This window comes from Camellia sinensis, chromosome 7, assembly GCF_055761805.1.
Source record: "Camellia sinensis isolate YWXY chromosome 7, ASM5576180v1, whole genome shotgun sequence".
NCBI classification, from domain to species: Eukaryota; Viridiplantae; Streptophyta; class Magnoliopsida; order Ericales; family Theaceae; genus Camellia; species Camellia sinensis.
Window position 1 is genome coordinate 74,451,553 of NC_138967.1, and position 72,089 is coordinate 74,523,641.

At 38.8% G+C, this 72,089-nt stretch overlaps 2 protein-coding genes across 4 annotated transcripts; one reads left to right on the forward strand and one right to left on the reverse strand.

The window, feature by feature from the left end:
• Positions 1-9,320: 9,320 nt before the first annotated feature.
• LOC114301461 (syntaxin-61) lies at positions 9,321-16,032 on the reverse strand. Of its 3 annotated transcripts, none has more exons than XM_082878230.1 (8): positions 15,895-16,032; positions 15,609-15,691; positions 12,006-12,119; positions 11,498-11,611; positions 11,224-11,417; positions 10,363-10,453; positions 10,096-10,161; positions 9,321-9,803 (listed from the first exon to the last, which is right to left on the reverse strand). In XM_082878230.1, the coding sequence occupies exons 2-8, from the start codon at positions 15,660-15,662 to the stop codon at positions 9,693-9,695; spliced, it is 744 nt and encodes a 247-aa protein (XP_082734356.1). In that variant the 5' UTR covers positions 15,663-15,691; positions 15,895-16,032; the 3' UTR covers positions 9,321-9,692. The 3 variants fall into 3 exon arrangements, with proteins under 3 accessions (XP_082734356.1, XP_082734357.1, XP_028102212.2); XM_082878231.1 differs by having other exon boundaries at positions 9,321-9,967; XM_028246411.2 differs by lacking the exon at positions 15,895-16,032 and having other exon boundaries at positions 15,609-15,881.
• A 19,149-nt stretch (positions 16,033-35,181) lies between these two features.
• On the forward strand, positions 35,182-36,136 carry LOC114301462 (uncharacterized). Its single transcript, XM_028246412.2, has 2 exons — positions 35,182-35,499; positions 35,749-36,136. The coding sequence occupies exons 1-2, from the start codon at positions 35,309-35,311 to the stop codon at positions 35,981-35,983; spliced, it is 426 nt and encodes a 141-aa protein (XP_028102213.2). The 5' UTR covers positions 35,182-35,308; the 3' UTR covers positions 35,984-36,136.
• Positions 36,137-72,089: the final 35,953 nt, after the last annotated feature.

The window sequence follows — 72,089 nt, forward strand, 5'->3', positions numbered from 1 at the left end:
GCCAACCACTCTTCAGCCATACACTTACTTCGGCTGAAGAGTAACAATGGTTGCCTTAATCCAGCCAACCACTCTTCAGCCATACACTTACTTCGGCTGAAGAGTAACAACAGTTGGTTTAATCCAGCCAACCACTCTTCAGCCATACACTTACTTCGGCTGAAGAGTAACAACAGTTGGTTTAATCCAGCCAACAGTTGGTTTAATCCAGCCAACCACTCTTCAGCCATACACTTACTTCGGCTGAAGAGTAACAACAGTTGGTTTAATCCAGCCAACCTCTAAGTTGGTTTTTTCAGCCAACTTAGAATAAAATGTTTGGTTATTTCGACCAAACGTCCTGCAGCCTGGATCCTTATCCTGGGCTTTGGAGGGGTGTTGGTTTAATCCAGCCAACCACTCTTCAGCCATATCCTTACTTTGGCTGAAGAGTACAAAGAGTTGGTTTAATCCAGCCAACTCTAAGTTGGTTTTTCCAGCCAACTTAGAATAAAATGTTTGGTTATTTCGACCAAACGTCCTGCAACCTGGATCCTTATCCTGGGATTAGGAGGGGTGTTGGTTTAATCCAGCCAACCTCTAAGTTGGTTTTTCCAGCGAACTTAGGATAAAATGTTTACAAAGTTCCTGACTTACTAAGACTATTGTCTATTGAAAACAACCATACTGAAAAAGAATCGGCTTGTTTTATTAAAAAAGGAAAATTACATATTCTTAAAAAGAGGAGCTTAAAAATAAAATAACTTGAGATTGGCCGTGTTCCATGGTCAGGGGATTGCTTTGCCGTCCTCATCTTCCAAGTGGTATGCCCCTTTGCCTGCTAATCCAACCACTTTGTAAGGTCCTTCCCAATTAGGCCCTAGCTTGCCATCTCCTGGTACTAATGTATTTCCCATTACTTTGCGATGTACCCAATCGCCGATCTTGAACTGTCTTGGATGTACTGTTTTGTTGTATTTCCTGGACAACTCTTGTTGGTATGAGGCAATATGAACTAGTGCTCTTTCTCTTCTTTCTTCCGCAAGGTCGAGCTCCAATGCAATGGCTTCTTCATTCAAGGCTGGATCAAAATTTTCGCTTCTAATTGTGGGGAGGCCGACTTCAAGTGGGATTACTGCCTCCATACCATAGGCTAAGGAGAATGGAGTTTCTCCTGTCGATCGTCGAGGTGTGGTGCGGTAAACCCATAAAACATGAGGGAGTTCCTCTGCCCACTTGCCTTTGGCTTTTCTAACCGTTTCTTCAGTCCATCCAATACTACCTTGTTTGATGCTTCTGCCTGCCCATTTTCTTGGGGATATGCGGTGTAGAATTGTAGAACTCTATCTTGTATTCTTCACAAAAGCCTCTGAAGATTCTGTCGTCGAACTGAGTGCCGTTGTCTGAGATTAGGGCTTTTGGTATGCCAAACCGCGTAATGATACTCTGCCAGACGAACTTCTTCACATCTTTTTCCTTGATTGATGCCAGTGCCTCTGCTTCCACCCACTTTGTGAAGTAGTCTGTTGCTGCGAGAAAGAACTTCCTGTTTCCGGGTGCTGTTGGGAGTGGTCTGACTATGTCCAAGCCCCAAATGGCGAAGGGCCATGGGCTGGTCAATGGTAGGAGTTCTCTGGCTGGTTGATGTATTTGGTGTGCGAACTTCTGACATTTCTCGCATTTCTTCACATACTTCTCTAAGTCTGTCTGCATGTACGGCCACCAGTATCCTTGTGAAATGGCTCTGTAAGCTAACGATCTTCCACCTTGATGGCTTCCGCACACCCCTTTGTGTATCTCATATAAGAATGCTTCCACTTTGCTGAGATGAACACACTTTAGGTAGGGTCCTGAGAATAACTTTTTGTACAATGCCATAGATGGGGAGAGCCAAAATTGCTGCGACTTCGCTCTTATTCTGTTGGCTTCTTTTTTCTCTTCTGGTAAGATGTCGTCTTTTAAGAACAGGATGATGGGATCCATCCAAGAGGGGCCTAGTTCTGCGCAACATACCTCTTCTGCTTCGGGGTCTTCAATGCTTGGTCTAGGTAGGTAGTCGATCAGTAGTGGATGAGGGATAGAGGTATCTACCATTGAGGCGAAGCCTGCTAGTTCGTCTCCTCTGTTGTTTTCCTCCCTGCCAATTTGTTCTATCCTTACTACTTCGAATTTCTTGATCTCTGTTCTGACCAATTCTTGGTACTTGGCCATTCTGTCATCCTTTGCTTCATAGTCGCCAGAAATTTGGTTTACCACCAGCTGTGAGTCGCTGTAAACCATTAGTTCGGTGGCCTTCATATAGAATGCTGATTTGAGGCCTGCAAGAAGCGCTTCATACTCTGCTTCGTTGTTTGATGCTGGGAGGCCAAGGTTGATTGCCTGCTCCACTACTAGGCCGTCTAGAGAGATGAGGACTATGCCGAGCCCTGCTCCATGCCGGTTGGATGCTCCATCCACGAAGAGCTTCCACATATCTCCAACGAACAATTTCCAGCAAGTGGAGGGATCAAAAGATGCCTTGGGGTCTTCCATGTTGCTGGTGTCCTCTTCAAGGTTCATGCTTGCTGTCTGTCCCTGGCTATCTAATTGTTCCAAGTCTTTATTTGTTGGTAAACCTTGATTTGGTGTAGCATGGTTTGCCTCTTCCTTCCTTGCTTCGCTTTGATGTGCCTTGGTATCTGGCTGTGTATCCAGTACTAGGGGTTGTGCTATTCCGGCGTCAACTTCCATCCCTAGTTTGGCTATTTCAGTAAGGTCGACTGGGCAGATGTGATGACTTCCTGGTGTGAATTCTGCGACAAAATCTGTCAATGCTTGAGCTTTTATTGCGGTCCTGGGTTGGAATTTGATGTCGTATTGCCCCAACTCAACTGCCCACTTCAGAATTCGCCCGGAAAAGTTCGCCCTTTCGAACAAAGCTTTTAGTGGAAAGGCTGTGAGGACAACTATGGTATAGGCGTGAAAGTAGTGTGACAACTTTCTTGAGGCCATCATCAAGGCCAGAGCCTATTTTTCCAGTAGCAGGTACCTTGCTTCAACTCCCAGTAATGTCTTGCTGACATAATAGATGGGTAGATGTTGGATTCCTTCCGCACGGACTAACACTGCGCTAATTGCGTGCTGAGAGACTGCGAGGTATAGGAAGAGTTCCTCTCCAGAAATTGGGGTGACAAGCAGTGGTGGAGAGGGCATATATTCCTTCAAGCTTTCCAGAGCGCGGTCGCATTCTTCGTGATGACCGGCTTATGAACCGATTGGGCGCGGCTGCCATGCCGGTGAGATGCTGCACTTCTTTTACTGAGTTTGGTCTCTCCAGATCTTGGATTGCTTCGATCTGAGAGGGGTCTGCTTCTATACCCCGGTTGGTCACAAGGAAGCCCAGGAATTTGCCAGATCCTACTCCAAATGCACACTTGGATGCATTGAGGCGCAACTTGTGCTTCTTCAGGATCTCAAACATCTCGGCTAGGTCCTTGAGATGGTCATTCTCATCCTTGCTCTTGACCACCATGTCGTCGATGTAAGCTTCCATTATTCTGCCTAACAACGGTTCAAACATCTTGGTGACCATCTGTTGGAATGTCGCCCCTGCGTTCTTTAGGCCAAAGGGCATGACCTTATAACAGTATAGTCCTCTTGGAGTTGTAAAGGATGTGACCTCCTGGTCTGGCTCATGCATGGCAATCTGGTGGTAGCCTCTGTATGCGTCCAGAAAGCTAAGTCGATTGTGCCCCGCCGTCAGGTCTACCAGTTGATCTATCCGTGGTAGAGGAAAGTTGTCTTTTGGGCACGCCTTATTGACTGTTTTGTAGTCGACGCAGACACGCCACTTGCCATTCTTCTTTGGCACTACGACTATGTTGGAGATCCATCTTGGGTAGTGCACTTCTCTAATTGCTCCTACTTCCAGCAGGTGTCCTACTTCTTTTGCCACTATTTCGGCATGATGGAGTGCCGATCTACGGGTGCGTTGAATGATTGGTCTGGCGGATGGGTGGACATTGAGTTAGTGACAGATGAAGTTGGGATCAATGCCTGGCATGTCGTACGGTGTCCAAGCAAACACTTCGATATTGGAGGTCAAAAATTCCAAAACCTCTAATCTCTTAGTGCTGGACAATGATGAACCGATCAAAAAGAACTTATCCGGGTTCTTTTCATCTATTCTCACCTCTATCAAGTCTTCCACCGCTTTCTAATTAGCCGCTTTGCCTACATCTGCGAACAGTTCATTACTCTCAGGTTCTTCCACCGAGTGAACATATCCTTTGGCAGCGCGGCTACCGTTTACCGTGACAAAGCATTTCTTAGACATAATCTGATCTCCGTAGACCTCTTCAATTACACCGGTGTCATTGGGGAACCGCATTACTTGGTGGTAGGATGACGCCACCGATCGCATGGCATGCAGCCATGTTCTGCCCAAGATGATGTTGTAAGTGGAGGGGACTTTCAATACCCAGAACTCTACTTGTTTCGTCATGCTTCCTGCTCTGACTGGAAGAATTATTTTGCCAACGGGCCATTCTGGCATGGAGTTGAATCCAATAAGGGGAGATACGGCAGGTGCCAAGTCTTTGTCTTGTAGCTTCAATTGTTTAAATGTTTCGTAGTACATGATTTCACATGAACTACCCTGGTCAATCAGAATCCGCTTGACGTCAAAATCCTTGACTCGGAGAGTGACGACCAGGGCATCATTGTGAGGGCAGTATATCCATTCTAAGTCTTTATCCGAAAAAGACATGACGTTTGTGGCCTCTGTCTTCCCCTTCTTGGTGGCAGGTTGGGCACTTAGCACCTCTCTCAAGTGTTCAGCCTTTTTGATTGATCCCCTGAGCTCGCATACACGCTCGGGTTCAAAGACTCCATGTATCACATTGATAGTGCCTTGAGGTGGGGCGTCGATTGGCATCCCGTTGGGGTTATTATGGTCCTGGGGGGCTGGCTGCGTCCCTCCTTCAATGTATTTATCCAAGTGACCTGCTGCCACCAACTCCTCCAGGTGTTGTCTCAATGGCGTGCAATTCTCAGTGCGGTGCCCTTTTTCTTTGTGGAAGGTGCACCGTGATCTTTCGTCGTAGTCTTTCTGTGCTTCTCCAAGCTTAGCGAGCCACTTGACGAAAGGCTCATCGCGTATTTCGCTTAGAATCCGATAGATCAGTTTCTTGAATACTGTGGTTATGGTCGTGCGGATCCTCAACCATCTTTTATCCTGGTCCTCTCTGTTGTCTCGTCTGCCACGTCCGTTTCTGTTTGGTCGATCTACCGTGTTGACCTTTGCCGAGGTCTTCTTTTCTGGTACTGTGGTCGCGCCAGATTTTGCTTTGGCACGTGCGCCATCCTCTTCTACCCTGATGTGCTAATGCACTCTTTCCATCAAGGCCTCCATGGTGAGGGGTGGTGTCATGGTGATTGAATCCCTTAGTCTATTCCCGACCGGAAGGCCTCTCTTGTATTGCGCAATGGCGAGATTGGTAGGACAGTCCCCGATCTGGTTGAAAGTCTCCCAGTAGCGGCTGTTGTAGGATCTCAGGGTCTCTTTGTCACCCATGTCGATGGAGAGTAGCTGGTCGATCTCCACCGGGGTTTTAGTGTTTGTTCGGAACCTTGTTACGAATGCCTCTGCCAATTGCGCCCAAGAGGCTATGCTGCCTTCTGGAAGTTTCTCGAACCAAGTCAAGCCTAGGTCTCCAAGGCTAGATGGGAAGAGCATGCACATCAAGGCCTCGTTTCGCCTGTATACAGCCATGACCTGGCGAAAGTGGCTCAAGTGTGAGTAAGGGTCCGTCTTCCCTTCATATGTAGTGAATTTGGGTTGAAGGAAGCCTGATGGTAGGGGCACATTTTCGATTGCCGGAACAAAAGGTGAGGTCTGCAGCCTTGCTAATGCCTTGTCCGTTGGTTCGTAGGCAAGGCGCGGTATTGGCATTCCAACCTCGACGCTTCCATGCGTCCGAGGAGCCAACCGCTGTAAGGCAGAAACTCTGTGTGGATCCCTTGCCCTAGCATCCTCCTTGCATCGTGCCTTTTCTTCAAGCACGGTTCGTAAGTCGGATGATCTGGGTAACTCCGTTTGTCTAGATCTGGTTTGGTGCATATGTGAGGGCCAATACGTGCTTCCTTCAGTGTACGATCTTTCAGATCTCGTCCTCTCAGACCTGGAGTGACGAGTTCTGGAAGACCTAGATTGTGTATCACCTGTCCTGAGGCTTCTGCTCTCTCCTTGTGAGGGTGTGGTATTCCTACTACGATTTTCTGAGTGGCGAGGGGGCGTCTTGTTTTTGCGCCCCTCTCCTGTCGCCACTTCTTTTCTTTTCATCTGGCGTTTCAAGGCATCCATGTCCACTGCCATCTTCCTTATTAATTCATCTTGTTCCTTCACGCGGTCTTCCAGAGCTTGAGGATCAATCATCCGCCTTTGCCTGTCAGGACTTTGTGAACGAGAGTGACGGGGGCTGTTAGTCCGTCTCCCCCTCGTATCCCTCCTGTGGTTATGTCGTTGGGGCTCCAAGTCCGTCATGGGAGGGATAGAAGGTAGCCCCTCGCGCCTTGCAGCCCCATCTGGTGTTTGCCCGTCAATGGCGGACTGCGGTAAATCTTCATTGTGCGCCATTGTTCCTAAAGAGGTAAAGCTTGATCAAGAGGTTTCGTCCTCTCTGTTATTCCCACAGACGGCGCCAATTGTACGGGAAAGAAATAAACCTTCTCGTATAATCCTGTTGATCAAGTCTGCACTCCTCCGTACGTCGTTGCTTTATTACCTGAAAACACAAATGTGAGCTAGCCGGCGGGTGTGTGCCGGAAACCTCTCTGATGCCTAAGTCAACACAATAGACAAGTAGACAAAAGCTCTGTGTATTCAGGGACCAAGGTTGTGTTACCTCTCCAAAGGTGATGTTGTGAGCTTTTATAAGTTCCGCGTGGCACAATCCTAGTAGGACTTTTACTCCTCCATGTAGAGTCCCTCTAGGATTCATACTCCTGAAAGATAATGCTTATCCTTCAACACCCCCCTCACTGCTTAAACCAAGTGAGATGGTTTTATTATGGCCGAACTAACATACGACCGAAGTAGGCATGGAGTAGACCGAACTATCTGTAGTTTGGTCCCGTCCTCCTACTACACTTTATCTCGGTCTCTTTATGCACAAACCATGGTGAGATTAGACCGAGCTACCGAATAGTTAGGTTCTGACCCTTGTAACCACATTGTGCCATAACCGGGCTAATTCTAAGACCGGACTAACTTCAAGGCGTCTACAGACCGGACTAACTTTAGGTCACCTCCCGACCGGACTAGCTTCGGGACTTTAGGACCGGACTAACTTCAAAGCCTTTTTTATTCAGCCCTACATATTGTGGCCCATGACGGCCCATTTACTCAGCTCGGCCCAATTTTTACATAAATTACCCTCTCAATAAGGTAAACAAGTTGGTTGAGTTCATTTTTCCAAACTATTTCAAATGCAACCCAACTTGATTAAACTTGATTATTAAATATGCGAATTTGGATTGTCTTGTTTTAAATATATATAACCCATTGTGATCTGTTTAAACACACTTGTTTTTCACCTCTAACTCTTAGTGTAAGCACTCCCAAACCACAAGGTTATTGAGATGAATGAGAAGTCCTGATATGCCCTCATCTTAAGGATCATGATTAAATTGTATATTGAGAAAATCAAACCAAATTGTACGATTTGATTTGGATCAAACCAGTTTACAAATTTTTTGCTCAACCCTACCAGGCATATATTATTTAAAAATAAAGCATTTTGAAGATAATCAAATAACTAATTTTAGAAGTCAATTTTTGACAGAAGGATCATCATTTAGAAAAAGGAGCAAAAATAGAAGAAGCACAAACAACTCTTGTCCTATTTTTTTACTCCAGCAAAAGAAAAAGGGAACCTGCTTTTTTAGAAAAATTTCCTACACATTTTCCTAATTAATTAGATTTGCTTTATTGTATCCTATGTTACATGGATTCGGGTGTGAGTATCGGGTGCAGGTGCGTATTTAGGAGTTAGACACTTCAAAACTATAAATTGAGAATACGCGGATATGGATTCAAATACGATTATGGATACGGGGATGCGTTAAATATTTATTTTTTTAAATATATTCATTATATAAAGATGAGTTAAATAGTTATTTTTTAAATATATTTATTACTTTTATCTTATGTATTATTTTTATTGATAATATTTTTAATTTATCTATATAATTTTATTTTTTTTTACTTTTATATGACATTATAAATAACAAAAATATAATAAATAAAGAATAACAAATTATGTTAAAATAAATATAAAAAAATAGAAAATGTATTTTATAGATTTTATTAGATTTTTATTTTCTATTATATATGATTTAATTAGATTTATTATATAATTTGTAGGTGGATGTCTTTTGACTGGTAAGTGAAAAGGTGAAATGGTTACAACTTTCAAGAGCCAATACACTTTTTCTTGGAAGACTAAAAGAGTTGCTCTCATTATATTATATATGATAAACAACAATTAAAAAGAAGAGAGAGAGAGAGAGAGAGAGAGAGAGAGAGAAAAGAAGATGGGTCAAGAGTAAGAAGAAAATAGAGAGCAGGGAGAGAAGAAAACAGAGAGGAGAGAGACGAAGTTGATTGACACAGAGAGAAGAGAGAAACGAAGATGATCAAGAGCAATACAAGAAAGAGACGAAGAGAATGATTAAGAGTGAGAGTGAGAGAAAAGGGAGAAGACGGATCGAGAGAAGAAGATCAAAACCCTAATCGCAATTTTCGTAATGCTATCCGCAAATATACCATCTTTCTTCTGACTTCCGCATGCCGTATCCACTTCTTCCCTGCCATATCCGGGCCAGATTCCGTACCCATACCTATATACTTTGCCAAAACTAACGAGTTCGTGTAATGTAGGTTGTATCCATCTGGTATTTATTAAACATTGATATCTAAGGACTCAAATTCCATTTTGTTGTTTTGTCAACTACAAAACTATAAAGCCAACATCAACCTCAAATATAGATATAGGAAAAAAAGCTCTTATCTGTTAAATTTATTTATATAAATATATATATTCGACTAAGTCGGTGGCCACAAAGTCTTCAGAATAACATTTCTTCCACACTATCAGAAATTGTCATTGTTCATCTATTCACAAACCTAGCAAACATTATTCAACTAAATGACAACCACAACACTAGAAGAAACAGAAGATTTCAGTCAACCATTTTCTCCAAACAATAAAATTATATTGCAAAACTATAACAGTGAGAGACTAACTCTTGGAACCAGCAAGCATGACAAACAACTCATGAATGCTTGTACAAATAAAATAGAAAGTCAAACATGATCCTATTTAACATCTCATATATTTAGTACTCAAACCTGTTCAACACATGATCCTATTTAACGTCTCATATATTTAGTCTCATACATTTAGTACTCAAACCCGTTCAATCACAAACAACCCTACCTACACCACTTCCCGAAACAAAACCAGAATATATTTTATATTTATATATATATATATAAACAAAAAAAAAAAGGTAGAATTTCATTCGGTGCTGTATTTCCAGGTAACAATTATTCAAGAAAACCACGTCACCAACCAATTCATTACGTTCCTTGTGAACTCCCACCTTATTCTTCAACATCAGCATTCTCTTCCACGTATATGCAATTGCCGAATGGTTTCTTCCACTTTAGCCTAGGTGAGGAAGACCAGAACAAATAGAACAATGAACAGAACAACCAAGAACAATATCATCATGATCTGCCCCTTAGCCCCAGCCTTTTTCATCACCACAGCTACCTTTTTCTGCAGCAAAAAATTGTTTTGAGAAACAAAAACAGAAAACTGCAATTCTATCTTTTATTATTGGGTTACTAATGAAACCATTTCATTCGTTAGAAATAAAAATAAAAAAATAACAGCTTAAGGCTTAACTTTAAAGTCACAGCTTGGACAGGATATATAATTACCTGAACGAAATCAAGGTGATTTGATGTGAGTTAATGTTTAAGCAATTATCCAATACAATGTACCTTGACTGCTGTGAGTTAAGTTTAAGCAAGTAATCCAATTCAAATCTGTGCATGAAAACAATCACCTGAACAAAATCAAGACGATTTGATGTACTCTCCATTTCCGTACCCAAATCATCTATAATCTTCTCCTGTGGCACACCATAAAAGACATGATTTAGTGTTCCTAATCAGCAAGAATAATGTTAAAAATCACTTTTGACTTGGTTCATATGCTATAACTACAGTTTGAGAAAGTGAATCATATGCAAGTGCTTGAGGATGGGACAAGTGCAGGTAGGCCAGATTTTGCTGAGAACATTGCAGAGAATTACAGCCTAAACAATACTTACCTGTGCAAGGAGTTCTTCATGTATAGTAATCCCAACACCTCCAATTATCCCCACACTTGCGCTAAGCTCATCCAGCTCCTCATCCTGTTGCCTGCAGCACCAATGATCCAATTAATAGGCATCAAAATAAGAAAAATAATTGAAGGCTGCTCTATATCACCAAGAAAGTTTACCAAAACTTTTCACTTCCTAGGTGGTTTCCCATGTAGCATGGTCAATCTCATTAATTATTAAAAGTGTGGATCCTACACATACACATGGCTTTCATTGTGTCAATACACCTAGAGGTGAAACAAAGTGGTGAAATAAAACTGGTGATAAATAGCATTTCACAAAATAATATTCTGCAAATTCAGGTTTCTAGAATAGGATGCACGCCCGAGTAACCATCCCTCATTTTTTATAAAATAATCACATTGCATTCAATCAACCAAGTATAGAATGCCATTATTTATATGCTCAATCTTCAATTTATACCAACAAAAGTAGAAAAAACTTTATCAAGAATATTACTAATTATCGAGATTAGATAATATAATCATAAGATTCATCAAAGTAGCAATTACTTAAATACAGAAATGAAAGCATTAATTAAGAATAAAAAACAGTAGAACTGATAATAAGAGTGACTGCTCAAGGGTTTTGAAGAATGCCAAAGAGGTTTCTGTAATTTGTTTAATTAAAAGCATAAAAAAAATCATATAACCCAGAAATCCAGTTCCTGTCCAGAAATGACTTGTGAAACTGGGAAACACATACTTGGGGGGAAGTTACAGAACGCATAAGTTGTAAAGATTAAAATGTTATAAATGAATACAAGGAAGAAAAACTGAGAGAGCAGGAGAGAGCCAAGGACGCTACTTTATGAGAAGTACTTGTCTGTCTGATTCTGATGATATGAAATCATCATTGTCCTGAGCTGCATACTGATTGGATCTGTCAGTCTGATGAGAATTTGGTAGCCTCATTAGTTCACGGCGCATTCCATTTACATTAGAAGTGCTTGTTATATCCAACTCCTTTCCAGCTACTACTGTTTTCTTCATCTTGCGCACCTATAACATAGCACAATCTTTAGGGGATCTGAAACTAATTCAACAACGCGGCTCAGTATGAAATATAACATCAATGATACCTGAGTACGAGCAGTGCTTGTCCATCTCCTCCTTTTGTCAAGTTCAACTTCATCAATCCCATACCAAGCAGGATCTCTGGCTGCTACAGAAATTGTTTTGTCCAATTCATCCACCTTCCTATCAAAAAAGCAGGTTTTCAGCAAAGACAAATAGGAGGTTGCAAAAATCACCAGAATTGCTTGTGGCAATCAAGGTAGTACAGTAATGATATTTCATCATAAAAAAAGCACATAGGATTGTAATGTAAGTCAAAACTAACAAAAGAGAAGTAACTGCATCTATGTAATATACAAGCTTCAGCTCCAAAAACATCCAGATGCTGATTTTTTTACTTTTGGTCACAAAGAATAACATAAGAAAAGCGACGGTATCCATGTGATATACAAAATTCAGCTCCAAAGTCATCCAGATGCTCACTTTTTGACTTTCAATCACAAATTGTATGCATATCACAGAAAGTCACCAACAAAACCATTTAAGATGATTATCAAAGATTTGGAAGCATACCTGCCACTCAATGCTGTCACAGCCAACAAGCAGCTCTTTTGTCAGATTTTGATGTTCTTGACCATAGGCAGGAATATGTTCCCATTGGTGAAAAGTAGACAGCAACTTATCAATCTAACAAGCATATAATCAGAGCATAAGAGAGATATTATATCCTTTACAATCTCAAAGCAAGAAGCAAAAATGCAATCTCTTTGGTGGGTTGGTGGTGCATGTCGAACTGTATGGGTGTGGGTGTGTGTACACTGTCCAATTATCAACTCTTGTCATGGTTAAAGGAGAATTTAAAATTTCCAAAAATTAAGTTTGTCAGTTTGGCCCCTAAAAAATTAAGTTTTCTCACTTTGGTACCTAATAAAAATTAAGTTTTCCCACTTTGGTCCATAAATCCAAACCCAACCTAATCTCAAACCATCCCCGCCCTAAACCCTAAACCAACTTTATATTGAAATGGTTGATCCAAAAAAAAAAATTTATATCAAAAGGACGAAAATGAAAAATTACAGTGGGTATGTGTCATTCGAAAAATGAGGAGACTGCAAATCAAAGTCTAGAGGCTACTAGAGAAAGAGATTAGGTAGCTAATTGGAAAGGGGGAGGTTGTCAGTAGGAAGTGTGGGGTGAGGGAAGGTGATGCGGAATGTGTGTGCACCGTGAATATTTTCTAAATTTGCCTTAATGTTTATTGTGTAACGTAGCTTACTATTTTTATTCAATTACAGCATAATTAGAAATTTAGTTTGGGTAGAATTTTAATAATATTTGTTTTCCTATTCTATTAAAATACAATTTCTAGTTTGTTTAGGTTTCTTGACTTATAAATATTAGGGTTTACATCGTATTATTTAGCTTTTGATTCTTTGAATAATAAGAATTTGAGTGTTTAGGCTGTGGCAATTGCGTTAGAGTCATGTCCCTCTTCCTCCTTCCCTCTCTTTCATCTCTCTTCTCTTACTCCAAAGTGTCCTACATTAGAAGGGAGGTGGTTTTTTGTGGGAGTGGGGTGAGAAGGTAAAATAGAGGAGGGGAAAGTAAAGGAGTGAAGGTTCAAGTAATGTGGGACAACATTTTAGTGGATGATGTGGCAAGTTTTGACCTTTTATATCTTTTTCTTTTTAGTAAAAATAACATAATAAACTTTTAAGAGTGTTTAGTATAAAAATAACCAATATTTATATATGATTTGTTATTTTGGTGATTAGAGGGCTTTAATAGTATCCAATCAGATTTCGTCAAACCAACGTGTTTTCCTCATTTTTTTCCACATAAAAAATTCATAATACATCTTCTAAAGATGCTTAATGTTAAAGTAACTTACAGCAATGAATTATCTATTTATATTTTAGTGAAATCAATATGGTTTAATTTTACACGAGTTAGGTAAGTCCGACCCAATGGTTCCACAACAGAAATTATTATTATTATTTTTTTTAAACTATTTTTTGAACAATGAGCACACACATCTTTTTAAAATGTTTTAGGTTCAAAAAAATATTTTACTTAATTCTTTTTTCTGATTATACGCGATAGAGGGTTCCTAGGTCTATTTTTAAAATGTCAAGAGAGATTGTATTATGGTTTTTGAATAATTTTAAGCTTGGTGGGATATGGCCCCACAATGTGAAGCACGAATAAGGATACATAAACGAGATACACGTATGATACAATACAAATATGGCGATACGACAAATTCTAAAAAAATAGAATACCTGCGTGTAAGACTAGGATATGTTTGTTATAGAAATTTATAATTTTTAGAATTCTACTATACATGATCTGGAAGGATGGTATAAATCATCTATAAAAATTAGTTATTAATTTAAGAACAAATGGCCAGTTTACTTTTTTTTCTTTCTCTCTCTTTTTCATTTTTTTATTATTAGTAGATCCTATAAAAATTTCATTTCAATTAGACAAATTCTCAAAAAGTAAGATACTATTGTAACCTTACTAATTTCTTCTTCTTTAAAAAGTAAGCAAAGTATTGAAAAATTACTTATCCTAACAAATAAACTCTTATACTACGTAAGAATTATTACAATCTTAAAACATGACCTAGAGTATTCAAAAAGTATCTAATAATTCTCAAAATTAAAATAAAATAAAATATTCAAGTATTGGACACATTTAAGAAGTATCTGATGTGAATTAGCCAGTATCCGAGGAGTGTCGGTAACTAATACAGATAAAATACGGATACGACTCCCTTTTAGAAGTATTCGTTCTTCGTAGGACCCACAGCTCCTGCTATGAAGGCCATGTCTTCCCGATTAGACAGTACAATCATGTCCTTATATGAGAATTATTTTGTAACATATGCCAAAGTCTATTTATTTCATTAATTTTCATATATACAACTGTTTAACATCAATTTTTATAGCTTGTACTAAATCTTAACGATTCTCGATTCGATTCAATTCACAATTAGCAAAATTAGGATTTCGATTCATGATACATTTTCGATTTGACAACTATGGTAATACTTACTACTTTAGTACAAGAAGAGAACTAATAGACTATAATCCTTACCAATGAATGCAAAAAATAGGCACTTTAATTAGAACCAATAGATTGAAGGAGATACGTAAACAGGAAAAGATTACAAACAAGAAAAGAAAAACAGTAATGCTGGAAACTTTTGACTTAGCCTCTCAATGCTAGGATTCAATAAAATGCTAATAAAATACTATACTTACTCAAGATATATTGGTATTCTATTAGGGGCAACGGCACTACCATCATAGGGTATCAATTGAATACCGTCCCTAATTTTATTTTTCTTTGTATATATAAGCAATTTATAGGTTAATTAGTTAACTCCTTATAATTTGAACACTCAAGTTCACAAAAATTAAATACACATAGTACAAACCTTGAACACCCAACTCACTTATTTCAAACTGTGCACATCCACCCCACAACTCACTCACAACCTTTTTTAATTCCAAATGTAACATCCTCCCAAAAAAAGTCCTTAGAAGGTGAAGTGTATGAAAGAGAATTAAAGTTGGAATGATTTGAGTCACACTCAAAATGCATCTAGCTCATATACTTTTTTCTTTTTTTCATCTTTTTATTTTATTTTTTTTTTTTTTTTTGATACATAGCAATAGTGAAAGGTCCAAAAAAGCTACCATTACATAAAAATAAAAATAAAAATAAAAATAAAGTAATACCCGGAAGATAGCGATCTCGATAATTAGCTTATATTGAATTATGACACTAAATTTGGGAAAGAATGCCTTTAAACTCCATCAAGACTAAGTTGAGAGGTATGGCATGTGGAGAAGAATTGTAGAATACCATATATTAATTAATTAATTTATTTATTTATTTTTGTATTGAAACAATAGTACATTAAAATTATTGTTTGCTTATGATTTGAAAAGTTTAAATTGAGAGATTTATTGCAAATTAATAATAATTTCTTTTATATAAATTCTTATTTAAGTTTTTGAATACCCAGACCAAAATCTCCACATTTCATATCTTTTAATATGAATCTGACTAAAAAAAATTGTTTGATCAGGAAACAGCAGATGGATGTTACATTTCAAAAGATAATGCAAAAAATGGCAAGAAATTGGGGAAATCAAAACTTACAGACTCTTGAATCTCTTCCTTAACAATGTAAAATGGATCTTGAGCTGAAGACATCTTGGATCCAATTACATAATAATGATTACCTGGTAACCCATCAAAAAAAATTAAATTGGATTGAGAGAAGAACAAACAGGTACTGAGCAATCATACATTAGGTTTTAGCAGACAGAACATATTATTTAATAATAAAAAATAAAAATAAAAATAAAAAGCTTTAAGACAATGAAACTAATAAATAAATGGAATGGCTATCGTTGAAGAAACAATGGGGACAAAGAGAGAAAACCCTAATTCTCAGATCTCGTCGATCGTCCAAGCCTTCCTTAGCCCCTAAACTTCTTTCTCGTCAGCGTCCCCAACTTCAAGATCTCAATTTTTCCATTTTTCTTTTCTTTTTTATTTTATTTTATTTTATTTTTATCTCGTTATATTCCCTACACAAAATTTACCTATAAATCTTATCTATCTTTATTCAGTTAAAAAATTAAAAAGTTATTAAAAAAATTAAAAAATTAATAATTTATATCAAAAAAAATTTAAATTTTTTTTTCTATTTTTTACACATCTTTTTATAAAAAGTCAAAAAATTATCTCAAATATACTAATTTTTTTACATCATATTTTAATCAAAAAGTCAAAAAGTTACTAAAAAAAATATGTTCCTATATGAGGCCTCTAAGATTTTTTTATTATAAATCAATTAGTTCATCCATTTTAGAATGGTAGATTTAATATATTATTTGAAAATTTAATTTACAATTATATTTTTGTTTCTATTATTATTTTTTTCTTTTGTGCTAGAAAAATAAGATACGCAATCTATGAGAATTAAATTTGACATGAATTTTTATATGATAATTTTTTTTTATTTGGAATGACTTAAAATGTGAGATTTTTTAAACATTTCAAAAAGAGTACAAAAATGACTTAAAATATGAGATTATTCAAACATTTAAAAGAATGTAGGATTTTTCAAACATTTAAAAAAAAGCACAAAACTCCTTAGTTAGCTTTGGGCGAATATATAATTTCAAACTGTAACGCTCTAATGTAACACTCTAAAAGAAATTCTTTAGTATATTTTTCTCAAACGTAACATTTCAATATAACACTCTAAAAAAATTTCTTAGTGTAAACTCCAATGTAACACATAAAAAAACTCATTAATGTACTTTTTTCAAACGTAGCACTCCAATATAGCACTCTAAAAAAATTTCTTAATGTAACACTCCAACGTAACACTCTAAAAACAATTCCTTAGTGTACTTTTCCCGTATGTAACACTGTAATATAATACTTTAAAAAAATTCCTTAATGTAACACTCCAATGTAACATACACAAAAACTCCTTAATATACTTTTTTCAAATATAACACTTCAATGTAACACTCTAAAAAAAGAATGTGAGATTTTTCAAAACATTCCAAAAGGAGTACAAAAATTTTTTAGTATGCTTTGGACAGTTGTATAATTTCAAACTGTAAATATTACGTTTGGGAAATGTATACTAAAGAATTTTTTAATATTTTTGTGTGTTATGCTAGAGTATGTTATATTGGAATGTTACGTTTGGAATTATATTAATTGGAGTGTTACGTTTGAAAAAAATACACTAAGAAATTTTTTTTGTGTGTTATATTGAAGTGTTACATTTGAAAAAAATATACTAAGAAATTTTTTTGGAGTACTACATTGTTACATTTAAAAAAAATACATTAATGAATTTTTTAATATATTACATTATCAGAGTGTTACATTGAAATATTATATTCTTATTCGTAATGTGGGATTTGCTCCAGATGGAGGAAAAATCTAAAATCTCTATAGTGCAGTTGTATATTTGGAGAAACTCACTTTTATTCTTCAAATTAAAAGCCAAACCGGCAAGTGACTAATTTTCTATGTAATTTTTATTTTAATGGAACCTTTAGGTTTATAAGAAAGAAAGAAGGACTAAACAGTTCATAAAATCAAGTTTTAAGATTTATTAATACTTCACTCATTCCCTTTTGACTTTCGTGCCAGTTGTTGATCTCAAAAAATAAATAATTAAATAAATAAAAATTTAAGAGAAAATGCTTGGGAAGGATATGGAATGAACCATACGGAGGGTACACCTACACTTCTCTGCCTATCTCTCTATTGTATCTCTTTCCTCTCATTAGACCATCTCCAACGCTTCAGCAAACCTGATATCAAATTCAAAATTTGATGAAAAAGTCACTTTTTTGAGTTCCAACGGTTTCACAAAATCGATATCAAATCCAGAATTGAGCAAATCTTGTACCAAAATGAGAACAGGCGAAGCATTTTACCAAATCACTGTTCCTAACCGTTGGGAGAGACCAACCGGTCAACCAGCCGGTTGCCCGGCCGGTTGACCAACCGGTTGACCGCCTAAAGGTTCAAACGGTTCGAAGAAAAAGGTTCAAACAGTAAAAAAAAAAAAAAAAAAAATTTTTTGCCTAACCGGTCGACCAGCCGGTCGACCACTAAAAGGTTCAAAAAGTTCAAAAAAAAAAAAAAAAATATTTTTCGCTTAACCGGTCGACCAACCGGTTGTCCTTGGCACAAATTTGATGAAAATGCACAGTTGGAGCGAGTGGTATCAAATTGGTAAAATGAGTCATTTTTTACTCAAATTTGATGAAAAATCTGAGTAACCGTTGAAGATGCTCTTAGAGATTAAAATAAGGATGATTAGAAGATGTAGCACCACTTAAATTTAAGTGACTAAAAAAGATATGTGTACTAACAAAACCTTTTAATTTTTTGGTGCACCAAAAAGTTCAGTTCACTTTTTAATTGTTATTACAAAATCTTATATTTTACTTTTTTAAATTTAAAGACCAAAATACCCTTATGTTCTATTGTTACTATCAGTGCCACATCCACCGTTGGACAATCACGAGACTTCTGTCAAACACGTCAAGAACATAACCAAACACTTATGGGCATATCCAAAACATTATCAAAAAAAAAAAAAAAAAAAGAATAAACAGAGTAATTAGAGTGAAAACATAGCAAAATTTAACTACTTCTTCTCTAATACCACAAAAAGAGGAAAAAAATATTTTTATCAAAAAAGACTAAAGGGAGTAATTAGAGCGAAAACATAGCAAAATTACAAATATTTGGAGTTTAATTTTTTTACTCATCAAGCTGCATAAATTTACAATTTAAAATTTGTAGTTTCAAAACATTTGCAATTTATCAAAACACAATTTCACGCCGTGACGATGGTTTAGATCTCAAATAAGTAGTTTCTAAGAGTTTGCATCTTTTCAATTTGTCAATATTTGCTAAAATTCTTTATTAAAAAAAAGAAAGAAAGAAAAAAGAAACTATAGTCATAAACGTGTCTTTAAAAATGTAAATTTTTTTAAAGTATTCAAAACTGAATATATGCATTACCAAAATAAGATTGTTTTTTCTCAATTGGTCTTAAATAGTTAATATTTGCTATAAAAAAAATAAATAAAAAATACTAAAGTAATAGAGAAAAGTATAAACATATCTTCAAAATTGTAAATTTTTCCAATTTTCACGGCTTATAACTAAAACTAAAAAAATATTTGTTCAGAATTTGAAAGTTTTCTCTATTAAAATAGGAAAAGAGAAGTTTGTTGCAGAGAATGAGGAAGACAGACATATAGAAAGGATTGTACTCTGATGATAGTTTTTTATTTAGATCTAAAAATGTAGATCTAGTCAAATATGGTACTCTAGGGACCATTTTTAATTTAGATCTAGTTGAAACTAATGTAGATCTAGTCAGATATGGTTAAATCTAATAGACAACAATAATGATGGAGCTCCAGTTTGCAATAACAAGCAGAGAAAGACGAGGGGAGTGTAAGAGGACACGAAAAGAGGTTCGTCGACGATAAAGAAGGTAAGGGAAAAACCAGTGAGGTAGAGCAGCAATTGCAGCAAGTTATCAGTGGTTGTTGAACCCCGATCGATGGTGATTGTTGGTCGTCGGTCAGTTTGCAGATCAAAAAGAGAAATAGAAGAAGTAAGGAGTCTTTTTATATGCAAAATAACTTTTTGATCTATACAAACAGTTGTGGTACTTAATGGTGCACAGGTCCTCATAACAAGATCTATGAAATAAATAACCCAAATTTTTTTTATTGAAAAGTACAAAACTTAATATATTACATATCCGATATTAAGTTGTTCGATGATATATGTAGAAGTACAAAACAAATTTCAAAAGGGATAAAAAGGGCCTTATCATAGGGAGACACCACACATGGAGAAAAATAAACCTCCATGCTGAGAGGAGAAAACCACTACTAAAGGAGGAAACATCTACACAGAGAGACATTATTGTAACACAAAAATCAAAATACAAAAAAATCTAAACAATCACCACCAAACAATACCTTAATGATTTGTCAATCATCAAAACAAATAGTAGTAATGTCAAAGTCCTAACCTCTACGTTACAAAATAAATCATTGTAGATTTGAGATAGTCACTTAGAGTATAAATATGAGTTTAGCAATATCATATCTTGATCATAAGTTAGATTCAAATCTGGATATGAAAGTTTTCTCGATGGCAGACTGATGATAGAGACAAGAGGAGCGGTGTCATGACCCAAACCCGCCCCTGTAGGTTTAGCACCATAACCGGCTAGTAATCCGTGGATTACTAAAGGCCTCTGAACAGATTAGCAAATAATAAGGGGTTGCAGAAGCAATAATACAAGATAGACAAGGTCCAATGAGCTGTGATAACGTTCATGAGACAGAACATTTCAAACTTATTTATATATATACATAAACATGCCAGTCCAGATACACAATATTTACAAGGTATTTACAGAATGTACTTCCCAAGACCTGACTGTACAGAGCGTACACAGAGACTAGCATGATTACAAAAACAGCCATAGCTTAGACTTCGTTCGAAACCTCATCGGGAGGCACAACAGTTGGCTGAAAAAAACAAAATAGAAGGTCGTCAATTCTGGCGCTGGTCACATGTCGGCTCACCTATATACATAATATAAACTGTGAGTGAAGCCCAGTGAATAATAATAGAGTAAAGGGTTTCAATGAATGAGTTCGTACAGATTCGGAAAATCTTAATTCAGATTTGTATCAAATTCATCATTTGTCCATATCATATACAGACGTAAATCATAAGTCATGATTAAGTTTACGTGATACATCCATTAGCATTAACAGAACAGAACAGAACGTATACACGTGAGGTTACGAATAACCAGTTCCATAAAGGAACCTTCGGATCCGGGAAACAGAACAGAACAGAAGCTGAGCCCCCGTGACAGGGCCTCCGGTATGGATAACAGAGTGAAGACAGAAATAAGTTCCATAAAGGAACCTCCGATACCGGGTAACAGCTAACAAATATCACATGATGCTAAGGATGTCACGAATACATATCAGAAATTGAACAATCATTCATTGTATAGAACATATCATTTCGAAAAACAGATCTTGTTTTATCACACAGAAAGTAGATACAGTTTGAACATAACTTTACTAAATTATTACTCACAGTTGGCCTTGAAACAGACAGACGGAGCAGATTGATCACACGACACGCGGTACGTGACCTACATAACACACAACGGACACACACTTGAAACACACATTCTAATTGCACAAAACTTACGTCATTGGTTCTTAGTGCGTTTCTAACCTCAAATCCTCACTATAGAGCCTTAAACATGGCCTAGGAATGCTTAGGATGGAATGAGGATACAAAGATGCCTTGGAAAGTATTTTTCAAAACTTGCTGAAAACAGGCGTCTCGCTCGAGCGTAGCTCCCTTCGCTCGAGCGAGCTTGTCAAAACAGAGGGGTCGCTCGAGGGTAGACTCCTTCGCTCGAGTGTTCTGTAAAAATGCAAAAGTACTGGTTGTTGAAATTTTACCCTCGATGCCCGCTTGATGCTCACTCGAGCGTGAGACACAACCCTTCGCTCGAGTGTAGGTCTCGTTGCTCGAGCGTGCGTCTGCGTGCACCAAAAACTTAAGAGCTTGCAATTTACGCTTGAGCCACCATTCCTTCACTCGAGCAAAGTTCTGAACAAACGATGGTCGCTCAAGCGTGGAATCCTTCGCTCGAGCGAGGAAGCCAAATTCTGGAATTTCCATATTTGCCTCCCAAGCTCAAACCAAGCATTCAACACCTCAAAACTCGACCTCTTGGGCCCATTTTCTGGAAAACACTTGTAAACTCATAGTAGAAGATGTTTCAAAGATCAATTTGTAAAATCAAAGCCCAAATGTGAGTCAATTAAATACAATTTTAAATAAAACTTCAAGAACAAAACAAGAGCTTAACATGCAAGTGTTCATTTTAAATCCAATGCTCTAAAACATGACCAAATGTAAGATTGAGCTCAAAATCATGATGAATTCATGGACTAAGGCTAGAATATGGGCTTGCATGCAAGATCTACCATGAAAACACTTCAAAATGCTAAGATATGAACATGCATGCATGATTTAAGTCTCAAATCAACATTTTCAACCAATTCTTGACTTTAATCTCTAATCTTCCATGAACCATGCAAGAATTAATCTTAAATTCACAATTGAAAGGAGAATCTCCTACCTTAAGGAGCTCAAATTTGCAAAGCCTCTTCAATTCTCCTAAGTTCCAAGCCAAATCTCTAGGTGAATTCAATCTCCTACCTCTCTCTGTCTCTCTCTCTAGTCGATTTTGGCTTAGGAAGATGAATGAAAATGATGCAACAAATGTATGAATCAAGTCTCTAAAGGTTTCATGAAGTGGCTCACTAGTGGCAATTTCGTAATAAACTTAACTAATGTAATTTAACGTTATTTAATATAATTTAATCATACCAAATCAAATTTTAATTAAACATACCATAAAATCACATATATTCTTACTAGTATAAAACACTAATCAATTTCTAAATCGGTCGCCGATAAGACTTCCAATTCGCAAACCGAAACTAAAACATGAACAGATCATTTTATGACAAACAGATAGAAACACAAAGCTAATGCGATACATATGCAATTTAATTCCGGATTCCTTCTAAATTACTATTAGGCATAAATAATCATGGTTTATCATTAATCAGAGGTCGGGGTTATTACAGTCTTCTTCCCTTAAAAAAGTTTGGTCTTCTAAATTCGAATTACCTTCATTCGGAATCAACATTGGGTCCAAGGGGAACAAATCCGCATATCTCTTCTCCATGTCTTCCTCGGTTTCCCAAGTTGCATAGGTTCCTCCATGGTTTTGCCAATCAACTTTTACCAACAGTATTTCTTTATTTCTCAATTTTTTGATCCGGCGATTCACAATTTGGATAGGTCTTTCCTCATAAGTGTAGTCATCTTTCAAAAGCACATGTGTCGGTTCGATGACGTGGAGTGTATCCCTCAAATATTCTCATAGCATCGATACATGAAAGACGTTATGCATATGTTCCATTACTGGAGGTAAGACTACCCGATATGATACCGGATTGATCTTTTCGAGGACTTCATAAGGTCCAACATATCTTAGCGTCAATTTTCCCTTAACACCAAACTGAGTTTGACCCATCATCAGGGTCACCTTTATGAATACGTGGTTCCCAATTCATATTCCCTCTCTCTTCTTCGAACATCGACATAGCTCTTCTACCGACTCTGTGCAGTTTTCAGACGCTGCTGTATCAATTTCACTTTCTCGGTTGTTTCTTGCACAAGTTCCGATCCCAACAAAGGTCTATCACCTACTTCAGCCCAACATACCGGAGAATGACATTGTCTTTCATACAAAGCTTCGTAAGGAGCCATTCCAATGCTTGAATGGTAACTGTTGTTGTACACAAATTCAGCTAATGGCAAGTAGGTTTCCCAATTCCCTTGGAAGTCTAACACACACATTCTGAGCATATCCTCTAGAGTTTGGTTCGTTCGTTCAGTTTGGCCATCTGTCTGTGGGTGATAGGCACTGCTCAGTCTCAATTTAGTCCCCAAAGTCAGTTGCAAACTCTACCAAAATCTCGATACAAACTTTGAGTCCCTATCATACACAATAGATACTGGTACTCCATGCAATCTCACAATTTCAGTCATATAAATATTGGCCAATTTATCAGCGTTATAAATGGTTTTGACAGGCAGAAAATGGGCAGACTTAGTTAAACGATCAACTATAACCCAGATAGAGTCCATACCACGAGAAGAACGAGGCAATTCCACAATGAAGTCCATGGTAATGTGCTCTCATTTCCATTCTGGTATTAGGAGTGGTTGTAGCAAACCAGCGGGTCGTTGATGTTCAACTTTAACCTGTTGGCAATGTAGACATCTAGTCACAAAATCGGCAATACTCTTTTTCATTCCAGGCCACCAAAAATTCTGTTTCAAATTATGATACATCTTCGTGTTTCCCAGATGCATAACAAATTTACTACTGTGAGCTTCGGTCATAACACGTTTCCTCAAATCATAACAATCGGGCACACAAAGACGGTTCTGAAATTTCAGCACATCATTCTCAAACACAAATCTTGGCCTCGGCTTTGAATCAAATTCGTCCGTGATCTTTTTTAAGTATTCATTCTCGCACTGTTTCTGTTTGATCTCGTCGAGAATTGTAGGTTGAGTGGCGATAGCAGTTAATAGCCCATCTTGTTCTAGATCAGTCAACAATTCTTTTCGGTTGGATAGCAAACATGACAAATTCGCACTGGATTTTCGACTCAAGGCATCTGCTACGGTATTAGCCTTTCCTGGATGATACAAGATTTGCAAATCATAATCCTTTATTAGTTCTAACCATCGTCTCTGTCTCATGTTCAATTCCTTTTGGGTAAAGAAATATTTCAAACTTTTATGGTCTGTATACACCTCGCAAGTTACCCCATACAAATAGTGGCACCATATTTTCAAAGCAAACACCACAGCCGCTAATTCAAGATCATGTGCTAGGTAATTCTTTTCATGAGGTCGAAGTTGTCTAGAAGCATAGGCAATCACCCTTCCGTTTTGCATTAGTACACACCCCAAGCCTTTATAGAAAGCATCATTGTACACTTGAAACCCATCAATACCATTAGGCAAGGTTAAGATTGGTGCAGTCACTAACCTGGTTTTTAACTCTTGGAAAGCTGCCTCTCTTTGTTCATTCCAGTCAAATGGCATATTTTTCTGAGTTAACTGAGTCAATGGCATGGCAAGCTTGGAAAAGTCTTTCACAAACCTCCGGTAGTAACCTGCAAGTCCCAGAAAACTTCAGACTTCTGTCACATTTGTCGATCTAGGCCAATCCACGACAGCTTCAATTTTCTGAGGGTCAATAGAAACTCTATCCTTGTTGATTACATGTCCCAAAAATGCCACACTGTCAAGCCAGAATTCACACTTGGACAATCTAGCATACAATTTCTTTTCTCTCAAAATCTGCAAGGTGGTTCTCAGATGGTTCTCGTGTTCTTCCCTGTCTTTAGAATAAATCAAAATGTCATCAATAAATACAACAATGAAGTCATCCAGATATGATTTAAACACCCTATTCATAAGATCCATGAAAGATGCAGATGCATTGGTCATCCCAAACGACATTACTAAAAATTCATAATGTCCATATCTAGTTCGGAATGCAGTTTTCTCTATGTCCTCAGCTCTAACCTTTAATTGATGATACCCGAACCTGAGGTCAATTTTGGAAAACACTTGGGCACCTTGAAGTTGATTAAACAAGTCATCTATTCGGGCCAGAGGGTATTTATTCTTGATAGTCACTTTGTTCAGTTCTCGGTAGTCTATACATAATCTTAAAGATCCATCATTCTTTTTGACAAACAAAACTGGAGCACCCTAAGGTGAAGTACTCGGACGGATAAATTTCTTGTCTAACAGTTCCTGAAGTTGGGTTTTCAATTCTTTCAATTCAGAGGTAGACATTCTATAGGGAGTCTTGGAAATAGGTTGCGTCCCCGGAAACACCTCAACAGTGAATTCAATTTCTCTATCAACTAAGTCCACAGGTAAGCCAGTCGAAAACACATCGGGAAATTCACAAGCAACAGGGATTGTTTCTACAGTAGTACTATCAGATGGTGCAGTCAGTATACAACACAGATAACCCCTACATCCCTTCCTAAGGAGTTTTATAGCTTTCATAGCCGAAATCAAATATGGGGGAGGAACTACCCCATTCCCAATAAAAGTAAATTCAGGCATACCCGGTGATCTAAACACAACAGTTTTATTTGCACAGTCAATGGTAGCACAGTATTTAGTCAACCAGTCCATCCTCAAAATACATTCAAAATGATTAATGTCCAAGGGTAATAAGTCCACATATAACATCATATCGCCAATCATAACATCACATGCTGGATAAACATGAGCACACATCATGGAATCCCCAGACGGCGTAGACACAGATAACACATAGGTCATAAGTTCTAATGGTCTAGTCAATTTTCGAGAAAAAGCAAGCGATACAAAGGAATATGTAGAACCAGAATCTATCAGTACACATGCATTATGAGAACATATAGAGAGTGTACCTGACACCACAGTATAGGTGTTCGGTACATCACCGGGCACTAAGGCAAACACTTGACCTTGTCTCAGAGGTTCTTTCCCAGTATTGGCTTTGACATTGGTTTTGGCCACAGAAGCGGATCCCGCTGCTGCAGGACAGCTAGTAGTCTCAAACCTGAGCGGGCAATCTTTCACTACATGACCTGGCTGGCCACACCGGAAACAATCACCGGACACCCGTGTGCCTCTTACCACAATCAGAACAGACTGGAATAGACCCACTACTTTGACTCGAGTTGTTCGAAGTCCCTGTGTTTTGCTTCTTACTAACAAAGGACCGACCTTTTTTAAAACCAAACCCGGATCTTTTTCCTCTCCACTCAGTTGTTGTAGTTGCTGGGGCTTTACCTTGTTTCATGGCGGCTAGGGTGGCCTCTGCCATTAAGGATCTGTCTAACACTTCCATATAAGTAGGCAATTTCAGAATGCCTACTCGATCAAATACCTCTAAATCCAATCCACCTTCAAACTTTCGTGCTTTCTTGTAATCGGTATCCACCATATGTGGAACAAACCGTGCCAGTTTGGTGAATTTAGCTTCATATTCTACCACAGACATCCTTCTCTGTTTGAGTTCCTGAAATTCAGACACTTTCTGATCCCTGAAACATTGGGGAAAGTACTTGTTGTAGAAGATAGCATTAAACTGTGCCCATGTCATATTTCCATTGCCACTTCGGATCAGTAACCACCACCTGCGGGCTTCATCTTTCAGAGTGTAGGTGGCTAGGAGGACTTTCTGAGTTTCAAAACAAGGAAATACTTCACACAATTTTTTCATCTCAAGCAACCATGTCTCAGCTTTCAGAGGTTCAATTCCACCATAGAACGTTGGCGGTTTCATTTTCATAAATTTTTATGTCAGATTGATGATGTCAGTATTATCTGCCTCGACTTGTGCCGGTGGAGGCGGAGGGGGCAAAGGTTGTTGTCTCTGTTGTTGTGTCCAGGCTTCAGTCAATGCTACTAACATCTGTTTCATTCGGCCCATGCGAGCCTCTGAAGACTCACTTTCACCACTTCCCCTTGCATTCTCCATCTTACTATACAGACATCAAATGATAATAAACACAGGCATAATCTTATTCATTTCCTTCAATTCATTGGATTCAAATGTACATTCAGTTTTCATATTCAGTTGCATTACCACACACTCACACATGCAGATGGAATACCCCTAACTCTTACTAGGACATCCTAAGCTCATACGGACCTGTGTGTGCGGTAGAACACGTGCTTTGATACCACTCTGTCACCACCCAAACCCGCCCCTGTAGGTTTAGCACCGTAACCGGCCAGTAATCCGTGGATTACCAAAGGCCTCTGAACAGATTAACAAATAATAAGGGGCTGCGGAAGCAATAATACAAGATAGACAAGGTCCAATGAGCTGTGATAACGTATATAGGACAGAACATTTCAAAACTTATTTATATATATACATAAACATGCCAGTCCAGATACACAATATTTACAAGGTATTTACAGAGTGTACTTCCCAAGACCTGACTGTACAGAGCATACACAGAGACTAGCATGATTACAAAAACACCCATGGCTTAGACTTCGTTCGGAACCTCCTCGGGAGGCACAACAGTTGGCTGAAAAAAACAAAACAGAAGGCCGTCAACTCTGGCCCTGGCCACATGTCGGCTCACTTACATACATAATATAAACTGTGAGCGAAGTCTAGTGAATAATAATAGAGTAAAGGGTTTCAATGAATGAGTTCGTACAGATTCGGAAAACCTTAATTCAGATTTGTATCAAATTCATCATTTGTCCATATCATATACAGACGTAAATCATAAGTCATGATTAAGTTTACGTGATACATCCATTAACATTAACAGAACAGAACAGAACAGAACATATACACGTGAGGTTACGAATAACCAGTTCCATAAAGGAACCTCCAGATCCGGGCAACAGAACAGAACAGAACAGAAGCTGAGCCCCCGTGACAAGGCCTTCCGTATGGGTAACAGAGTGCAGACAGAAATAAGTTCCATAAAGGAACCTTCGATACCGGGTAACAGCTAACAGATATCACATGATGCTAAGGATGTCACGAATACATATCAGAAATTGAACAATAATTCATTGTGCAAAACATATCATTTCGGAAAACAGATCTTGTTTTATCACACAAAAAGTAGATACAGTTTGAATATAACTTTACTAAATTATTACTTACAGTTGGCCTTGAAACAGACAAACGGAGCAGATTGATCACACGACACGCGGCACGTGACCTACATAACATATAAAGGACACACACTTGAAACACACATTCTAATTGCACAAAACTTACGTCGTTGGTTCTTAGTGTGTTTCTAACCTCAAATCCTCACTATAGAGTCTTAAACATGGCCTAGGAATGCTTAGGATGGAATGAGGATGCAAAGATGCCTTGGAAAATATTTTTCAAAACTTGCTGAAAACAGGGGTATCGCTCGAGCGTAGCTCCCTTCGCTTGAGCGAGCTTGTCAAAACAGAGGGGTCGCTCGAGCGTAGACTCCTTCGTTCGAGCGGTCTATAAAAATGCAAAAGTACTGGTTGTTGAAATTTTACGCTCGATGCCCGCTCGATGCTCGCTCGAGCATAGGTCTCATCGCTCGAGCGTGCGTCTGCGTGCACCAAAAACCTGAGAGCGTGCAATTTACACTCGAGCCACCATTCCTTCGCTCGAGCGAGGAAGCCAAATTTTAGAATTTCCAGATTTGCCTCCCAAGCTCAAACCAAGTATTCAACACCTCAAAACTCGACCTCTTGGGCCCATTTTCTGGAAAACACTTGTAAACTCATAGTATAAGATGTTTCAAAGATCAATTTATAAAATCAAAGCCCAAAGGTGAGTCAATTAAATACAATTTCAAATAAAACTTCAAGAACAAAACAAGAGCTTAACATGCAAGTGTTCATTTTAAATCCAATGCTCTAAAACATGACCAAATGTAAGATTGAGCTCAAAATCATGATGAATTCATGGACTAAGGCTAGAATATGGGCTTGCATGCAAGATCTACCATTGAAACACTTCAAAATGCTAAGATATGAACATGCATGTATGATTTAAGTCTCAAATCAACATTTTCAACCAATTCTTGACTTTAATCTCTAATCTTCCATGAACCATGCAAGAATTAATCTTAAATTCACAATTGAAAGGAGAATCTCCTACCTTAAGGAGCTCAAATTTGCAAAGCCTCTTCAATTCTCCTAAGTTCCAAGCCAAATCTCTAGATGAATTCAATCTCCTACCTCTCCCTCTCTCACTAGTCGGTTTTAGCTTAGGAAGATGAATGAAAATGATACAACAAATGTATGAATCAAGTCTCTAAAGGTTTCATGAAGTGGCCCACTAGTGGCAATTTCGTATTAAACTTAACTAATGTAATTTAACGTTATTTAATCTAATTTAATCATACCAAATCAAATTTTAATTAAACATACCATAAAATCACATATATTCTTACTAGTATAAAACAACAATCAATTTCTGAATCGGTCGCCGATAAGGCTTCCAATTCACAAACCGAAACTAAAACGTGAACAGATCATTTTATGGCAAACAGATAAAAACACAAAGATAATGCGATACATATGCAATTTAATTCCGGATTCCTTCTAAATTACTATTAGGCATAAATAATCATGGTTTATCATTAATCGGAGGTCAGGGTTATTACAAGCGGTAGCATTTAACATACCAATCCTACCATGGTGATGAATAGAAAAGAAATCGCTAAAGAAGAAACGAAGGAAAGAGGAAGTTTAGAAGTGTTGCCATCTTCCTCTATTAAGTGGTTTCAAAGGTAAAATTGGAAATTAATTTAAGTAGAGATTATGCATATATATAATAAAGCAACTAGGTTTTGAAAAAATATCAAAAAATGTCCCGCATGTCATCAATATATATATCTCAAGGTGGATTTTTTCTGTCTATAATTTGGAGTGAAGGGTGTTGTTTGGGCCTATAGGATTCACCACATATCCTGTTTTAATCATTCGAATTGTTTATTTTGTAAAGCACTTGGTGTATATCATCCACACACAAAATTAAGTTAGTCCCATAATCATAACATATTTTATTTATCACGTTTATCACAAAAAAAAGGATGACAATTGTGTTTTTTTTTTATAAATAAAATATATATATATTTTTTTTTGTGACAAACACTATAAATTGAATAAGTTACGATTAATGGATTAATTTTATTTTTTATTGATGATATACATGACGCGTACGATAAAATGATCAGTTCATATTATCAAAATAGAACCAATAGTGAGCCTCACATGCCCAAACAACGCTTTCTAATCTACAATCTAGACTAGTAGGAATCAGGGGCGGAGGGAACGAGGGCTCAGCGGGGTCACGTGCCCCCCCTGAGTTTTGGATTTTTTTTTTTTTTTTTACAAACATAAAAAAAATATTTTATATAAAAATAAATTATAAAAATATTATTTAGAGTGAAATGCCAATGATATTTTTAAAACTATAAGAACAATAATGATTGTTTTGATTGAAAGTAAAGAGACTACAATATTACTATCTATGAAAATTTCAATATAATGGTGATCTCTATCAATATTGATATGCAAACATAATTAATTTTAATGAAAATATAGAATTTATTGAATTGTTAAGTTACATTTAATATGCAGGGTTCACCCTCCATGTGTTTCTTTATTATTGGTTGGTAATATCACATGTCAATGATTGCGTGGTATGACTATTATATTAAATTTTTACGCATATTTTGTATAAAAAAATTACTTTATCATTATATAATTTATTTTAAAACTTTATATCCATGACTTTTTTAATGTTGTTCATGATACACTAATTACAAATAACATATTCACTTTGTTTGGTTTGAGTTTTCTAAAAACACTTTTCAAAAGATTCTACGTTTTTGTTTTTCGTATTTTTTTTTGTTTTTATTGATTTTTTTAATATTTTAAGTAATTTTTTTTTAATTTTTAGACACACCTAATATAAATATGCTTAAAAAATATAATTTTTGCGAATTTTTTTTTTAAAAAATTCACTAAATACCAAAAATATAAAAAAATACAAAAATCAATACATTTTTCACATTTTTATGTATTTATTAATTTTTTAAAATATTTTTTCACAAATATTTTATTTTTTTTAGATACATCATACATCTAAAAAAGTAAAAAAAAAATTGCTTAAAATTTTAAAAATATTCACTAAAAATAAAAACAAAACAAAATAAAATAAATAAAAAAAAACTTAATTTTCAAAAAACTTAATTCAAAAAATTCAAACTAAACACACTAATTTTTTTTTTAATCTTTCTTGAAGTCAATCGTAAAAATTTATGTGAAATATTTTTGTAAATATTTTTAATGTTGTAATTAAGAAGTGCCCCATATGATTTATTTTCTTGGCTCCGTCACTGGTAGGAATCCATCTCTATATATATTGTATTAAATGGATTTTTCTTGTAGAAGTGGTCTTTAACGTCATCATTATATTAAATATTTAATATTTGGAGAAATTATCGGTAAATCCCAAATTAGGGAATGATGATTCATTTAGTCATGTGTTTTTTCTTGTGAATCATTTGGTCCTATTTAATTGGTAAGGAATATTTTCCTTTGATTTGGTATGGGTAGAGTTTACACATTTACCCTTGTTATAATTTTGGTGATTTTTTTTACTCATTTGTGTGTAATGATTCCATATCACTACTAACATCCATACACTCAAAAAAACAGGAGAATGAGTGATACATTACAACACAACAAATCAAAAAAATGATACTGACACTACACTTCATTAACATCGATACGGTTAACATTACATTTTTTATTACCACAAATGTTATTAACATTTCATATCACCACCAACATTCATACATTCAAAAAATAAGGGAATGGATGGTACACTACAACACAACAATAAACCCAACACAACAAATGGCATTAACATTACATTGTTGTCAATCCCTATCATGTTAGTTGTCACATTAACACTAACACGATGACAATCATACATGTCCCAAATCCGGCATAACATTTAAACAGGGGACACTACCAATGTACGTCAAACCCCCTAACATCGACCACATGAACAACAACTTTGTGCACATACGAACACCTAAACCATTACAACAATCATCACACACTAGCAAACGGCGTTACAACAACATTTTCATTACCCGTATGTGAATCCTAAAGATAAATTCCACATTAAGCATCAAAACTTACACACTACATATCTTCACGTTTCTTTGTCATGAATCTTCTACAAAAACCCCGACGGGCACTACTATCCAATGCTGGGTTCATTCCCCCAATTTCATTTCTGAAATCATTGGCACGATCAACAATCTCACATTTGCACAGATGTTCGAAGATTGTTGGGATCACTGTCTTAGTTGATTTGAGAAGGTAGGTTTCGACGAGGTAGTGTTTTTTACCCCAATTTTGGATACGAAATCGGATTTGGTGCGGTAAACACTCATTACCATTTGCAATGTTCCCGAAACCATACCTGACGCCATCGTAGAACAAATCCAACGCCGCCTTTGACACATTGATGAACTACACACGGCGGGAACCAGTCGTCAATGCCTACCAAATTGATTACAACAAACGTCGATTCATATTTTTAGGGTTTCAATGACCCAAATAACAAATTGGGAACTCAGAATGACGGGTTAACATTACCAAATCCATCAACATGATTGAATCCCATTTTCACTAGATTAACATTACAAATCTATTGTTTTTACATATCAACCTCTTCCATGATGATCGCAATTGTGGGAAAACAAAAACAACCTATTGTAAGCTTTATTGGGTAGAAATGTAATTTTAACATTGTTCAATCCCTATAATACCCACAAAATCTACACAGTACGCTCTAACATCACGTGCAAATATGCCATTTTATCTCCAACGGGACTTATCAGTTCATAAGATTAAACACAAGACTAAATGGTTCACAAGGTCTTAGTTTGGGATTTATTGGTGCATTACCCTTAATATTTTTGGTTTATTTTATTTATAACTAGAGTATTCTAATAATTAGATTATACTAATTGATAATAGAAAATTTTAATGGTTTATTTAGTTAACTGAAATGAGATGGAATGATTATTCCGTAGACTCACTTTCCAATGGAATAATTAATTTCTTATAATGGTAAATAATAATTCTCTTTGCAATATATATTTTTTAGAGTGATACTATTAGTACCCCATCAATTATTTTGGACATCCTATTTTTTAGTTCTTTTTTATTTTATTTTATTACAATAATAACCTCAAATGAAATTAATAAAAAGCATATCAATAATTTTGGGATACTCCATCTTACAATTAAGCCCACACACACCTACTACATCGTGAGTTAGGGTTTATGAGAACACCCACCTCTATCACCACCTATTCATCTTCCCCAAATCCTACCTTCAAAACCTACCCACCCTCAAAACCTTGAAAACCTTGAAAACCCTTTGACGGCAATATTCCGGTGATAACAGTAGCAAGCATTTGATTACCTGCACTTCTCCGGCAATGACAATAAGTGGAAATTTTTTCGACAATCTCAACTCCATGAGACAACTGGAGTACAACAATAAAAGCTCAGAGGAGATTCATAATTTTGATAGTGTTTTTAGCTCAGAGGAGATTGGCCTTGTAAGGGTAAGGTTTTTGAAAAAAATGACAAAAATAATAAAATCTATTTGTTAGTTTTTTGGGACTAAACTCCTGAACATATGACCGAAATTCAGGAATACATGCTCGAGCATTGTTTATTTGTTCGGGAATAGGTAATCAAATATTTCTTATTTGTTCAGGAACAGGTAACCGAAACTCATGGAGATCGCAGAACCCACAAAAAGAGAATTTTGAATCAACAACAAAAAAAACCCTACATTTATTTTCTCAGATCATGGACAAGTATGTGGAGATGAAGTAGTAATCACTTTCGTAGATTTTGTTATGGCTTTGGGAAGAGAGGCTTCTTGAGGTGTGGGGGTGTGCATTCAATTGAATGGATAGAATATTTTCACAAGGATAATTTTGGTATTATTTGGGGGGAGAAAAGAAATTTTAAGGGTTTAGAATTTGTAAGTGGGGGTCCAGAGAAATGGGGGTCCAAAATAATTAATAGAGTGCTAATAGCAACACTTATTTTTTTTTTAAATTAAAAAATGATATAAAATCCCATTTTTTAGACCAGGTAGTGTGTAAAATAGATGATTGACTAAGGATTTGAGATGATTAGAACATATATAAGAAAAGAGAGAGAGTTTGATGAGATATTCTAGTAGGCTGCCAAACGGATCTATCTTTTTGGGTTAGGGTAGTGCTACGCTTTTTAATTAATCTTTTTAGTTAACCGAAAATAAAACTGAATATTTTGAAAGAATAATCATTTTCTTCCAGTTCATTCTAATGAACCAAAATATTATATTTGTTTTCTATATTTGAATAAGTTATCAATTAATGTTTTTGTAAATTAATTTATGTAAAGTTATGGATTTGTGTTTCTCTTCGCATTGAACAGGTTTTCTTTACAAGTATGACTTTTTATTATTATTATTTTTTTCTCATACAGAAAATTTGTATGATGATTTCCACTAACAGATCTTATAAAATTTTATTCATTACATATTTTATTTTGTATTCCTATCAAAAGTAAATAATTTTAGAGGGGAATCATAGACGCCTTATTAGGCATTTTTGTAACAAATATTATGTAATTTTTAATAAAATTAACAATAATTATAATTAAAAAATTAAATTACATATATATATATATCTTATATTTTAATTGGTATATTAAATAGGTCTTGCATCAAGTGTTGAATTGGAATGTAAATCTTGTTTCTCAATTAAAATGTTTGTTGGTATATTCTGACATTTGTGCTACAGGGGGCCACAAAAATATGAAACCTTATCTAAAACTGACCAATGGAGGGGCAAACTTTCACTCAAATTTACATCCAACACTATCCATCCACACTACTCCCTCCAACTCATACTCATAGTTTGTTTTCTGCATCACAGGAAAAAAGTGACTTTAAAATATCAAATTCATTTGAACTCAAAACACATTTCCACTTAACATAACTGATATATACAATCATGGTCCATTCATTAATCCCTGTACCAGGAGCTACAGCACCACCCATCTCAATCTCAACATCATCATCATCATCTCATTCTAATTCTATGAAGAAAGCCCATTTACCATCATCTTCAGGGTTTCACAGAGCCTGGGTTTGTCATCAAGCATCTTCTGATCAACCCCTACAGCATACAATTGTCTACCGCAGGTTTATATATGTATTCGTTTTTTTTATGTTTTTTATTTTGTCCATGTAACATGTTTTTGATTGAGGACAATTACAGCTTAGTAAATCATATGTGACTGCATTTGATCTTTGATAAATTAGTAATTAATGGGAATGTATATATATATATATTACATGTGTAACTAATGAAATGGAACAAGAATTTAAAACATACTATGTCATATGTGAGTACAACATATGAAATTGTGTGTGATGGAGTTAATGTTTCAGGAGTACTATTGCATTGGGCTTGGCTGGTGCAGTGCTGGGCTTGAACATTGGCAACCAGAGTGCAAGTGCCGCTGCTAGGAGGCCACCACCACCGCCACCAGAAGAGAGAAAGGATCCAAGTGTGAGTGGTCTTCAAGCCAAAATTTTGGCTAGCAAGAAAAGGAAGGAAGCAATGAAGGAAACCATGGAAAAGCTAAGAGAAAGAGGAAAGCCTGTTACCGGTCCATCTGAATAGTTTTTGAACAAAACTCATTTACCTAAAAAAAAAGAAAAAAAGAAAAACAAAATCATGTCTAGTTCCAAGTTCTACACCAATCTTCTTTTGATGGAGATTGGAGATTGAATGTGCCTTCTAATAATGGTGAATATTGTGGAAAATTTCGGTTCATTTTGCAAAAGTGATATTAATTTGTAGAGAAGCATACAAATGCTTCATAGTCATTATTGTTGGCCTAAACTTCTCAATAATGAAAAGCACTGCACAGGAAAACAATAACCCCCCCCCCCCCCCCCCCCCCCCCCCAAAAAAAAAAAAAAAAAAAAAAAACAGAGAAATGGAAAAGAGAAAGAATGAGGGCAATTTTATTACCTGAATTATTATTATTTTTTCACCCCATGGAGTATAGCCATCTTTTATAAGCTTGCCAAACTAGACAAGTGGCAGCAAGAGAGAACAAAGCAACAACTAAACGACCTCAACATTGAGGAATTTATTTTCAAATTTAGAACTGCCAGATAACCATGAACTAGAAGCAAATATTCTGTAGAAAAATCAGCAACAACCTGAGGAAAAATAGGGCCATCTATTTGAATTTGAATTATCTACTAACATTCTCTTCTTTAATTCAAACAACCACAACAACCAAGCAAGTTCCTTAGTTTGTAGAATTTTTCCATGAGAAAAGCCTTTGTAAAGATATCAGCAACTTGATCTTCTGTGTTACAAAGCTCTAACTTCACTTCTCCCTTAAGCACAAGGTCTCAAATAAAATGATGGCAATATGCTTGGTTCTTCCATGAAAAACGTGATTCCTGCTGGTCATTTCAATGGTAGACTTGTCGCAAAATATCACACTAGGCCCATCTTGTATCTCCTTCAAATCTAATAAAATACGTCTCATCCAAACAAGTTGACAAGCTGTTTTTGTTGCAGCTCAGCTTGTGAACTTGATAAGGCAATGGATTGTTGCTTGTTTGTTCCCCAAGATATCATTCCTGAGCCAAGGCTAAGAGCAAAACCAGAAGGCGTTTCGAGCAAAACGTCTCTATATGTCAATCATTAAAAGTGTCGTCCAACTTGAATTAATACTATGCAATTTGATGTTCTCAATCAGCAGTCCGTTTAACTTAATGAGACACCTAGCCTCCTTTGATGACGTTTTTATAGCTTACAGCGGTGTTTTAAAATGCTGTTAATTTTTGAATTTTGTCTAGTGATTATTAATCATATGGGCATTGATTTAGACCCCCTTAAAACACCCACCCCCACAACCCCTTCACACACATGGAGGTTGGGGATTGGGTGAGAAGAAAAAAAAAAAAAAAAGAGGAAAAGTTGACCAATCAAAACTAAAGGGAGTCAAGGGGGTGACCCCCAAAGGGGGTCTCAACCTTTATTCTAATCATAGGGCATCAATAACAGGACCGACGGCCTTAGGCTCCAAAATTTTGGCTCAAAATAGGGCCTCCAAATTTAGTAAAGTGTTATATGCCCAATTTTTATTTTTTATTTATTATTATTTTTTTTTAAGTACCAATTTAAAGGGCTCCAAAATATTTTATTGGGCTTATTTATTTATAAGTATGGTTTAACTCATTTATTTATAAGCGTGGTTTGGCCCATATTTATTAAAATGAAAATATATACAAAAAAAAAAAAAGTGTTTGGGACCCAAAAAGAACAATACATACAATACATTACTTAGTGCTCTCTCTGTCTCTCTCTCGCTCTCTCTCTCACTCTCACGAAGTGATGAAAAAGGAAACATATGCCAAGCAAGTATAAAACAGGGCAGACGCAGAGAGCAGCATTGAGCGAGTCGACGACTCACTCTCTCTCTCTCTCTCTCTCTCTCACACACACACATACACTCCTCCAGCAACTCACTCTCTCTCACACACTCTCTCTCTCTTATAGTAAGTCCTCGCTCTCACTATCAAATTTTATTAATCAGTGGATTGTCCTAATTTTTTTCTACATTCTTTCTTTGTCAGTTAATGGAATAATAAATTTGCTCAAATTTTTTTTTACCTTCTTTATTTATTAGATTTTAGAGGAATAAATAGTTTTGTCCTAATTTTTTTACTTAGGTCTTTATCAATTTTAATTGAATAATTTTTTTCTAATTTTGCCCTAATTTTTCCCTAGTGGAATAATAAATTTTTTTACCTAGGTCCTAATTTGTTGATACTTGTCATTTTATGAATAATTTTTTTATTAAAAAATATATATATTAGAGGGGATCCATTTTCATAGTTTCCCTTAGACCTCACAAATTTCAAGGCCCACCTTGATCAATAATATTCGAACCAAGATGTCGCGTCTCCTATGAGAATACCCTTGGGGCTTATCATATCTTATAGTTAAAGTACAAAAAAAAAATACATTTTTTATTATAATTAGCTATTTTAGTTGGCATGTAAAAATATTATATAAGATGAATACTTTCCAAAATTTACACTAACCAATTGGTTAGAGAGAAAAAGAAAAGAAAAGAAAAGAAAAGAAAAGAAAAAGAAAAGAAATATAGAGACTAAGAGAGAGGAAAGAACTAATAATTAATGTTTGGCTAGTAATTAGTAAAAGTGAAGTTAGACAAAATAACTAACTTGGGACGCAAAAAAAATCATAGAGATGAAGCATTTACAATATGTTTGGCAAATTAGGCAAAAATAGTAATGATGGGGGAATTTGATAATCTAATTCAGCTTTTAAAGTAATTTTTTAATTAAACTGGTTTGATTACATAGATAGTATATATCACTTAAAAAAAATTAAGCCCCACTTAAAAGAAGGTTAAAATTTTCAGTCAAACAAGACCTACTTTTTTTACTTATCACTTAATGCGCTAAGTGAAAAAAATAAAAAATTAAAAAAAAGGCATCGGGTGCTTTAGGTTTAGCAAAATTTATGTAATTTTTTACTTATCACTCATTGTTTTCATAAAATTTTATCTTTTTTGTGTGTTTTTTTTTTGTTAAATTAGTTTTTATTTTTTAAAAATGAAATATAAAAATAAAAACAAGTTATGAAAATTTAATCAACCATGATTATAGATCAATTTTACTTAGATAGAGAAGTACTATTGTATTTCAATTCTCAATAAAAAAGCCTATGGTCGTCAACAACAACAACAACATCAAAAAAAATATATAAATAAATAAATAGGAGGCGGATCAAGCCCCGAATTTCTTGTAAAAATCTATACCGAGACTACTTCACAAGTTTTAAGGCTCTCATTCCATCTATGAGTTTACATTTTACTTATTTTAGTTACATAAGTAATTTTTTTTTCTATTGATTACAAAAAAAAAAAATAAAAATAAAATAAAAATATGCATATGTTAAATTTGTTTTAATTAAGTATAATGACATTTTACATGTAGGATGACTTCTGATGATAGTGCTAGAGCTAATTGGAAAGATATAGAATTGTCTAAACTTTTCATAGATTTGTGTTTAGAAGAAGCTTCTAAAATTGGTAAAAATTGTGGTAGTCTTAAAAAAGAATCTTGGGATAGGATGAGGGTAACTTTTAAGCAACAGAAAATGTTGACCTTTCTCAAAAACAATGAAAAATCAATGGGCTTATCTGAAAAATAAACATGAAGTGTGGCCAAAGATAATCTTTAAAACTAGGAATGGTCATGATTCAGTGACTAATACAATAAATTGAAGTCCACAAAATGGGATGAGTATATACATGTATCGCTATCTTTAATGCTAACATATTTAAAAAACATAATGGCATTCAATAGATATGTGTGTAATTTTCAAATTTGTAGAGGCAAAACAATTTCAATATGTTGGTTGACAACATGCAAATGAACTAAAAGCATTATTTGATGGTATTAGAGCAGCTGAAAAATTTTCACGGGGTCCATTGAAAGAAGGATTGCCTACCGATGATTTCGGAACACAATCAGAAATACATTAATCTCAATGATGAATTTCTTGAGACACCTTCTTTACCAAAGGATGTGGCAAAATCTGAAATAAATGTCAAAAGAAAAACAAATATGGTGATCTTGATGAACAACTACATGAAACATTTACGCTGTGTTTGGTTAGGGAATTTGGAAAAGGATTTGGAAAGGGAAATAAAAAAAAAAGGTGAAATATGATTAAAATATACTTACATTTCACCTAGTTTCACACATCTTTTCCATTTCCATTTCCAAATCCCTTCTCAAATCCCCCAACCAAACACAATATTAAAACATTACAGAATTCTGAAGGGCCTAGTATAGAAGAATGCAATCAGATTTTGAATGAGATGCAACTTTTTGAAATGGTTGACCCATTATATATAACTGCATGTAGTATTTTTGTGATAACCACACCATGCATATCATATTGCATTAATTTAATTATGTGAGATTTGAATTTTAAATCATATGTTTTGTGTTTAATTTGTATGTATCTGTTCGATTTGTGAATTATCTGTTAGGAAGTTTTATTCGAATAAAAAATTGGAAGCCTAGATGAGTTCAGAAACCGAAATTGACGAGCTTAATTGGTTTGTTATAATATTTAGAGCATTTTGAGAAGTTTAATTAAAATTTAATTTAGTTTAGTAAAATTAAGATTTATTTAATTAGTCTGAAGCCTTAATTAATTGGCCTAATGTTAAATTAAGTGTTTGAGCTAATCTAGTACATATATTTGACATAAGAGAGGAGACTAGGGGAGATCCTAATCATATTTGTGCTGAAGGAGTTTTTAGAGAGAGAGTGAGCTCACATTTTAGAGAGAGAGAAGCTAGAGAATTGAAGAATTAAGAAGAGAAGATCAAGATTTTGATAGAACAAGTTAAATTCAAGACTCTAGGTAAGGTTTTGACCTTTAATTCATGTAGAATATCCATCTAGCTAATGTATTCATGAAAGAATTGAACTTATATCTAAGTAATTTGAAAGGAATTAGGTTAAAGATGATAAAAATGGAGCTAGACCTACGTGAATGCATAATTATGTACTGTTTCATCAAGTTGAGCGTGATTTTTGTTACCTATGTGAATTTGAGAGTTGAATTGCACATGCATCCATGATTTCTAAGTTGTGAAGGCTTAAATTTCATGAATCCATAAGTTAAAGATCATGTTTTGAAAATTATGAAGAAAAGGGTTTGAAATTCATACATGCATGAGATTTTGAGTTCAATTTTGATAAATTCATGAAGTTTTGAGTATAAGATTTGCAAATGATTATGTATTTACGTTTATTTTAGTGTTTTCATACTTTAGAGGAAGTCATGCAACAGTTTGGCCTTTGAATTTACATTTGGACAATTTTTCTTCAAGTGTTGAAACCCAAAATTTGGCCTCATCGCTCGAGCGATGAAGTTAACACTCGAACGCACTTCTTGAGCATCTGGTAGTTTTGCAGAACTTTGCAAACAGTTCAAGCGACTGAGTTACTGCTCGAGCAAACCAAATGATTTCTTGTGCATAGCTCGAGTGACCAAGTGTCCGCTCGAGCCTACATTGAGACTTTTTAGTATCTGATTTTGCAGAGCAAGTACTGAAAGAATGCATTCACCGCTCAAGCGGTGAAGTGACTGCTTGAGCGATCACCCCGTATTCAGCTTATTCTGAAAAGCAGTCTTGAGTTTGTGTTTTCATTCTCTTTTACTCTTGAGCATCCATAGGCATGAATTAAGTCTCATGAATAAGTTAATAAGCTAGAAACTGACTTAAATGAATTGAATAGAAAAGAATGATTCGATTAAGCTTTGTGTTTTAATATATGTGTTATGTGTAATGTGTAGGTTGATCCACGAAGGAGTGACAACCAATCTAATTGTTGTGAGTAATATCTTAGTAAAGATATTTTTATATAGTTTATTTTCCAAATGTTCCTTTGTGATAAGTTTTTCCGAACTTATGATTAATTAAAGATGAATGAGCTTTCCTTCTGTCTGATCAACATGATATCTGTAAATGGAATTGATGAAGTGCAAATGTGTGTGATGGACCCAAGGTCGTTCTGAATATCTATTGAGTCTATTAAGACTACCTTATCGAATATATCTGTAACGAGTTGAATCAAATTGAATTTATATTTTAATCTCAGTTGGGAATTTATTTTAAATTATTAAACTCCATTCATTTTGAACCCAATTGATTGAATCGTGACCCGTTAGTAACCATATAATATTGTTGTGGTTTTATTATTATTATTATTTAATTACCATAAAAGAATTGTGAATATTTATGGTGTGTACCATTAAACGAAATATATTTTGTGGTGAGAAAATATTATATTTACTTTTGTCATTAAAGATGTTGAAATATATTTTTAATTGATATATATATATAGGCATATATATATAGTTAGATATTTGTTTAATTAGATATTTGTTTAGGAAATATCTATAAAAGTAACCAAAATGATTTTTTATTCAACTTTTGGGAGTTCTTGGGAGGTTTGCTGTGAGAAAATAAAGAAAAAGGGTTCCAATGTTGGTTTTTCATGGGTTTGATTTAGTGTAAGTTATTTTTGACCCCTAGTACTTTGGATCAAAACGTAGATGGCGGAAAAGGTGTCATTTGGCTTCAAAAAAATTTAATTTCTGTTGCCGAAAAATTTGAAAGCTTCTTGGCTTGAGATAGAAATTTTTCCTACACTTCTTTATGTACTTTTACTTTTATGTACTTTTACTTGATTATATGGAGCTTAGAGTTGTATATAATTTAATTAAAATTTTTGAAAAATTTGTGATTTATTTGCTTAAAAGAGAAATTTTGAGAAAAATAAAGAGTTGATGCCCAAATTGAGAAAGTGTAAACTTGGAATAGTTTGTAAGGTTATGAAAGAGCTATGTTTTAAATTTGAACAAAAACAGATTTCGACTCGATCAGTTTTGAAATTTTTACCGATTTGCGACCAAAAGAGCATTTTTAAAGAAAATAAAGGAATTATGTTTAACTTTTGGGGCTTTTGATTAAAATAGGATGTCATAGTTGAATAATGCTTGGTGAATGAGTTTGGAAAGAAAATGATGTTTTCTTGCGTATTAACGGTATTATTTTGCTTAAAGTATTTGTTGGAATAAAACTGACACAGTTAGAAATGGACCTTGAGAGGTTACTGGACGTGATTGTGATATGAAAACTAGTGTAGTTGTTCATATTTGATGAGATGTGGAATAGATTGTATTTAGCGAAATTTTTGGAATTTAATTATTTAAATATCTGTTTAGAAATATCTGTTTTGGGCTATCGGTGGAGGATAGCCACGATTGTTGTAGAAAGGCATGAGACTTAGGTAAATCGAACCATATTTCTCATTTGTTGCATTGGACATTGCATTACATTGGAAATGTATCTGTTTTTGAGAAATGTTTGTAAATGTATCTGTTTGCAAAAGGGGGTGTGGAACCATGCAGTTAGGTGTCGAGCCTTCCAGTTTACTGGTAAAAATGACAGTGGGAGTGCATTAGGGCCTACTTGCAGACACTCACCTAGAGATTCATAGAGCTTGTATTCATGTAACAGATATGGTTTAAAATGGAAATGGTCTTATATCTGTTGTTGCATCTCAGCATTGCATGCTTTATAAAAAGATAGATAAACTATTTTATCATGAGCATGGCATGAGCATACTCCTCTTTAGTCTTGTCATGGTCTATATGTTGTGTAGTATATCTCTACTAGGCTGTGGCTCACCCTATAAGGGAAACCATTTCAGGTACATGTGATATGCCTCCGCCAAGTGTAGATATCCCATTTTTGACCGACCTTAAGACTCAGACGTCATCGATTGAGTACTCGGTGATAGTGTATGTTGTGCTTGTTTCGAGCTTCGGAGTTTTGGCTGAGAGCCTTGCCTCCAAGTCTTCGAACTCTTTATGTTTTGGCTCGGTTTGTGGACCGAACCTTGTTTTCTCTTCTCGGAGGGAGGGAGAGGTCTTGTAGACCATCTATTTGTGTCTACGACCACTTTTTTCCCGTTTGGAGATCAGTTTTCGATTTTTGGAGCCTTCGGCCGTGCGCCTTGTCTCGAGACCGCTTAACGTTCTCCGTTTGGCATGGTTTTTGAACCACACCTTGTTTTCTCTATCTAGAAGGACACTGTGGTCCGGGAGACCACTTTTGTGGTCGTATACCACTTTTGGTGCTCAACAGCTGGGTTTCGAGGCTCCCGGCTGCGTGCTTTGCCTTTCGAACTCTCATTTTGCATCCGTGTTGGTTTGTTTTTGGTACAAACCTTGTTTTCCTTTCTTGGAAAGTGGTACGAGGGTGAGAGACCAAATTTTCCCCTTGGAGACCACTTTTCTTCCCGCCAGCCGATTTTCTGGTCGAGAAACTAGTTTTCTTGGTCTTTGGGCCACCTTTTCTGGTCTCCCACCCCACCATTGGCTTGCTTTCAGTGTGGAGACCACCAATTCCCTTTGCCGACCACTTTTTTTCCTGAGAGACCGCTTGAAGTGGTCGGTCTTTGGGCCACCTTTAAGTGGTCGGCAGCTCTTCCTCTATTTTGGCAGACTGTGTAGATGCCAGCTGTACCAACTGGAGGGCACAAACTGTATCCTCCATACACGTGTATGGAGGGATGGCATCCAAGTTTTAGCTTCTCCAAGAAGCTTGAACCTTTGTTTTTCTATAAGAGAGGCTTTCCCTCTCCATGGCAGAGGTTCTAAAAAATTTTCCGAAGGCATAAGCATATATCTCTCTATATCTCTATATTTGGTGCCTAAAGAGTGTGTTGTTCTTCACATTTGCACCACAACCCTTAACCATACTCCCCCATCATTGAACTGAGGTTCTTGGAGGACATTTTTGGAGGTTAAAAAAGATGATTCTTGGCTGAGAAATCTGCTGGTTTTGCAGTGCTTCAAGGGTAACCTCTTTTCTCCATTTTAAGCTTTATTTTGGTTGCTCTCTTGGTCTCATTTGCATGCTTATTTAGGCCTTGCTTTCAACTGGAAAAAGTTTTGTATTTAAGTGTTTTTGATGTTTGTTTAAGGCCTCTTGGGTGTTGAGGGTCTTCTACCCTCTTGCATGTCTTGTTTGGCCTTGTTTTGTGCCATGGTTTAAGGCCTTTGAGCTAGTCCTTGCTTGGCCTTATAGCCACTGAAATCCAGTGGACTTTTAGTAGTAGGCATGTGGTTTTGAGGCCTTAAATCAGAGGGGGGTGATCCCCTCTCTTCTTGTTTTGTTTGCTTGCATTTTTGGCCCATCAAAGGAGCATGCATCTTCATACTTTCAAGGCTTGATTTAGGCACTTTTTCATGACTTTTAGGGCCTGCCTTAGCCCTGTCTATGGCTGGTTTGGCCACCTTGTGTTTGCTTCTTGTATGTGTAGTGTATTCCCATTTGTGGCTCATCAAAGTAGCATGTCTTTCTAGCATGTATTGGCTCCACTTTAGTAGATTTTTGGCCATCATTTGACATGTCATGACGCTGCTTTTGGCTGGTTTGGTAGTCTCTCGCATGCTCCATATGCTTGTAGTGTAAATCTTGTTTACTAGCTTTGTATGCATGATGTTTTGGCTCATTATCCTAGCATATTTTGGCTATGCTCTAGCATGATTTTGTTCTTATTTTGGGCTGTCTTAGCTCTGTTTTGAGGCTTCTTGGTCAGATGAGGCTTGTCATGCATGCTTGTAGTGTAATAGCCTTGACTAGCTTTGAGTTTTAAGGTCTCTTGCATGCTTAACTTGAGATATTTGCATGTTTTGGCATCATTGAGAATGATATTTCAGAGCATGTAGGGCTGTTACACTTCCATATTTTCCGCTCTTTAAGTGCTCTTGAGGGTTGTGCTTTTGTGCCCTGTTTGTGAGCCATTGCGTGAGCCATTGCATGAGCCTCATTTTCGTGCCTTTCAAGCCATCATCCCAACTCATTTTTTGCTACTATTTTGGCTTGCATAGGGTCTGTTTGGGGTTAGTTTGGCCATTTGAACATTATCTTGCATGCCTCTAGTGTAATACACTTCACTTGCTTTGACACTTGAGCCTTTCAACATGCATTACATGGGTTGTTGGCAAGATTCTAAGTCATTTTGCATGCCATTTTCAGTGCTGGAACATATGCCACTGTACCCCATGTTTCATCCTTTCAATGCTTTTGGAGAGTTGTGTTTTGAGCCTTAAGCTTGGGCCGATATGCATGCATGTTTGTATAGCATTTTGAGTTTCTATCTTAGCATGCATGGCCACTGATTTGGACATGGCTGAGGCCTATCCATTTTGGTTTAAGTCCATTGTGCATTGTGTATGCCATGTCGTTCATAGCATTGTGTATGCTAGTATGTTAGTTGCATGTTTTCATGCTTGTCCCTTGCATCGTGTTCATATGCTTGTTTCATTGCATTGAATGTTTGCATGTATGAGCCGCATTGTGTTTGCCATGCCATGTTGTTTGTTGCATTGTGTTTGGAATGGGAGTTAGTCCAAACACGGGAAACGAGGGACGTTTCATACTCGAAGTGATAAAACGTGCCTCAATTCTCGGTCGCCGACACTCTTGACTATACATGATGGAATTTTAGGCTTTATGTGTTCGTATGTGCATTCATTTCATATTGAGTTATGCAATTTGGCTCCTCAGCCATCATGCATCGAGATGCGTGATTGGTGGCCCGAGGGTCGAGAACCACACCCCCTTGAGCTTATGTAATGAGAGGGAGAGTGGTTGTGCATATATTGTGTTGCAAACACTTTGCCATGCCTCTTTTTTGCCCTCTGTTGCAGCAAACTGAAGTTTGGCAGCAGAAACTGGTCGGCCGACCAGATAAAGTGGCTGGCCAACCACTTTTTCTGGTTTACAGCACAGAAAGTGGTCGGCAGGTGGCCTCCAATGCCAACAACTGGTCGGCAGCCCTCCTACAGATTCCCATGATGGAGTTTCAGCCTTCTGGAGTTTTTTTTTTCCAGTGTTTTGAGACCAGTTGCAAACAGAGGCAAATCGGGGCATCACGATGGATTTTCGCACGAGGTGACCGGGCACGCATCCTTCGTCATCCAAGGTAGAGTTGAGGCAGCCTATTTCATATAGTTTACATGCTTATTCAATTGCTAACTTAGTTAATTTGTTAATTAGTTAGAGTTGTGTAATAATTAGCTGTAGCTTGTTATTCATTCTGTTGTGTAATAACTAATTTAACTAGATTAGCTCAGATTAGCTAGTTGGTTCTGTATTATTCATTCGGACCCTCCGTCGAGAGGGCACAACTGTTGTAAATAAGTGTGCGTGTGTGTCATGCATGTCTTCCAACCCCCATTTCTTTCTCCCTTTTATTCACCAGCTTACGATGGTTAGTTTTAGGACATGTTTCAATTAGCATCCTTATGCTCGCATGTTTGCATCCATTCATCTGTCTTGCATGCACCGGGCTCAGTGCATCATGCTAACTGTGTTGTATTTCAATTCCTGTTTGAATACATGTATCAAATTGTATTTCACATGACATTTTAGAATAGCTGAGCCTATCTTAGTTGCATTTTGTATGTGTTGCATTAGGCATTCTTGACATAGCTAGGATCATGCATTGATTTCTAACATAGCTTTTGTTTTGGCTCGGAGTACTCGGTAAGTGTTTATGGTTTAGCATCCTTGCATGTGTGTGAGTGACTGCCATGATAGCATGCTTGCCATGAGGCTAACACTTATGTGATATAACTGCCTGAATGCTTGTGGGTGAAGGTTAGATTACTTGAATTGGAACAATTCATTGATTGCGAGTTTTAAGCCCACTTGAGAGTGGCAAATCACCATGTTTTCTAAGCCCACTTGAGGGTGGCAAAATCCGCATTTTAGCCTACTTGCGAGTAGCAAACCGCTTTCAAAAACAAACATGAGATGTCTTGTTCCAACTTAGGCGATCTAGTCTATACTTGTATGCTGTGCGCATCACATAGTAATTCTAGGTTAATAATCGGAATAAGAGCACATGTGTTTTCAACAACAAGATATCATGTTAGTAAAGGCCGATCTTTGATCGGGCGAGCGGAGGTGCTCATTACATGACCTTCCCCTCTCGTACCTAAGTTCCCGAGCCGAGGCAACTTTGGTGATGACGGACACATGGCCTTAGGCACGAGTCAGGGTTTCCTAAATTTCCCAAAAATAAAATATTTAGGTGGCGACTCTGTATCTGGCAAAGCAGTCCATGTTTGGCACTTCTTTCTAAAAATTAGTTTTTCAAAACGATTTGCCGGATTTGGACTCTTTGGTGATTTATCAATCTCGCATTGCACTTTGCAAGATCAGATTAAGAACCGTGACATTGAGTCCGAACTGTAGTAGCTATGAACCATGATTCACGCCTTCGCGCGCAGAGCGGAGTTCCGGGCGGTCTACATTTTCTGGAGACTCTACTGGGGATTTAGAGAACTTGACTCGAACTTATGATATCTTGTTTGACTACACTTATGTGTTTCTTTGCATTGCATGTGCATTGGTGCTCCTAGGACACAGTGTTTGCCGTCTGCTATTCCTGAACGGTTTGTCGGAGGCTCGCTTTGAGAAGTGTGCCATAAGGCTGACTGGTTACGGGCTCTGCCACGATGGGAACACAAACCCCGATTTTTACCGTGGCACCCTTTTGATCATTCGACCTAGTGCATATTGGAATCCATAGTGACTATCCCAAACTAGGACAGGTTGCTTACCCGATTATAGGTTGTTTGAAACCACTGTGTGCATAGTGAAACCCTAGCTCCTGACAAAATAGGACAAGGAAACCCTATCCCAACATAGGGGTGTTTTGGCTCTCACTTGCTTGCTATGTGCTTTCAGAGTGTGTCTCTACAGGAATGCATGTATCAGTTTGCAAGTCTGGGTATCAGGCCTGTGGGCATCAGTATCAGTATTTGGGAATCGGTTATATCCGCGGATATCAGATTCAGATTTGGGGCAGTGATTTAGGAATAATGATCAGTATTTGAGAACAGTATATTCAACTTACAAACGCCAACTGTGTGCGGTGTTTATTTAAGTCGTGATGCTATCCGTTTTTCTGGTTGTTTATTTTCTTATTATGCTTTATTTATCTTTTTGCTAGGAAGTTTAGCACAATTGCTTCCGACCAAGCAGATATTTCCCAAGCACTCTGGACTAGAGGTCGCAGACTCCATCGATCTGAGGATCTGATAGACAGACAACCAGTGTTCCACTCTTTACCCCCGGTTGCTAGATGGAGGTCAGTAAGGCACAGTGTATCGGTACCGTGGTTTCCAGATCAGTGGTCCTTGAGTAGTCAGGTTGAGATTTCCGAGTCTACTGCAGAGACAGATATACCGACAGTTCAGTTAGATCAGGGCAGTATGGCAGGAATGGAGGAAATGATGCGTCAACTCCAAGAAAGTATGAGAACCATGCAACAGGACGCTGCCCGTCAAGCAGAATTTGCGAAACAACAGGCCGAGGTCATGGCTCAACAGGCAGAGTTAATTGCCAGGCTACAATAGCAAACCGGAGCATCCGCTTCACACCAAGCTCCTCCCCCGCCAAGAGTGCCAATACTCGGGGAGATAGCTAATGTCCAGGAAGATACGGACATTCCAACAGGGCTGGCTCCGCCCCCAATCCTACCCCAGCTATCCAAAGCACAGACTAACTTGCCGGATTCACCCTTTGAGTTCGAGGTGGACCCTACATCGTTGAAAGTGAGCAAGCTTGAAAAGTTGTTCAAGAAATCTCAGGGTGTGAAGTCCATTCCAGATATTGAGGATAGGTACACCGACTCGGCTGTGACGTTGCCGGATCGGTTTAAGATGCCACATATTGACCGTTTCGATGGGTCTGGAGATCCCATGGTGCACCTACGGCTGTTTTCAGATATTTTAAGGCCAATGGGCCTCTCCAGATTATAGAAGCTTTCCCTGTTTGGCCGGACCCGTCGGGTGTAGCGGCTATTTGGTATGCAAAACTGGAGGACTCCGTTAAGGGGAACTGGGAGGAGATGGCTGAGGCCTTCGTAGCTCAATACTCCTACAATACACAGATCGAGATTACAACCCGTGATCTCGAGACGACTAGGCAGGAGCCGAAGGAGAGTTTCTTCGATTTTGTGACCCGTTGGAGGGCCAAGGCCTCGATGATGGCCATCAGGCCTGTGGACAAAGATCAGATACGGATGGTTGTGCGCAACCTCTAGCCCAAGCTCATGCAGAAAATGATCGTCCTCCCTCTCTCCACTTTTGCGGATCTACATGAGATTGGGGTGCAGATCGAGGACGCTTTGAAGCAGGGTCTGATTGACAATGACAGAGAATAGCCTAGGAGGACTTTCAACCGCAGTATGAATGCAGGCACAAGCAGTACTGCAGCTGCCAGAGCTTCAGATGTGAGCATGGTCACCACCACCACCCCAAGAACCCTTACAGCTACACTATTCACCGGCGCGTCCGGAAGTAACTCACAAACAACAAAGTACCTACCTCGAGGCCAAAGAACCTTCACTTCATTATACATGCCCCTGTCCAAAGCTCTGGGGGTTTTAATTAAGAAAGAGCACTTGAAGCCCCTTGAGCCGCGGCCATTGCCAGAAACACTTCCCTCCTCCCATAACCCAACTAAGTACTGCGCCTTTCACCAACAGCATGGTCATGACACCGACCGGTGCTTTCGATTGCGTCATGAGATTCAAGATCTCATTGACAATAGGGTGATTGTGCCTTCGGAGAAACCGAATGTCACTACCAACCCTCTCCCACCACATAACCAAGCTCCATCTGCCAAACGCATCAATCTTATCCAAATTGGGGTTGTGTCATACGACCCTAGCATATATATCACCTCTTCTCACCTACCCAAGCCGGAGGTGTTCATTCCTGACAGCACTAACTTGTGCATGTTGGACATCTCCCGAACCCAACCTGAAACGGTGGTGGTGGCTATCGAAGATAGAAGTGGGACGACTGTGGAGACTGATAAGAATGATTCTACAGAGCCTGAGGGGTCTGAGAGCGTCATGAATGACCCGAGCGGTTACATTACACCAGCAGGCCAGGCTAGGCCGAATGTGGAATTGCCAGTGGGGGCAGAGATTTGTGTAGTATGGGAGGATGGATTTGATCAGAGGCTAGATGACTTAACGGATTTGGAAGAGGACATTGCTAACTTTCAGTTTTTCAACGAACAAGATCCAGGAGACATGACAGTCAACTGGTTTAATTTTGATGGGTCAGCAGAGGTTACAGGGTGGCTTGATGACCAACCAGATATTGTTGAAGAATCTCAGCTAGAACAGGGCCCGTCAGGGACAAGGACATCAGCTGTGGCCGGAAGGTCCGGGAATCAGAATGCATTGCCGAAGAGCGCCAGTGCCAAGAATTTCGCTCGGGATTTGGGCATTTTGAATACAAGAGATGTTGAAAAGCAGGCTGCACTGAAGCATTTTGAATGGGAAGGGATCGAAGATTCTGAGAGAGCCAGAAAGGCCAAAGCCCCTGTGGGGACTGAACGTGCTGTGTGCACAAGAACAGAGCATGCTACGAGCACATGGACGGAAGGTGATGTGAGTACAGGGATAGTTGTAACGGAGCCGGACAGGTGTCTGTCAGCTGCCGATGGCATGTGGTGGGAAGGTGATGACCTATGTCTTGCCCACACCGATGAGGACTGGGGGAATAACCAGCCGGATGATACCTGGTATATTGGCAAAGTTGACCACGTGACTAGGAGCGGGCGGTATTTCAAACCCCCACACCTAGATCAACCAGAGGCATCCGGAAAGGACAAGGAGGTGAAGAAGCAGAAGAAAAGCTACTCGAAGAAGAGGCTGTGCTGAAACAGTTGAAAAAGGTACAGGCATACATCTCCATCTGGGGACTGCTTATGGTTTCACGGGTTCATAGACAAGCTGTCCTATCTGCAATGGACAAAGCCAAACTCTCAATAGACACCACGCTTGAGCAGTTGGTAGGATTGGTTTTTCCGGGAGGGGCTTCCTCGATGTTGACCTTTTCCTACAAGTAACTGCCACCGGAGGGCGCAAATCATAACAAACCACTCTACATCTCTATGGAGTGTAGAAACAAATGGATACCGGTGGTTCTTGTCGACACAAGATCCGCCATCAATGTGTGCCCGTCAAGGATAGCATACGCAATCGGGTTGAAGCCCGCGGACTTTGTGCCAACTGCCCAGGTGATAAGGGCCTACGATAATACTAGCAGCGAAGTGATGGGGACCGTGAAGATTCAAACTCAGGTTGGTCCAGGACAGCACGAGATTGACTTTCATGTCTTGGACGTTCCTGTAACCTTTAATTTACTCTTATGGTGGCCGTGGCTGCACCAGGCGAAGGAGGTGTCTTCCACCCTGCATTAGATGTTGAAATATCCCCACGGGAAGAGGATTGTCTAACTTTGGAAAATATTTGCTTAGCTATTTATCTTGCAAAATAAGTTGGCAGATTTGTTCAACTTTGGAAAATCTTTGACTAAGCAGGTTAGCTTGGCAAAAGAGGTTGGTAGGATTGTCCAAATTTGAAAAATCTTTGCCCAAGCTGGTTACCTCAGCAAAGTAGGTTGGCAGAATTGTCCAACTTTGGAAAATCTTTGCCTGACTAATTAGCTCAACAAAGTAGGTTGATAGGATTGACCAACTTCAAAAAAAATTGGCCAAGCTGGTTTTGCTCAGCGAAGTAGTCTGGACGTTTGGTCTAACTTTGGAAGTCTCTACTGAGCTGGTTTAGTTCAGCAAAGCAAATTGAAGGACCTAGTTCATTCAGGGAATGTAAAAACACATGCAAGCCGAGCAAAAAGTTGTCATTTTTCTATTGATAGTAAGAAAACATTACAAAAGTTGGGGCAACTACCCAGTTACAAAAGTAAGGGCCAACAGCTTGGTTCCAGTTAAGAGAACAAAGAAAAATTGTTGCGGTTAGGTGCTGGCCTCCCCTTGTGTCAGCGCGGCCCCAGCACCGTCGCCGACAATTAGATCGATGATTCCTTCTTCCGTGGTGACACGTTGCTGAGTGTAGCCAGCATCCTCCTATCGTGCTGGGGCATCCACTTGCTGAGCTAGGGCAACATGATCCTTATCTACCGGGCTCACCTCTTCATCTACCTCAAGCAATTTTTCTGCACGGCGTTGGCAAAAACCGCTATGTAGTCAAGGATAAAGTGTGGTAGTGGGTTGTTGAAGAATTTAGAGTTTGTAGCTTGCCCAAGCTTCTTAACCATCGCCTTCTAGCCGCACTGAAAGAAGATGTCTTTCATGGCCTTACATTGGCGCTCATATGCCTTTTCGCCTTCTACGTAGCCACAGTCATCAGCATTCTTCATCTTCTTTTCAAACGCTTTCATGATGGCCTCGTAACCATCTTTGAGCTTCTTCAGCTCACGGAGATATCGGGTTTTCTTATCAACTAAGGCTTTCTGTTTGTCCGCCTTAGCTGTGTGAACTTGCTTGGCCAGCTGATCTTGGTTAGTGGTCACGTTGGCCAGATTTGCCTTTAAGTCCTTCAGCTCAGCATTCTTGGCATCATTGTTCGCTATTACGGCCCTCAAACTCTTCTTTAAATCCAACAATCACTAATAAGTGAAGTAGGCTTTTTGCGCAGCTTGAAAAATAAAATAGCATCAGGAGCCGAACAAAGACTTAGATGAAAAAAGGAAAAGTTGTGCAATGCCCCAATTTTTATACCCAAATGATAATACGATAACCATGGTTCTTTAAAGTAAAACTGAAAATAAATCCCCACATTTGCATTACATGATACAAATAGTATTCAGGCAATAATACATTCACTTCAAATCAAAATAACATAAACAAATAGATACCCCTAAGGGTTTACAAGTTTCCAAAGCTTAGGCCTAGTTACACAAAATGGTTATTCAAACCCACACAAATATAGGCCTTGGCTTACAAACAGAGTTACAGCAAAATGAGAGCCTTGTACTCTCAACACATACTTCCTCGCCTTTAGTTAGGTGGAATCACCACATCTGTTCCTGCACAAAAACTTTGTAGGGTGAGCATAAAGCCCAGTAGGAAATCCTTAACAAAGTATATACATTTTATACAAGTCTCAAGAGATGAATGTACATGCCATGCTATGTCTTTATGCAAATAAATCATATCTTCATCTTTTGAAAACCATCATGCTCAATGATGCCATGAAATGTCCATTGTTCAAAACTTAACAATTTAATTCAAGGGGCGGTAAATACAACTCTGGTAATCCTTACGCCGGTGTTTGCAAGTAGACTATACAAGTACTACCAAATTGTCATTTTTACCGGTATTAACCGGAAGGCTCGACATCTATCCACGCGGGTTTTTGGTCTTTCACCCTGGACTCTCAGGATAACTTATTCAATTTCATCTACACCACCTATCAAGACTTACCAACGTATTTACCCCAAAACCATTCTATGAAAACTTGTTTCTCAACATTCTTTTCTCAATGCAAGTTTTCAAATCAACTTTCAAAGTTTAATGTAATCAAATGAATTGATATGCCAATTTCCCAAGATGAATATAAATATTTTTATTCCAATTTATCATCCAAGGAATAATACAATTCCTCATTCCCAAGTATTCTCAACAATTAGTCATTTCAAGACTATTTCAACGTTTTGAACAATAATTTCCAAAATGAACAACAATTCTCATATTCCATGAAATTCATCATTTATATAAATATAAATAAAATTTTTTCCAAACATCCATTTATTTTGACACACAATAAATATAACAACATCATTCATGGATTTTCAATCTCTTTTAAAAATTTCCGACTTCTAGGTTTTCTTACAAAAACTATACAACTCAAATCTTTTGAAAGAAAACTTTTCGAAATCATCTTTTCTTCAATCAACGAAGATCAAAACTCATAAGATCATTTTAAAAGAACAAGAGACAAACCCACTTTCAAAATTGCTCAACTTCTTGAATCAACAATCAATTTTCAAAGCTATCGAAGGATGATTTTGAAAATCATCTAGATCTTGCAAAAATATATATATAACTCTAAGAAAATCCCTACCTCAAGTATTGAAGAAGAATTGAGATGAAACCCCAAAATCAACGATGGCTAAACTCGATCTTCACCACACACAACGAAGCCCTCGAGATGATAACCAACTTTGGTGAAGAAGTTAGGTCTAAATCCCAATGGATTTGGAGAAATCAAAGAGAGAAGATGACTTCTAGAGAGAGAAGCTCCAAATCTGGAATTCTGGAGAGTTTTATAGAGAGAGAGAGGACTGAAAAAGTGATTTGAAATATCAGATTCACAAACTGATATAACATTGTCCGCTCGAGCGTGGAAAGCCCCGCTTGAGCGTCAAATACACTTTTCCAGTACTTTTGCAAACAGGTCAAACTTTTGAAACCAAACATTCTCCGCTTCAGCGCATAAATGGCCACTCGAGCAGACAAGCAACTTCAAATGCATTTTGCATTTTTGCTTCGGGGGCGCTGCCCCTAGACCTCCACGAGCTGACCGGGCAGCTCGATCCCCGACATACTTAACGAAGTGGCAAACATGAAAGAATTAACTTCTGATACAACTCTGCAAGGCACAACTTGGGTTGGATCCGCATCTAAAGGTTTGGAGACATTACCTATTCCAAACACACCACTACAACCCGATAACCAAAATAAGGGGAATACAGGGAAACTAAGATACGTAACATTGTTCAAAACCATACCAACCTGAGCTCGAAACACCACAAAGAGACGGGTCAAAACCGGGATTGCTACAAGTTGAAGGCCTTACCAGAACTATAGACGTGGTGGCTGACCTGATGGCCTACAGGTCAGTCAATTGTTAGTGCCACTCTACGTCAACAAGAAACAAGAACCCCTTGGCTAGGTTGAAGGCCAGCTAGTTATCTTTGTCTGCATACATGAAGTTAGTTGTGGTCACAGCTCTGCCCTTGTAGGTCAGCGTTGGTGCCCACATTGAGGGAGCATAAGGACTGGCAGTTTCCTCGGTTCCAAGTAGCTTAAGCTAGACGTCTTGGGTGGCTAATTCGGCATCCTGTAGCTCAATGTCGTCTTCATCCACAAGATGCTGCTTGGTTGGGGCTGTGCACACTTATTTGTTAGGCCGAGATGAACCAGCCCTGGCGGTGAGAAGGGCAATGATGGGGCCACCAGATCTTTAATGCTTGACGGAAACAAGATGCACAACAAGGCATCGTTTCTTCTGTGAATAGCCATAATTTGTCGAAAGTAGCTAAGATGCATGCAAGGATTTGACTTCCCGTTGTAGATCGTGAACTTAGGATGGTTAAAAGCTGTAGGCAGAAGTGCATTCTCTATCACTGGTATGAATGACGAACTCTACAATCTTGTCAACGCTCTATTCATGAGCTCGTAAGCAAGATGCGGCATTGACGTTGCAACCTCAACACTTCCATGCATCCTACGAGCCAACCTCTACAAAGCAGACACCCTTTGGGGGTCCTGCACTTGCATGTCTTCTCTCATTCTTAACCTCTCCTCAAGGACAGTCTGCAAATCTTCTGATCTGGGTAACTCTGTATATCGAGAAGCTGTTTGATGAGTGTGTGAGGGTCGATAGCTACTCCCCTCTGTGTAAGATCTTTCAGATCTCATCCTCTCAGACCTAGAGTCACGAGGAGGGGGCGAGAAAACTTAGGCGCTCTTTTCTAAACACCCCATTTTGACCAGCCCTAAGACTTAAGTGCTATTTTTCGAACACCCGATGATGAAAGTTGGAATGTGCTATCTTACGAATTCCTTAATAAGAGAGTCGGGTTCAAGCTTTAATCTCAACCTTACACCTGTTTTGGCCAAAACATTTTAGACCCTCTTAAACCCTTTTTTAAAGATTTCCACAAAGTTCTGAGGCTCACATTTTCAAAATTCAAGTGTTATATTCTCTTAGTAAATTGAGCAAGGACAAAATGGGAATGAGTGGAAGGAATGAGAATTTTCTAAAAAAAGAAATCATATTTTTCCATTTGAAAAGTTGTCTGGCCAAACACTTTTTTGTCTGGCCGAATGATTTGTTCGGGTAACAGAGCAGTTTCAAGAAATTCAACATTTTCTCTGAATTTTACACAAATATCTTAGATATTTTGCCTTTGGGCTTCCTCTACAAGTTTCTCAGATATTTTCTTTGCCTCAAAAGTCTATATATACACCTCTCCTTCTTTATTTCAAAGGGGTTACAAAATTGTTTACACCCACACCTCATCTTCAACATCCTTTTCCATTTTCTTCACTGCTTCTTCACTGATATACCACCCAAAACTCTATTAAAGCTAAAATTAAAGTTGAGAAATATTTTTAACAGGTTACAAAATATTTCTTGTAGCAGCTAATTTTGGGTGACCGCTTGAGCGGTCATTTCGTCGCTCGAGCGTAGATTTGTAGCTCCTAGTATCTCACTTGTTTGTAGACGAGACCGATCGAGCGAAGGAAAGGTCGCTTGAGCGCAAAATTCAAGAAACTAGTATTTTCATTGTAGCTTTACAAAACTTCTAAGACCATGTGTTTACTGCTCGAGTGGTGGAAAGTTCGATCGAGTGGCCTCTTTGTATTTTGGCACTTCATTCAACTGATAGAAAGTTTGCTCTTCAAGGCAACAGAGTTATAATGCGATCCAAACACTTTTCTAGCTCATTCTTTTCATACTCCTTCTCTCTCTAACAACCCTTATTCCAAAACCCTAGCTTGAAAACCCTAGATTTCATATAGTAATAGTAATAATCAATCTTTGGGCCTTCATTAAAGTTGTTACCCTCCCCAAGAGCTACATTTTGAACCGATTAGATTGTGTTATTTCGAAAGTTCATTGCGTGGATCTTCATCTCTCTTCTTGCAACCCTTCAGGTAGGAATATTTTTGCCCTTGTATAGTTATATTTTGGATTAAAGGTGTGTGAATCTTAATGTGTATGTGACTATTGAGAAGGATGATATATATATATATATATATATGGATTTTGTGTTGATGATGTGCTTCGTGTGAAATTAATGATGGGTTGGATAAGCAATTATGGAAAATTGAGTAAATAGACATGAATTAAGGGAAATTGATACTGGGAAAGGAAAAGCCCCAAATTTTAATGTGTAACTCGAAGGGTTGTTCTTGATTTGACTTAATGGATAATTGATAAGTAAAATTGGAGGGTCCATGTGATGTGTTAAGATGTTATTGTTTTGAAATGTGTTTGAGGTGCCCACTTGCTTGATTTGTGTGAGGATAATGAATGTGGGAATGTGTTTGAAGTGCCCACTTGCCTGGTTCGTGTAAGGACAACGAATGTGGAAATTTTATGAGGTGTCCACTTGCTGGGTTGTGTGAGGACGACAAAAGTGGAAAGTTTGAGGTGTCCACTGGCCATCCTTGTGAGGACGAAAAAATGTAGAGATTACATGTGAATTGTGTGTTGTGTTATAAATTGTAAACAATGTAATTCATGGGTATTGATGAAGATCATGCATAATTTAAATCAAAATATTTATATACATGGTTAAATATATTCACTACTGGGCAATTGCTCATTCCTATCTAATAACAATATTTCAAGACATGAAGAGCCCCAGCCCCGCCAATGAAGAAGAAGAAGATGTCTATTTTCTTTAATATCTAATTTTTTGTGAACTTAAAAATTGTAATAGAACTGTTGAACTTCTTTAGTACTTTTATTTTGAAATTGTATATCTTTCGCATCAAATGGACAATGTATTTTTTTATCGTTTTCTTTAACTTATTGAACTATGATCTGTAACTTGTAATTTTGTAAATTGAAATGTATAGTTCAATGAGAAAGAGAAATGTTGGATTGATGTCACGACCCAAACCCGCCCCTAAAAGTTTGGACATGACCGGCCTGACCTGAGGCCTCGACTATTAACTTAAATTTTATTCAATATTAGGCCTGAACGGAAGCAAGATAATAGAATAAAACATTCATTGAGCTATGATTACATGCTAGGACCTTAATGCATCACCATACATAAGTACATAACATTTCATACACCATTCACATTTACTGAATGTGGAAAAGGGTAACAACTCAAAAGTTAGGTATTGACAATATATACACATGTCTATTCTTCCAAATTCCAACAAAACATGCCAACACAGGGGTTTTCCAAAAATAAATCAAAAGAGTCACTTCGGGTGACTCAGCAAAACAGGTCCAGCAAAAGGCTTCTGGGCTGACCTAAGGTTGTCCCGCGACCTGATTACCTACAAAACATCCATAAAAATAGAGTGAGTAAGGCTCAGTGAATAATAGCAATACAAAAAGATCAGGAGTACGAGTATAATTTAACAGTTCGAATTGATGTCCTGTAGCCCCAGAGAGTGAATGGCACTTTGTCTGGCCAGTCCCTGTAAGTTTCCACCATCTTCTGTAGAATATGCTTGATGTTCTTGTTGGCGGCCTCAATAACTCCATTGGTTTGCGGCCGATATATGGATGACTTATGAAAAGCCACGTTGTACTTCTCCAACAAGTCGATCACGTCTTTCTTAAAGTGGGAACCATTGTCTGAAATGATCTCATTCGGGACCCCATAACGACAAATGATGTTATTCCTGATGAACTTGGCTACGTGCGACGCTTTCAGCACTGCATAGGATTGGGCCTCGACCTACTTTGTAAAATAGTCTATTGCCACCAAGATATACTCATGCCCATTCAAACCTTTTGGTGTAACTACCCCAATAACATCAATTCCCTAGACTAAAAACGACCATGGTGAAGTTATGTTATACAGCTTCGACGGCGGGATGTTCATGCGATTTGTATGAATCTAACATTTGTGCCATTGTCGAACAAAACCAATACAATCCTCCTCCATGGTTGACCAATAATAGCCCTACCTGAGAATCTTTCGAGCTAGCATTACTCCGCTCATGTGTGCTCCACACTCTCCCCCATGGATGGCCTCCATTAGGCGCTTCGACTCTTTTGCATCAATACACAGCTTATGCATTCCCAGATGGCCTCGTTTGTACAATTTACCTCTACAGATGATAAACTGAGCAGCTGTAGACACCCCATTTTTGATCGGCCTCAAGACTTGGACGTCACCATTTGAACACTCGGTGATCATCCATGTTAGTGTTCGTCTTGAGTTCTCGGAGGTCTCGGCCACGCGTCTTGCCTCAAGACCTTTCGACTTGCCTGTTTTGTGTTTGGTTTGGCACCAAACACTTGTGTTTTTCTTTTGAGGAGCAGGGAATGGCTTGTTGGCCATCCCCACATCTGACCGGCCATGGCTTAAGGCCACCGGCCATTGTTTTGTTGCCATCGGCCAAATGTTTGGTCGGTTGGCACTCTGTTTGGTCGGTCGACCATTTATTTGGTCAATTTGGCATTTTTGGCTGGCCGACCACTATACATCTGCTTTTGGTAGATATTTTGTGCCAGCTGTGCTAGCTGGCACCCACTTTGCAACCCCTCCATACACGTGTATGGAGGGATTTCACTCTTGCTTAGCTTGTTTTGTAAGCTTTGCAAGAGTGATCCTCTATAAAGGGAGACCTTCTCCTCCCTCCTCAAGGGTTAGAGGGTTGAGTTCCAGAGCTCTGGATTAGGGTTAGCATAGTTGTATCTATTCTATCTCTATATCTCCCTATCTTCTATATTGTGTGTGTATTAAGGTGTTTTGTTCATAGTTTTGCACACAAACACCTAGAGTTACACTTTCCTTCAGCTACTGAGGTACTAAGGAGTGATTTTCAGAGTTTTTGAGTGGATTCAAGCTTGAGGAAGCAGCTGGAGCTCAGTTCTTGAAAGGGGTCTTCAAGGGTAAGAACTTTGCCCTTCATTTCCCATTTTTGTATAGGCTTTTAGCCATCCTTGCATCTGTTTTTAAGCTTAACTTATAACATATAAAAGTTCTAATTTTAAGTGCTTAAAATAGTTGTTGAAGGTTGTTTTGGTGTTTGGGGTTGTTTGACCCTTCTTAGGCCTTGTTTGGACCCATTTTGGTGCTATTTTGGTGAGCTCCGGGACCACCTTGTTTGGGCCTCCTCACCACTGAAATCCAGAAGGATTTCAGTGGTGGGGATGGTGCTTTGAGGTCCTAAGAAGGAGAGGGTCATCCCCTCTCCTTGTTGTCTTCAAAAGTTATCATTTTAGCCTCATGTGTGAGCACCATTGTTGAGTTCATGTTGGCCATGTCTTAGCTAGTATTTGTGCTTATTTTGCCATGATATAGCACTGTTTTAAGTTGGTTTAGACACACCATGCTTGCTTTGCATACTTGTCTTGTAATGCCATGAATTGCCTTAGCATGCTTTGTGCTTTGAGCCTTGTTTCTAGCATGTTTTTGGCCTAGCTTTGTGAAGCTTTTATGCATGTCTTAGTATGCTTAAGTTGCCCCTCTTTGACAGAACTCGAAAGTCATAACAATGACGGGAGTGAGTGTCAAAGCCCAGAGATGACCTATTTTTGACAAGGCCGAAGACTTAGACAAACTTGTAAGACAATAAAGATATGCGCCCGAAGGCGGGGGCAAAATGCAACTGACAATGTAAGAAGCCGAACATAACTCATGATCATGCAAAGAAAGCTGTAACGAAGCATAACATGCAACCGTTTTAAGCAAGAACCCAGCTACATTACAATGTAGAAAGGATGTAAGAGAATTATTCAATTCTCGATACGTCTCACACGGAGAATACAATACTTGTGCGGCTCGTCTGGTTGCACCAGCTTCAAATGAACCGTACATACAATATCGTGCCTGAAAGAGAAAGAAAACTTAACAGGTATGATATCGTTAGCAACATGCATAACAATGCAATCTAAAACTGCGTGACAACGCAAGCGAAGGAGTGCATGACAATGCAACTCGTGTGACAAAGCATAACAATGCGGAATGGATGCAAGATGATAATGCAATATATACAAAACTATGTATAAACAATGCAAATGATATGCAATGATATTGAAACATGATCAAACCATAAGCAGTTCAAAACCACACAAATATCATAAAGATGATGGAGATGCAAAGTCCGTCTACCATAGAAAAGGTGCCGACACCCTCAAACCACAATACCAGCAGTGGAATAGGCGCGTACACATGCAGAACTATGAGTGTGTAGACGGAACACAAGATACAAGTAATTAGGTGGGATGATATAAGTGGGGAATGCTCTGCTCAGGAGAGATTGTGATCCTAAATGCTGGATGCAAAACACTACACTACAATGTAATGAATGGAATGGATATGGCGCGCGACCAAAACATATCTTGCCTAGGAAAGATATGGACACAAACAAACCACGTTTAACATAGAAACGGTGCCGTCACCCTTAACACTAGGTGCGTAGACATAATATCATAACTGTGCTTCAACGCGAAAAGTATGGGCACATACCAGACCAAGCTCAACATGGAAAGGCGCAAGCCGTAGATGAAGGTGATGCAATGAATGCATGCAACTACAATGCAATATAATGAATGCATGACAATGCACTATTTACAATGAAACCTACATACTAAATGATGCAGTAGGGAAATGCATGACAATGCAAAGTAAGGAAGAATGCACTACAATGCATGTAAGGAAAGATGCACGACAATGCAAGCTATGTACAATGCAATATTTACTAGCTAAAATGCAATGGATGTAGTGGATAAGGCCTGCGGCCAAACCGTATCTTGCCTAGGAAAGGCATGGACACATACAGACTACATTTAACGCGAAGAGTACGGGCACATACCAGACCAAGCTCAACATGGAAAGGCGCAAGCCGTAAATGGAGGTGATGCAATAAATGCATGCAAGCTACAATGCAATATATACAATATGGAATGAAATGTTTACAATGGATAAGGCCTGCGGCCAAACCGTATCTTGCCTAAGAAAGGCATGGATACATACAGACCACGTTTAACACGGAAACGGTGCCGTCACCCACAACACTAGGTGCGTACACATAATATCATAACCGTGCTTCAACGCAAAAAGTATGGGTACATACCAGACCAAGCTCAACATGGAAAGGCGCAAGCCGTAGATGGATGTGATGCAATGAATGCATGCAAGCTACAATGCAATATATACAATATGCAATGGAATGTATGTAAATGCAATATTTACAGTGAGATGCATGAGATATACACTATATACAGTGTAATGCATGACATATGCACTATTCACAATGTATGCATGACATATACACTATTTACAGTGTAATGCATGACAATGCACATGAGCGGCGCATAACAATGCGAGCGAGGGATGCATGACAAAGCAACCTAGGATATAAAACCCGCCAAGAGTTGTTCGGGCACGACAAACACCAAAGGACTTGCACCTTCAGCGGATTTAAGGTCTCCTAGACCGAGATGCATAACAATGCAAGTATGGCGTGCGCTACAATGCACAAGGTGTGTGCATAACAATGCGAGTGCGGCGTGCATGATAATGCAACCTAAGATAAGACCTGCCAAGAGTCGTTCGGGCACGACAAACACCAAAGGACTTACACCTTCAGAGAATTTAAGGTCTCCTAGACCGAGGTGCATAACAATGCAAGTATGGCGTGCGCTACAATGCACAAGGTGTGTGCATAATAATGCGAGTGTGGCGTGCATGACAATACAACCTAAGATAAAACCCGCCAAGAGTCGTTCGGGCACGACAAACACCAAAGGACTTGCACCTTCAGAGGATTTAAGGTCTCCTAGACCGAGATGCATAACAATGCAAGTATGATAAGCATGACAATGCATGATAGAGAAAATGCATGACAATGCAACTGGAATATGCATGACGATGCAAGGGGACTCAAATGCGCAACAACGCATGTTCTCTTTGAAATGCATGACAAATGCATGTGAGGTACGTATGATGATGCGTGATAAGGACCATGCATGACAATGCATGTAAGGTGCGCATGACGATGCAGACTAAGATGAAACCTACCAAAAGTCATTCGGGCACGACAAACACCAAAGGACTTGCACCTTCAGAGGATTTAAGGTCTCCTAGACCGAGATGCATAACAATGCAAGTCATGCGCGTCACAACGTGTGTATGCATGCATAACGATGCAACCTATGTAGGTAACCTTTAACAAGGTAAAACATTGTAATGCGACGCATTCAAAGCAGTTACTGAATCTCGTAAGATATCAAAGGATACGAAAAGGATACACCTCGCACGTATTCGAGTGCTACGCACAGGAGACACGGCTCAGAGACCGGTTAAGCTTCGTGCACTGTGTTGAGCAATAGAGGCCCCAAACCACATCAAAGACCCAAACAAAGGTGTAGGAGGTTCACCGGCCATCGGGGGAGGTCACTGGCCATACACCGGCCACAAAACAATTCCATCGGCCAAATATTTGGCCGACCGGCCAACAATGTGGCCGACCGGCCAAATATGCCTGAATCGGGGCAGTTTGGTCAATTCGGCACGGGTCTTTAAATATAGGGCTTCTAGCCCTATATTTCTTACTTCCTCTTGCTCGAAAAATAGCCCCCTCTCTCTCTAGGTTATTTTCCAAGCTTCTATCCCCGTCTTTCCTTGGTTTTCGGGCCCGTTTCAACGTTTGATTCGTGAAACCCTCGCTGTTTTGAACATTTTGAACCGAACAAATCTTTGTTTCTGTGTCTTTTTCTCGATTTCCACCACTCGGGGTTTGTTTCCCTCGAGTTTTCCTCACTGTGCCTTTTCCACACCCTGACCTTTTCGGCCATTTTTCACCCTCCCGGAGTTGACTTTTTTAGTTGACTTTTCATATTCTCGCTCGGTTTCCATATTTTCGGCCATTTTCACGCTACCCTTGAGATGGAAGACGATATTCCAGGCAGTAGGGCTCCCCCGGAGATGGATGTGGACCCAGAGGCCGAGCTCTTGCCTCTTCACATCCGACCGTTCGATCCGGCGGCCTACAGGCCGATGATTCACGTGCTACCTCTTGATGGTTTTCGCCTGTTCAGGACTTTTGATAGGGGCGTGCCACGAGAGCTTCTTCTGCGCGAGCCAGAGTCACATCTGTCTTACAGCGCTTCTGAGGTACAGTCTTCCCTCTATTTTATTTTCCGCAATGTAGAACATAACTGCAATAGTTGATTCTGTTCTTTAACTGCTTAGCCCGGATACACCGATATATTACACACTGTAATTCATCTGTGAGCACAATGATACCCGATATCTGTTTAAGCCTGAAAATGTGCACACACGCTGTGTTTTCACAGAACCAATCAGACACACTGACACATCATATGCTGTAGTTCACTTCGTGCACACCGGCACTCGATATCTGTTTGAATCTGAAAATGTGCACACACGCTGTATTTACGCTGAACCACTCGAACACACTGATACATCATATGTTGTAGTTCACTTCGAGCACACCGGCACTCGATATCAGTTTGAATATGAGAACGTGCACACACGCTGTATCTGCATCAATTTTGACTGTTCTTTAAAATTGTTTATTTAATATTGCTTCGCAACTGTTTGCTTTTGAATACAGGGGGATTCCCATGCCTTTCGGGGGTATGGGAATGTTGCCACCAGGGGATGGTATATGGAGCTACCGGACGCGGTTCGCCATATTGTTGATCAGGCCGACTTCGGCACTTTCTGCAGGGGACTGTCGCGCCTTACTGTGAGCACGCCTTTGCTTGCCGCTCTGGTGGAGAGGTGGTGGGACACCACCGATTCCGTCCACTTTTCTGCCACGGGAGACATGACGATGACTCCCTTCGACTTCTTGATGCTCACCGGCATCGGGGTAGGGGTTGATCCGATCCCCTTCGACACAGACATGGATGAGTGGGAGGCCACTCAGATGTACTTGCTTGGCGACCTACCGCCTCTTACCCGTCTAGGATTTGTCAGATATTCGTGGTTCGAGGACCAATTCAGGATTCAGCCAGCCTTAGCTGAGGAGGCGCCGATGGCTCAGGAGGAGGCGGAACAGTATGCACGCGGCTTCCTTATGTTCTTGCTGGGGAAGACCCTCTTCACCGACCGGGCGAACACTGTGCCCCTCTGTCTGCTAAGCGCTTTAGTGGACGTCACACAGATCTACCTTTACGACTGGGGTGGTGCATGCTTGGCCACCTTGTACGGCTACATGAGTTCATCCTCTCGCCTCAGCGGATAGTTGCTCGGAGGCTACTGGCGAGCTTGGGAGGTACATTTTCTTTCTCTATTTTACATTTTTGCTTTACATTTTCTGTACTCTGTACACTGCACACACTGCGGTCTGTCTTACGCTGACTGTATACTGCACACACAACACACATATAATCTGTTTTACACTGACTGTATACTGCACAATACAGTACATACTGCACAATCTGCTGCCAACTGACTACACACTGCACACACTACAAACATGCAATCTACTTTACACTGACTGTATACTGCACACACTGTACACTCTGCACAATACACTGCACAATACATGATTTTGCAATTTCTGCTTTATCCTACATTCTGCTTCGTCTGCATTCTGCTTTATCTGATAAGCATACTGATATTCACTCTATTGCACTCTGTAGTTGTGGGTGTATGCCTACTTCCCGAGGCTTGCCCCAGTGCCGGAGGAGGAGACCCCCCTCGGCGTTCCATTCTCCCGTCGCTTCGATGTGAGATGCGTGCGGAGACCCCAGGAGTCGTTTATATTCTTCCGTCGCTACTTTAACACCATCATCGCCGCAGAGGTATTTTAGAATTTGCAGTTCATTTAAGCTTTGCTTTACATTATTCTTTCGATAACAGTAGATAACAAACTGCATATCATTTACAGATCACCTGGCAGCCTTGGGCTCCATTGCCAGCCGCAGTTCGGGAGCGGTATGCAGGCGCTGAGGAGTCCGCCCAATTCAGGCTTCTGTTGGAGGGTCCGGTCTGTCGGGCTTGGTACCTAGGCGAGCGCTTCCTACGCCAGACCTTAGGTTTACCAGAACAGATAGTTCCAGGTCCACCTCCTATCGACATGAGGCAGACAGAGAGATACCCCCGCATGAGATGGCCGATTACACGATTGGATGGGAGGCGGAGGGCTTTAGAGGCAAGGGCGACTATGCAGAGTACGTCCAGACCTTCATCATGCGGCCCCTGAGTAGTGGCCATCGAGCTGAGAGAGAGAGGCTTGTGGCGCCAGCGGCTGGAGCGGAAGCAGGAGCGGGAGCAGGGGTAGGAGCACCTAAGATGGCTTGAGCCCGTGGCAGGAGTGGGCCCCGGAGAGGATGGGGGGCTAGTTGGCTAGCACTGCACACGACAATGACATGCAAAGGGCAGGGTGGGGAGACTTACCAGATCCCCATCGCTCCCCCTCCGGCTGATCACGAGCTAGTCAGTTTCTACGACTTGCCTCCGGTAAGTATTATTGCATTTTGTATTTTGCATCGTCATTTCATTTCATTTCGTTTGATATTCCACAGAATACTGATGCTTCTAACACTTTTGCAGGCTTCCTCCGAGTACACTCGCCAGTCTTTGGAGTTGACTGCCTCTGTGATGGGGATGTTCCAGTGGAGCCTCGACCTGCTGGCTATCTACAGTATCCCGGTAGGCTCTCTTTCAACCACAGTCTCAAACTGTGCATAATTTGTTTCACGCATAATCTGATGCATCGCACTACCAACATGGCACTTGATACACGGCCCTCATGGCATTTGATACAATGTATCCCACATACTGTTCACAGCGTTACTCACAGCATTCATACACTGCACTCAGTTACTACATTTCGTATTCATACACTGCTCATAGCATTCATACATGACATTCATACACTGTACTCACACACTGTATTCTGTCTTGATACACTGCTCACAGTATTCATACACTGTACTCACACACTGTATTCTGTACTGATACACTGCTCACAGTATTCATACATTGTACTCACACACTGTATTCTGTATTTATACTCTGTTTTGCGTAGCATACTGATGCGTTTGCCATTTGTGCTTTTCAGCCTCCATTCCAGATCCCCACTGCAGGAGGTGCTCCAGCTGGGCCTTCTGTTCCTGCTCGAGGAGGAGGGCGAGGTGGCACAGTATTCCCCCGTACCAAAGTGGGGCACACTCATGTTGGGAGTAGCTCTCAGGCACCAGTTCCCGATGATGATGAGTCAGAGGCAGAGGCAGAGGCAGAGGCAGAGTCATCTAAGGAGGAGACTGAAGACGACTCGGACTCGGGCTCAGATGATGGTGCCGACGACGATGCTCCTGGACCTTCGTCCAGGAAGAGGACGAGGACAGACCCTCAGGCCTGAGACGATCGATGCTGATCCAGATTTTTGCTACTTTTCTTCTTTTTGTTTTACTTTCCTTTTTTTTTTTGCTGGTAGCTTGAGTACCTTGTACTGCCGCAGACAGGTTTTATTTTTCTCGAAACTTTGTACTTGAAAAGATGATGAAATGAAACAAACTTTTTGCCTAAAAAAGTGTTACATTTGTGTATTTCATACATCGCATCGCATCGCATCATATTACACAACAATGTAAATGGGATTGATCTTTTGTCTGAAAATCAAACACTTGTATTGTAATAACCAGGTAGTGAACCAACTAATGACAAAACAACTCATATAACCTACTGCTCATTCTGAACACACAGCCCATAACACAGTGCTTGGTTTACTCTGCATACAGCCTATACACATAGTTCGTATAGCGCACTGCTTATTATGAACACACAGCCCATTCTGAACACTGCTCATTCTGAACTCATAGCCCACAGCAGCATATTACCCATTCTGGATACACGGTTCATTCTGGACTCTGCAGAAGTTGAAACACACTCAGATGCTCCAAAATTTCTTGCTTCGCAATCCGGAACCCAAAAGCTTCAGATAGGTCCAGGTTTTTTCTGTTCACACTTATCGGGGGTGGACCCCACAGTTTTATGAAAGAACCAAATCATGTTTTGCACAAATGTGGGGAATGGCACAGCACTCTGAGCACAAAACGATTTGAGGAGAGGGTTTTCAACCGGGTATTGAGCCTACGACTGAACACAGCATACTATGACTCAACCAAAGGTATACAACCTAAACACAATGAGACACGCTCGGAACAGACCCAAAACAAGAGTTAAGGTAAACAAAACAAAAGACACGACACACAGACGCGTTATAAAAATGAGAGACTTCTCAGATCACGAGGAGCTAGTTTCTCCGGGTATAGTTCCCCACCCTCTTCTCATTTGTGATTCTCACATCACTCGGCCCTCAGGCTCAGTTTTTCTCTCAAAACCCCATTTTGCTCACTTTTCTCTCAACTTACACCTCTCTATTCTTTACTCTCTCATTTTTTTCATCCCTCCCCAAATATGGTCGGTGAATAAACAAGAGGTTGTGGGTTCATGCCCAACACTGTTAGCCCGCAGCTACTTCTTCCTGTAACGTTTAGTCGATGTTCCTGATAAGGGAGTGGAGTATCTTGATCTATTCCGGTTCGTGCTTTGCACTTGGCTCGATACCTCGTTGCTCAGAGGTCGAGAGAGCTTTCAACCCTTCAACGACAGCTTCAGCTGTGCCCTTTTCAGCAAGTATGCTGGTGATGGGGGAAAGACAGGAAGCCTGACTCAACTGTGCCCCTAGTCCATAATTTTGACCATTTTTTGTTTTGGTTTTCTACTAAAACAATTTTAACCAAAATGAGAGTTAGATTAACATGCTTGTTCGATTTTCTAATTTAAAATCATGCAAGTTAGGTTATGAGCACTGAAAATTTCCCCTTTTTTGGGTCCAAGAAATGGTCCAGTTTTGGAAAATATGGGATAATTTTCGAGAGAATTAGTCAACCTCAGTAAAAATTCTCAAAAAGTGTTTTTGCAAATCAACCACTACTCAACGAGCACAGAAGCTACTTTTGAGATGTGCAACCTCGGATCCATAACAATGGAAAATTGCCCCTTGCTCGAAGAGAACTGCATGGCAACGAAAAGTTGCCCCTTATTTGAATGGCACCGCAGCGCATTGAATGGCAACGGAAAGTTGCCTTTTGTTTGGATAGCACCATAGCACACTGCAATTAGTCCTCAGAGTAACGATCACAACCGAACTCTTGGATACAGAGAAGGCAAAGACGATCAAAAACCATTACAAGGACACAATCAATTATAGAAGTGTTTGCGGTTGGACTTCAGAATGAAGTTGCCTACGTATCCCAAACATGGGAATCAAGCCTTACGTAGTTTGGGGTTAAGGTGCACTCAGGTATTAACCTCTCCTTTTGCGCTCTAACTTTTGCCAAGGCCGCCCTTCCGGGTTTTCAACCTTGCGAGCTATGTTTTTCTTTTCTTTTCATTTCATTTCTTTTTTTTTTTCATTTTTTTTCATCTTTTCTTTTTCATTCTTTGCGTTTTGTTTCTTTTCTTTTTCTTCTTTTTTCCTTGCTCTAACTTTTGCTTGGGTCGCCCTTTCGGGTTTTCGGCCCAGCGAGCCTCTCAAGGGTAAAAGTGTAGCTTTGTCCATGTCGAATGGTTTTGAGATCCTGAAGTCATCTGAATCCAGGAGAATGGCCGTTGTTTACTGACGATGCAGGAGTCCATCCAATGGGGGGCTGAATTTGCCCCTAGTGTTATGGATAGGAACTCGGTTGTCCTTCAGTAATGTCTTCTTCTTTCCTCCCTTCTGGGGTTTGGCATTCTTGCTGATCTTCATTGATTTGTGGAATGATCCATCTTCGGCTCGTCGAGCACAATCTGACATCTTTTGCCCCTAGTTCGAGGGGTGCTTCTGATCTAGCTTTGCAAGCTTCTTTTGACGACATCTGACCTTCTTGATCTGACTTCCCTGCCTCTGATTCATGGGCTGCTGCAAATCTAGCCACATAGGCCTTACATTGTGATTGACCTTTGAATATTCTGAATTAAGGTTCAAGGTTTGAAAGCAGGGGATTTGGGTCTCGAGGCTGAGAGCGATCCTAAGCTGCACAATCTCAAGAGCGATTCCACACAGGTCTTTGCAGGATTGCACAAAAACATTTTTTGAAATCTTTTAAGAAAGCGACTAATCGCTCGCGCTGAAGACAGTGCGGAACCATTCTGGATAAAGCCAGGGTCTTTCTCAGTACTCACGTTAACAAACATGATCTTAATCATTAAGGGCTTAGCGGGCCCCTCTTTCTCTCGATTGGTCAAAGTTTTGCAAATCCCGAGGAATTCCTTCCTCTTCGTTTTCAATACGTTATTCAAAAAGTTTTAAAAAACTTAGGTCAAATGCAATGACTTTAAGGCACAGAAAAGCAAGTTAAAAGCTCTGCCATTTCATTCAAATCCTCTGGCACAATTGGCGCAAGGCAGAAGCAAACACAAGAGTGTGAAAATCACTACTGTTCATTCAAATCTGTTGGCATTACTGGCTCCAAGTCAGAAACAGACTCAAAAGAAAATGAAAAGGCAAACGCAAAACAAAATGGTGATGCCCGAGGTAACACCCCCGGAATCACCCGACCTTAACAAAACAGGATTGACTCGATACAACAAGACAGATCCAGCTGACTTAATATGAAAAGACTGACTCTAAATGACATAACAAAACTGACTCAATACTCGAGTTAAAACGTACAAAAACCAGCATTCACAAATGCTCAAAACAGTGCGTGCCATACGCCACATCTGGAGTAAACTGAGTGCCGTCCGCAGGTGGTTCATCCCCTGATCACATCACATTATCTCCCACAAGTTCACTGATAAAGTGTCGATAGACTTTGCAGGACCTGGTGCGGGGATGACCTTGTTGTCAATCAAATTTTGTATCTCGTGGCGGAGACGGACGCAACTGTCAGTGTCATGACCGGTTTGTTGATGAAAAGCACAGTACTTAGTCAGGTCATGCTTTGGAGGGAGAGGATCAGGTAGAGGCCGTTGTTCTAACGGTTTCAGATATCCTTTCCTGAGTAGGACCCCCAGAGCTTTAGACAAAGGCATATAAAGGGGGGTGAAAATCCTCTTGCCCCGGGGTAGATAGTCTGAGGTTCGGGGGTTCTGATTGGATGTACCAACAAAGAGGGTGGCTATTTTGGTGGTGACCATTCCAACTCCAGAAGATCTTGCAGCTGCATCACCACTGGTGGTCGCATTCGAACTGCGGGAAAACGCCCTCCTGGGTTGCTCTTTGTCATTGTCAATCAGGCCTTGTTTCAAAGCATCCTCAATCTGTACTCCTATCTCATGCAAATCTGAAAAGGTGGGGAAGGGGAGAACGATCATCTTTTGCATGAGCTTGGGT

Coding starts and splice junctions, on each gene's coding strand:
- LOC114301461 (XM_082878230.1), bottom strand. CDS start 15,662: ATGTCTTCAGCTCAAGATCCATTTTACATTGTTAAGGAAGAGATTCAA. Junction 10,162..10,362: donor ATGAAGAACTCCTTGCACAG/GTAAGTATTGTT, acceptor GGTGTGCCACAG/GAGAAGATTATAGATGATTT. Junction 9,804..10,095: donor ATCGTCTTGATTTTGTTCAG/GTGATTGTTTTC, acceptor TTTTTGCTGCAG/AAAAAGGTAGCTGTGGTGAT.
- LOC114301462 (XM_028246412.2), top strand. CDS start 35,309: ATGGTCCATTCATTAATCCCTGTACCAGGAGCTACAGCACCACCCATC. Junction 35,500..35,748: donor CATACAATTGTCTACCGCAG/GTTTATATATGT, acceptor TTAATGTTTCAG/GAGTACTATTGCATTGGGCT.